The sequence below is a fragment of the Scomber japonicus genome, chromosome 14, assembly GCF_027409825.1.
Source record: "Scomber japonicus isolate fScoJap1 chromosome 14, fScoJap1.pri, whole genome shotgun sequence".
Taxonomy (NCBI): Eukaryota; Metazoa; Chordata; class Actinopteri; order Scombriformes; family Scombridae; genus Scomber; species Scomber japonicus.
In genome coordinates, this window is record NC_070591.1 from 24,667,591 (window position 1) to 24,739,679 (window position 72,089).

General features: G+C 38.7%; 1 protein-coding gene across 1 annotated transcript; it reads right to left on the reverse strand.

Annotated features, from left to right (window-relative positions):
* Positions 1–7,232: 7,232 nt before the first annotated feature.
* Positions 7,233–50,924, reverse strand: plpp4 (phospholipid phosphatase 4). The gene is made up of 7 exons (XM_053333013.1): positions 50,836–50,924; positions 29,711–29,819; positions 22,906–22,996; positions 19,686–19,749; positions 19,380–19,504; positions 9,354–9,524; positions 7,233–7,592 (listed from the first exon to the last, which is right to left on the reverse strand). The coding sequence occupies exons 1-7, from the start codon at positions 50,922–50,924 to the stop codon at positions 7,384–7,386; spliced, it is 858 nt and encodes a 285-aa protein (XP_053188988.1). The 3' UTR covers positions 7,233–7,383.
* Positions 50,925–72,089: the final 21,165 nt, after the last annotated feature.

Consider the following 72,089-nt stretch of genomic DNA (forward strand, 5'->3'; position numbering starts at 1 on the left):
AAAAGCAAGTTTCAAGGTCTGTAAAATGCCAATCAACCTCTCTCCTCCATTTCACCTGTTGTTACATCTAAAGGGGATGAGAGGAGCTCCTGTGATCGGTCATTACTGAGGCCCACCCCAACTGCGTGTGCACATAATGCATTCTCGTATTCATCCGGCTGAGCCTACAATGCGCCAGTGCTGATGGTCAGGAAAATTGCAAACATGTTGGCCACACCCACATGCACCATACACCAGGAATTAAGACTTAGATCTGTGCCTGTGTCTATTTTGGGTAGGCCCCTAAACACTAAAACACTTCTTTGCCAAAAAAGCTACAATTCAGAAGGTGTCGGTAATGCTCCCTTTGTGATGTAAATATGTGAGTGATATCCATGCAAAGTTTCTGTTTTAATTATGACTTTTCACCTCTGGGGAGACAAAGGGAGCTCAGCACAAACCTACTTCTCCTTTCTCTCTCTCCTTAGTTTATCCAATATCGGTTACAACTCTGCAGAGCAAACTTCTAACAGATGAGTCTCACATCCCTCGGCTGATCCATTAATTATGAGCCAATCTGATGACTCCTTTATTTGCCACTTGCTTCAGAATTCAGATCCATTCATTATTCAGAAATGTCGCATTTCCTCAAAAAATGAAATCAAATTAGAAGAGTAAGGGAGAAAAAAAGTATTCATTATTAAAGACTTGTTGTAATGAAACAATTCCTCACAGTTGGCTGTGCACATTATGAAAAAGTCCCTTTCTCTCTTTTGTAACTTTGCACTCCAAATGGATCTGAGGTGTGATTGTGACAAACTTGATAAATCCCACACATCTTATTTAGAGCATGACTTTGCTGACTCATTGTATTTGTAACTCAAACATTCTCCAGAAAAAAAATACATTTTTGTCAGTATAGATTAGCCATTGCAAGAATGAACACACATAAATAAAGAGCAAAGGCGAGCTATTTGTGGTGAGAGCTGCTCCATCGGCATTGTGTCAGCATCGTGAAAATAAAATCAAAAGCTTTTAAGGAAAACTTAAAAGGGCACTCCATCAATTTTAGACATCAAGATCACTTTACTCGTCATGGGGAATAATTCTCAGGCTGTTTGTCTACTGTGTAGCTTTGATGCTGCATCTAAACTATCCTGAAATCTCCCTCATTCACTCATTCAGCAGACGCTCAGTAGTTTACCATGTATGCACGTATTAAACTGACATATTGGTAACCCATGCATCATCATTTTGCATTATCACAGGCAGGACTGTAATATTTGTATCTTTGTATCAGGAAATGCATTGTGTGTGTGTGTGTGTTTTTATAGCATCTTGCCCAGGAGGAAAAATCTAATTCTTAAGAGACAGCATGTGTAAGAAAAATATAAAGTCTTGCAGTCAGAGAGGATATAATAAAATCACTATTGAAGTAAAGGGAGGTGTAGCATCCAGCATTTTTATATTGCAGCCAATACTAGAGGCTAAACCTCAGTCAGAATATATTAACCTCTGCTGCAACTCAATGGAAATACAACAATAAATTGCTTTATTTACTATATTTGTGACTTTCCATCATAACAAACAGAGAAATGTCACAGCAAAGCAACTATTTATGACTTCCTGACTTGGCACAACTCTAGTATAATTCTTATAGATTGGTTTGACTATAGAAAATATGGTTGATATGCACAGATTAGTCAACAAAGAGGAAGAAGCTCACCTGGTGAACCCTGCTGTGTCATTTGATTCTTATTCAAAGCTTGTTCCAGTCCTGGCTAGTTAACTTCCACTTTTTTATGACATTTTATGTAGATATATTTATTTTCTGTCTGCATTTTCAGGTAGTAAGGTTGAAATGGAGTTGTGCATGTGTGCTGGTTTTCCCACCATATCTGGGCTTGGGGGGGATAAATGTCTAAATGTCAGGAATCTTATTTAAAAGCAATTATCTCGAAAAGTGAACAGCATCTCGGCTGCTGAAGATTCTGACTCACATTCTTTCAATTGTATTAAAAAAAATATTACCACAGAATAATAATACCATTTAGCCTTCATTACTATATTATACAGTAATATACTTTAATATCCTATTGCAAGACATACAAAGACAGAACGTGTGATCCAAAACTGCTTTTATGTTTTTCTTTTATGATCAAATAAAATGTCAACGGGTCAAACTGCTCAGTATTTCTCAGCATCTAATAGCAATGTTAACGAACCCTGTTTCCTTATGATGTGAACTACTGTATACAGGTTCATGAATTACCCATTTAATTCTCCTTTAAGTGTGATGGAGCATTATATGCAGCATCTTGAAGGGTACCGCAATGTTAAGTGATATTAGATGCCAACTGACTCTTCATGCATTAGATCCAGGTTGATTTGGCTACCGTAATGGTACTGCTCATCCGGGGAAAGGGGTGGGGGGGGGGCGGCTTTGACAGGAAAACAATATGGCTGTTTTGAGGGATGACTCACTTGGCTTTGATTGAGCACTCTAATCATTGACATACTGAAAGAAAACCATTTCTCCCATTTTCAAGGCAAGCTAATGTGTAACTGACTGGCAGCTCTTCTTGCTTCTGTATCAAATGTTATTCATCTGTACTGTTAAACAAGAGCAGTGTTTTGGGCATAATTTCCCTCAATAACACACATAATCCCACAGCACATAGCCTCTTGTAAGGATTCAATGTCAGTTGTTCAGGAGCAACAATGGCTTGCCGTGTAATCACTGCTACGTGGGTGTTTTATTGTTGTTTGAGTGCTCAGTGTGCCTTAAAATGACAATATCGAAACACCTAATAGGAGCACCAACTCTCACTAAATAATTTGCCATTTTGACAATTCACTATAAACTGTGAACAAAGTAGAAAATGTGTGTTTGTCATATGCAGGAAGACTTTGGGCCAATTATTTGGAAACTGAGCAAATTATATTATGTTCTAAAAACATTATTTCACATCATCATTTTTTTCTTACCTGGTTGTGTGACCTAATAGTTCAGATATTCAGAGCCTGTGGGAGGTACAGACAGGCTCTCTCAGCATACTAACTTTCTCCACTTGTTACAAATCTGGCTGCTGCAGCACTTCTGGGTCTGATTGGATGGATTGTTACCCGACATCACTCAAAAGTTTTCTATTACCCAAGTGTACATTTGAAAGGAGCTTTTTCTCTCTTCCGTGCTCTCTCTTTCTTTTAATCCTGCCTACCTCCAGGCCTTGTGCTCTTTACAAATGTTATCACACTTTAATAAGCTTCGAAAACAACACAAACTCACGACAGGTTATCAGCACACTGAAGAGGGCAGATGTCTGGGAGCAACAACAAACCTTATTGATCTCGGTTGTCTTTGTCTTATGATTCTTGGAGGAATCATTTTCATGAGGGTTCAAGGCCTCAGTAAAATCTTTCACAGATTAAACTTTTTGCCCATCAGAATAAATTCATTCATTTCAATCACATTACAGTTTTGAAAGTAAGCATCAGGAGTGCTTATTAACATGCTGGTGTGTGCCCAATATTTACCATGTTCACCAGCGGAAAAGTCAGAGTACAACCATAATCAGTAGACTTCATCATCTGAGGACCATGAATATCATTGCCAAACTACATGGTAATCCAGCCAGTAGTTGTAGAGATATTTCATATTAAACCAAGGTGATATAACCATTATAAAGACCAACATTGTCATCCATGATAAAACATGAGTTTAACTTTTTTTATATATATCTAAAGCTTATGGAAGTGAGCTTGTGACTGGAAGCTGGATGGTTTAACTCCCAGACCAGCATAATAAATCTGTGTGGGGAAGGTGAAAAGCATTGGTGATAATGATGGCATTAGCACCACTGAGGCGCCCTAGCACAAGGCCCTTAACCCCAACTGCTCCAGTGGAGCTGCTCAGTTGCTAACAGGTGAAACGGGAGAAACTGTAGGTGTACTGAGAAGTCTCCAGGATGTGATTGTGTGTAACTGTGTGAATATGATCAGGGTGTTCCTGCAAATGAGGTAGCCTTCCTCTCAGTAAAAACCTCCCTGAATAAATAAAGGCTCATATGAAAATCAACAGACCACCTTAAGCATACACACCTTTATTGGAAATTCCCTAAACAAGAATGCAACACAACTGATGCAAAGAAGCACAACACAAACTTAGAACAGAGTTACATTCACACACTCACACTGCCTCAGTAACATTGTGCAATCTGACAGCAGGTCTGTCGAAGCGTAAATTAATTCAACTGAACTTGGGGTTTAGCTCATTCAAATGCTTGCTGCTGCATAATGTAGGATTGCTCATTTGCATATAATACGGAATAATACCTATGTTCTGATTACTGTTCTGATTTTAATATAAACATCGTTAAACCTTGATTACTCTCCGATGTTGAATTGAAATGCAGTGGCCCAGAGTTCCTGTTAGCGGCAAACAGGCTCCAACAATTCCACTTTGACAAGACACGTTGCTGTAGGCTCCTTTGTTTTCTTCATGGACAAGTTTCACATAGCTGCAGTCCTTTTACTGTACATAAAGTAGCCTATATTAACAGCAAAACACAGCTCAAAGAGTTCTCACAGCCAGACATGCTTATTCATAGAAAACAGTCTTTTTCTCACAAATGGAACTGGCATGCCATGAACAAAGATTCTTACACTTTTTTTTTTCTTCAGACATCTATTCATTATAATTGATAATAATTTCATTATTCTTTAATATTTTGTTACTTTTATCCCTTCAGTCTTTGGGATGGTGAAATGAAAAAAATAGAAAGTAAAATAACATAATTAAGAGGAACATTACAATCTGCTTTGGAAAAAAACAAATATGTATTATAATCTTTTTTTTTATTCTTTCTCTGTAGAAAATTATTGAAGTTTCATTTCAAAATGACACATCCACTGTTTGAAAAAAGTGACACCTACTGCTACAAAACTATCAATAGCACCAAATGAAAACAAATTGTGGAATTACTTAAAAATGGAGAACTTAAATCTTAAATGTTGACGCAGCTAAAATTCTTTCACAGACATGACTTCTGAATTTTTTTCCTTAAATATACACTGTACTGAATAGGACAAAACTAAATGACAAAGTTCAAACATCACATTGCCAAGTCAGGCAATTGTAGGTCTATAGAACATAACGCACCTGTAACGCACCACAATCATTTCATCCCAAATCTGCCTCAAGATGTCACAATCTCAGTCACAGATCTCCAGGCTTGTACTGAAAGACTCGAGTAGGTTACAAGCTTCTCAGTGAACTCTCAGAGTCTTGTCAAGTCCTGTCACAGAGTCTGATGTGCAGAGCAGCACCCTTTTCTTTCTGGGTAAGATGCCAGGAAGTTTAATTTTAGATTGTATCGGTTTAGGAAAGGCCCTGTTAAAACCTGCAAGCACACACATAGTTTTAAGAAGCTGCCAATGGGTTGTATTTGAGATGGAGGCTTAATTGAGGATTATTTGAGAGAATTATGTTTTGAACAGAATTTTGTACACACTGAAGCTTCCCTTCTCTTTCCCCTTTGCCTCAGGCCAAATTGTGCCCAGAATGATGTAAACAGCAGCTGAAGGTGTGGCTTTCTCACCTGATGCTCTCTACAAAAACATGCCAAGTCTGTTGACAGTGGAGACAGACATATGTAAAAGAATGAATAGACTTCAATAATAACGTCCTGGTAAGATAATAACACTACAAAATAATCTTTCTACAAGTTGGCTCGCTACTCATTTGAAATCAAGGTGTTTTTATGTGATTCTTGTTTTATCTCTGTTTTTCCCCTTCGCTTTCAGTACAAATGTATATCCTTTATTGTCCTGTGTAGCATGGTGGGTTTAGAGGTAAACTGAGATTGCACCTTCCCATGAATGTCACAGCAATGGCAAAAAGACACAGTAACCAAGGCAACAAAATTATCCGTCATTTTAAAAAAAAAACTTCTAAGAGGTTACAAATTGCTTCGTTGATGATTGGGATCCAGTAATCTTGCTGTGTCATCTCTGTTAATAAAGCATTACAGGGGGAATACAACCCAAGCAGAAAAAGCTACAAGTCTTTGGTATCTGCTTCATTTCAACGCGCTTTCGCTAAATATTAATAAATATTGAAACATTAATGGATGAATAATACATTAAAATCGCTGTCTTGGGGTTCATGCCTGTCATCTCCTGAATGCTAGATTGTCTATTTGTGTGGTTACAGTCTACAGACTGAAAGCTATTTGTGCTGCTTGGGCAGTCCTTGGGGCATCTCATATAGTCCTAATGTCCTCATAAGCAGCAGTGGCTAACCTCCCTTAATGAGGATTAATGCAGGATCAGATTGGAGTTTGTGTCTTTCCAGACACACTTCAACCACAACATTTCCACCTGCCTGTTATTGATTGTGCTCGTTGAGCTACAATTTGGCTCTATGCCTCTGTGCAACCTCTGGGAACATGTGTTAAATGGAAGGCTTGTGAAAAATAAAGTTAGATGGTGATGGTGGTGGTGATGGTGGAGGGCAGGGGAGGGGTGATATGCAGGATTGCACTGTAAACCTATATGAGCCCAAGAGAATGGGGAGAAATGGAATAATAAAAAAATGGGGGAATGGAGGAGAGTACGTAAGAGTCAGGTTTGGGAACATTGAATATTGTCCATGTCATGGAACAGTGCCTCTATCCAAGTGGGTATTGGCTCTATATTTTTATCATTATGTTGCCATGGACAACCAAAAATTATTTAATTTATCTGTGAATCCTGAGTCATTCTTGAGTTTTAGACCAACACACTGGCATCCTCAGCTTAAATGTCTAACTTTAAATAACAGAATATCAGTGGTTCTGGCATTAGCTGCTACTGAATCCATTATTTATCTGTGACATACAATATTAACAGTTTAATCGGTATGATTTTATGATCTGATTACTGTGACATTTCAAGGGATTTCGCTGGGTTTCTGTCAACTTTCTGTCATTTAACAACCAAACATTAAAAACACTAAAGTATCAAGCAATCTGTCAGCCACATTACCCATGAAGCAAAAACTGGCAATATTTTAATTTTCTTCCACAGCCATCAGTAAAACCTGTTTCTTTAGATTTTCAGCATGTTTTTGCCTCTTCCCTCTCAGTGGTGATGTCCCATATTCGTAGGTTCCTCTCATACATCACATCTAAATATAGACTTTCACGGCTGCTGAGCAAGAACCAGATATAAAAAAAATAAATAAAAAATGAACACACAAAAGAATGTAGGCATCACCGAGACTAGGTGTAACAGAGAGGAGATGGGTGAGGTGTACTACTGTCCACTGGAATGTATACAAGAGCCAGCCAGTCACTAGGAACGGGGAGGTGGGCTTGGTGGCTTGGTGAGGGTGTTGGGGGAAGTCTCGGTGGTGGCCACTAGTCATACTGGCCCTTCAGTCAACCCTTCCAGGGGAAGGCTGGTGGCATTGTCAGTGGGCTGCGGGTCGTCCTGGGGATGTGAGGGCACGTGGGCGGCAGCAGCCAGGCTGGCATAAGGCAGGTGGCAGTCAATGTGCAGAAAGGGTGGGTAGTGCTGGCGGTAGCAGATGTACGCGAACAACAACCCAATCACTCCTCCAACAAAGGCGTCTGTAAAGTCACAAAAACACATATATTTTAAGGTATGGATCAATTGTTAATTTTAGCATATGTGGAGGAGCAAAATACCACCTACTCTTAGAATGGATACAATTAATTAGACATTACTGTATGTGTTACATTGTTCCAGTGAGCATTCTTCATGCCTGGCTCATTGAGAGGGTGATGAAAATAAACTGAAAGGCAAAGCAATGACTCTGTTCTACTGAACACTGGGCTCACATGCCTTTGGGTAGGCTGTCTCTGTCACTTTGTCATCTGTGCTGAATAGCCTCAGATTATACCTGCCCCCCTTTAAGCTATAATACATCATATAATATCACACTGCCATAGTGAATATTGAGCCGTTAATGCAGGGTATAGATCGAAATGACATGGCCAGCTGGTAACTGGAGCAGTTGACGCAGAGGCCTCCGTAATACCAAAATTACATATTTCCATACTGTAGGTCTCTTTTTATTTTCTCCTCTTATAACAACAATTTTCACTATTCAGAAAGTATAAAATGTTTAGTTTTGATTGATTATTGATTATTAATTAATGTATTATTTAATAAAAACACTTTGTGACTGTCTCACAGTCATGTACATCAATAAACATCTACACCAACGCCTCCTCATGCTTGTGTAGACAAATTTGACCAAATTGAGTAAGACTAAAAAACTAAAAACATTTTCTCTGTATGAATATATTTTTATAGATCTTAGTTTAGTTTTCATTAACTACAATAACCTTGCTACTGTCAACTGAATTGAATAGACAGAGACCTGATGCAATATTATGTATTGTTTGGTGGCCTCACTGAGACAGTGATTGGAAGCCCTGCCTCTTCCTCCCCGAGGACAGAGTGCACCTACAAGGTGTGAGGGAATGGTGAGAATATTAGCATCCATCAAGCATGGCTCAGCAGCCAGGCTAATGGAGGCTCCCAGCTTGTGTTTACACTGACTGCAGATTGAGGCGCCTCAAGTGAAATGAGCTGCACCATTGCTGCTCAGTTACAAAATTTTCCATGTAGAGAAATTAGGAAGACGACGTATAGGGCTGAGAAGTATGGAGGGGTCACAGAATGTGGTCACCTGGGTTGTAACTATTGTATGTGTTGTGCTTCTGATGTACATACATATTGGTTGTTAAATGAGTTGTCTGTAACGTAGCTGGAACATATGGCTCTCTAAAACTAATTAACACCATATATCATTGTATTACTGTACCATATATTCTCTCCCTCAGCCACCCACATAGTATATGTCCCTGAAAGTCTCCCTCCAGTCCTCTCAGAACATATATGAAAAAGATAGGAAGATATAAAAAAGAAGGTATGGTATGAGGGTTTTCTTTCAAGGCTATTGAATTGCTACTTCATTGTCATCTCAGGCAGTTTTCACGGAAATTAAAACCAGTCATTAAGTTATGGCTGATAGAAAACATCCTTTTAAGACAGTTTTTCCACAATTGAATTTACTCTGTTGTGCAAGCAAGCACGCTATCTGTCCTTCCTAAATTACTGTACACTCTTAAGTTTCTCCTTGATTTGTCAGCCATGCTGATTAAGCAAAACATGTGAGATTACAAAAGCATCTCTGAGTATAATAGTTATAAAACTGTCTTAGTCCAGCAGCAACGCTTCTCAGGTTTTTACAAGCAGATTTAACAGTGTGTAAGTCAGGAGGACGCAGCATTTTCTTGACAGTAATTTTGATATATGCAGGAAAATTACATTCAGGGTTGTGTCCATGCTCTTAGCCTGACCTTGCCAGTGGTGTTTGTAGTCGCAGGTACGGGAAAGTGCAATCATCATAGCGCTGTAGAGGGGCAGCACCATGGCACAGAGACGCCAGCTACGCCCCCGACCCTGATCCGTAAAGCACTGCAGCTTCCCCGCCAGGTAAAAAGAGGTGAAGCCAAGACCAGAGAATGCAACTAGCAGGGAAAGAGAAGTGGGCAGACAAAGAGAAAGAAGAGACAGAAGGTCAGGGTTGGATATCATATACAGCATTCAGATTATAAGCTCTCATCCTCTCTGTAGCAGCCTCTTGTATATATATGAAAACTGTGGCCAGAGCATTAAATTTGTGCCTCAAGGGACTGTCTTATAAACGCCAAGCCTCTTGATTATACTGATGGTAAGGCATTAATTCCTAAGTGTGATGATCAAGTGTAAAAGAATAAAATCAACAATGACAGGGACAACCTTGGTGTGATAACAAAGCATTTAAATACGGAAAAACATAATGAAGAAGGCAGATTTGCAGTCTGTCCACTGCAACCCACTTGCAAGGAAGCTCACTGAGGGATGAAACTTCAGTCTGTTGGGTAGACTAAGTCATTGCGTGCGACAGGTGCCTGAGAGCACAGGGAGAAAAACCACATCTAGTCAGCTAAACCCAGCACATCCCACACACTGAGGGAGACCTATATAGAGATGTGCATACCCCGGTAAAGAGGAGTGTGTATGTGGCATTAGTGTGTGTCCCTAAGCCAATGCACACCACAAAATTAGATTCTTAATGAATGGTCTCTATGCAAGCGCTGTCTAACTAAGATAAGAATAGAGACTTTGTGAGTCCCAAATTATACCTCACTTGTGGATTTGAATTATACAGATCTGATGTAGGGATACAACGCTGATCTATAATATTCTGTTTATCTTGCAGCCCTCATTTGAAAAGGTCTACCAACACCTGAACACTGGAGGTCACAATGAAATCTAAAATAAATGTGCCTAATCTACTGGCCATGCTGTGCTGAAGGGGGTCTGTGTCTTACTTGCTAACGTAGCGTAAGAGAAACAGTGGTGGTCTAATTGTATGAATTAAAGATAGTGTGATGGAGGCGTAAAAGGTGGTGCTGAGACAGGGTCATTAGTTTACTGCCGCAGCGGGCCAAACTGCACCCATCACCACCCATCAGCAGCCCATTTGTCAATCCACCCCAAAACTGGCCAAGAATACTAAGGATGGCGAAACACGTGTTTAGCCTGTAGAGAGAGAGAGAGAGAGAGAGAGAGAGAGAGAGAGAGAGAGAAGGAGGGATGGTGGGAAGAGAGGGCAGAGGGAGAAAGTCCAGCTGTCGCCTTGGCTGTTCTCCTGTCAAGGAGCAAGAGTTGACTCCATTAAGAACTCGGCATTTCCCATTAAATGATTCAGATGAATATATTGAATGACTGGTGTAGGCTGATATTGGGCTATTATTAAAAATGGTTATACAATGTCACCCACCTTGGAAATGATGGATATTATGTTTGTTTGACTGCATTATTACTTTAAAATTGATTCCTATTCTGAACCCGTAAACAGGGCTGACTCTAATGTGGGATGTTGCTATGTGCAGTTGCTCCCCAGCCAACATCTCAACGTGAGCTCATAAATGTGGGCAAAATGGGCAACACATAGCCAAGAGCTTGAAAGATAAACTGTGTGGGACCCATGAGTGTGGAAATGATGCTTCTATGAGGACACATCTAAACATTTCTGCTGATCTATACATAGAATTGTGTTTTAGGTGTCCATTCAAGTTATAGAGGCCCACAGAGGAACCAAATTACACACACAATACATTATACAGTCCAAAGTCTAATAAAACTACCTAAGCACAGCACTTCTTTGAGCTAGGATGCTCGTAGTGACAATGCTAGCTGGTTACTGCATTCATTATCTAGCTATGCCTGTTAGCATGCTAACATTTGCTACTAAACACTAAACACAGACTGAAACTGTTAGCTGCTGGTGGCATTAGACACATGTATGACACATTGGGGACATGTGTTTAATTTCATGGGATAAACAGCCTTTCTTTATTTCAAAGTGAGTGAATTCTACAGAGACAGGGCTTAGTGCCTCACCCCTGGACTCCCGAACTGACCTGTTTGCCAAGTGGGGTCTGACAACTTGACACCGACCAGTTAAATACTGTGACAAAACAGAGATTGAACAGACTTTCCTAGAGACTATTTCTGCCCAATAACTAAATTATGGTCTGAACTAAAAGCATAAATGACCTTTGGGGTCAATTGAACCAGGAGAAAGGAGCGATAACTCAACAAACATTGACAGAAAATCTCCTTTTCTTATTTCCCTGGACCAGAGTCAGAAACTTTAACTCACATTCGTGGAGGACATTCATTGAGTCTCTGCAAATCAGAGCCAAATCTGTTCTTCATTATAGAAATACATGAATAATGGTAGCTATAACTGTGATAGCTTTGTGTTAATCTATTGAGGAGATCTTAATTTAGAATTTTATTATATTAAAACCTGACAATATTGGTAAGGTTAGAACTTCAAATTGACTTTTTTATGTTACGTATATTTAATTATTGATATGTTAATCAGGTAAACAATCATATTTCTATAGTTAAATCGGAAAAGTAGTTGTATTGAATGAATGAAGTTCTCTGAAGTAATACAAGTGTAAAATATGTATGAACAATTTCACATTGGAGTTTTCTTTCATCATGAAATAATAGTCTTATTGAGTGTTTTATATTAGTAAGAAAAAGTAAGATTTATGTTGAATTTATATTTGAAATTATGTTATTCATGTTAAAATGTAATCTAGTCAAATAATGGTTGCTTTATTCACTATAATACTACACTTTTAGTTTCACTAGACTAAGACGTCTCGTTTCTTTATCTTTGTATGAACGTATGTCAGTTTTTCTTTATTTGAAACATTAAGTCTTGTGTTTCCACTGATAGCATTTGCTTTTAAAGTCAACTGAAATGGCGTTATCCCCTACCGAATAAAGATTTCAGTGTAGTCAGATTAAACTTTATTCAGCAGTAAACTAGGATTACATGAAGCCAGTGAAAGCATGAATCCTCAACTCAACTGACATGTCGTTTTGAAGAAGATAGCAATACTTAAACTGGATATTGGCTGGCGTGCTGAGAGAAGTACTACAAAAAAAACTGGGAGTTAAGCTGACATAAAGACTCTTTTACAGAGCAGCCCAACACTTGGCTTGGCTCCTCTTCACTGGTGGTTTAACACCATTGCATTGCAAAGACTACTCTGCAATGTCAGGCTGACTCTCAACAATGCAGCTAACTACTGTACAGCTCCATTAACACAAACCTCGACCTGCTGTGAGGACATCAGCTACAAAAAAGCCTGTCAACTGTCAAGGCATAACATGACTTTGTGATTGAGGGTTAATGTGGAATAACAAGTGAATTCAGAGTTTAATGTTTCCTTTACACATTAAAGATTACCCTTCAAGGAGGTGATGCCCATCATACAAGGTTTAATATGGATTAATACCTAATATTATTACAAACAGAAGCAAAGGAATAAGCATATTCAGTAGGACACATCCTTACGAGAACATGAATATCTGTACCAAATATCATGGCAATCCACCCAACAGTCATCAAGACATTTCAGTCAACTGACCGACAGACAGTGCTATCTACAGAGCTATCACTAGTTCAAATAAAAACAGCATTTGCTTACTTACAGACACAGAATTCATGTTCCAACTAACACATTCATGAACCTGACAGACATGACTTATGTAACGTGGGTCCTGCCTGGCAAGCTCATTTTGCTGCCTGGGCCACTTATGGTGAATTACACAATCTCAGCTACAGAAACCATATGGTGCTTTATGTGGTTTGGTGTGGACCATTTTAATAGCTTGAGCTTTAAAGTGGAACAGTAGTTCAATACATTTATTAATACATTTAATATATTCAGCACATTAACTCAATCCATGTGGAGAGCAGGGAAAATATTAAACATGCTAAAATTAATTAGCACCCTGTGATATGTAATACCCTACATACCCTCTACATCACCACCCACAAAGCATCAGTGGAAAGTCATATTACTTTCATGTTTTCCTGCTCCTTCTCCTCTGCCTCTTTCATATATCACTCATTGTGTTTTACTGTGCTTTTTTAATGGTTCTGCATGGTTGATCGTGATTGTGATTGATTGATTGATTGATGGATTGTGACCATGTATTCACCAATGAGTAGGCAGTTGTGTGTCTTTGGGCTTCTGTATAGTACATCTCCAAAGTACCAGCTAATGTATCAGCTGCTTCACATGGACAACACTTATAGAGCACCTTTCTACTCTTCTGACCACTCAAACTCAACTTCATGCTACATGCCGACAATCACCCATTGACACACACATTCATATGCTAATTATAGAGGCTTCCACGCAAAAATAATTATTAGACGTTGTCATTTTCAGATTCTAAAAACCTGCTAATTTTCCATTTAAACCTATGTGTTTGATGAATGGCACTTTTGTGGCAATGCACTGTGGGCGTTAATCAAGATAGAGAAATATGGAACAGCTGTAAATAGAGAGTGCATACACTATTCTGTTGGCCTTGTTTTTGGCCCGGTCACCTCTCATAGAATTGTAACAGCTGTGTATACATGTACCAGTTAAACAAAGAAAAGCCGCCAACCAACATATCATAAGGCAAACTGACACAATTTATTAAAAATCCTTTATGTATAACTGTGCATATTGCATACCAGCACTGTGTTTGCAGACACGAAGAGTCAACATCATGAGGATTACACTAATAGAGATGCTTTGGTAAAAATGCATTATACATGACTGGGGACAGCTTGGATGTGTCTTCGCACACAGAGAGGCGCAAAAACACATTTCTACATGTAATATTACCATAATCTGCTAAGCTAATACATTTGCATCAGCAAGGTTAACCAATGAATACTAAGTGTACCTAAAACCCAGTGAAGGCTGCCCCTCAAGAGGCAGCAGAGGCCTCCTGAAAGGCCAGAGGACAGAGAGTAGACCAATAAAGGCAAAACATCACAGTAATGAATGTGCTCCATGTATTTTTAAAGTATTGAAGTGTAATTCCCCCGAGACAAAACAAAGATGCCCTAATGAGAGTGATGAGTGCAGTGCGATTGCTTTTTTTTTCATCTTCAAACAAGCATAAACTTTATTCAGAAGTTCTGAGAGGAGAAGAAGAAGAAGCGCTGTGAGTCTGATCGCTCTTTTCAACAGCAAATGGGGCTGGTGATTTCTGTAAAGATGGAAGAATTCAGATGCACTAGATACAAAAAATAGAAAAGGTAGAGGGTAATAAAGAAAGATGGATGTAAATGTTTGTATTGGAACAATTTGCAATAAATATGACACAGTTATTCCACTGTTGCAGTATTTGAAGGCATATCAAACAGCATAATGGGTGAGTATGAAGAAAATAGCATTATCTATCATCTATGTAACTTTATTAACTCTGTATCTGAAATAAGCTGTCATACTGAGTGTCCTGAATGTATTAATATAACTAGGATTGAGTTATACAGTATCTCTCACTCCAAGCTCCAAAATCCTGTATTTTGGTTTAGATTTTGCTGCTGGAAGTGGTTCAGTGGTCAGATTTTAGGTTCAACAATGGGAACATTTTTGGGAGACTGTTGTTGTACAGGTGTGGTGAATACACATCCTAAAATGTTGTTACTTTATTTCTTTTAGTTCCTTCAAGAATAACACTGGTTTATAAAACAGTTGAATGGTTGTATCTGAGATCATTTGTCATAATTCCCATCAGAACGTGATGCTATTACAGCAACAGCAGCTTATATTAATACTCATCTGGCAAACCTATCCTGTGTGTTACACTGTGAGAATAGAAATGTAATGATAACTTAGCGACACTAAATAAACAGTGGGTTGCTTCAGGACTTCAAAGTACTATTACTGACACCATTTTTTTTTTGCTCACATGAGCTTTGTGTTTCCACTATAATCTACTGCTGATTTATGAAGAGTGATGTAAACATTTGATGTCATCTATAAAAGGGAAAACTTTAGCTTACAGGGCCAAATATTTTTGTTGACAGATTTGGCTTCCGAGCCGCTATTTGCCTATTGGGTTAGACATTTCAAAGAATATTTTGAAAAAAAATGTTCTCCTCTGTGAACAGAAGGGTTACCAATTCTTGTCATCACATGCCTGTTTCATCCATTTTTTTTTAAATCACATTTTAAATATAGACATTTTGTTTATTTCCATAAAATTGTGGGAGATGTTACAGCTCCAGATGATGACAGAGCAGCATGATAAATTAAAATAAACATAATTTTGTTGTCATAAACTTTTTTTATTTTATTGTTTTGCAGTTGTTATTCTTCCAATAAAAACTACAATTTTCAGCACAGGAGGGTTCCTTCAAAATATACTTTGAAAAAAGTTTTTTTTTTTAAACAAATGTTCTACAATTAAAATCACATTAAGAGTATTGTTCAGCCTCGGAGGAGGTACACCCTGCAAGTGCTTTCTTCTTTATATATCACTAATTTGCAGCTGTGGATAATGTTGTCATTACTATTATGTGCCACCTTGTGGAACAATGCAATACATGTTGGCATTCATCATACAGTATTCTCAAATTCCTTATTTTTGCAGTGTGAATGTACAGTACTTACATATTTTGGTTTATTCATGGCAATACTATCACAAAGGTAGCTCTGAATGAGATGACTAAAGAAGTATAAAGGAATGGCTGCAAACAAGGGAAGTACAGCAGACTGTGTGTTTAAAGGAAGGCAAGGAAGCCATGCTTAGTTTATAATGAGCTGTCCTGTTGAACCTGAAACAGTTTTTGACAAGTGAAGCAGTGGAGGAACACTCCCAGAGTGGAGTCATGCTCTGGTCAATGGTTCTGCAGACTAATAATTTGGATAAAACCAGCCTCTTTTCTATCCTGTTGAAATACCTATCATTGAATCATACCACACAGATTGACAGTAGCAGTTACACCTTCCCCCTCTCTGTCCCTCCTGATATGACCTCTGACCCTTCGTCACCCACAAAAGGCTCAATAGGAACTCATTATCAGCACTGTATAATTGCGGTTGCACTCCAGCCTGTTCCTCAATTTCTTTAAACACTCTAAACTGAAGTGTGCCTCAGTAAGCAACAGTAAACATATGAGAGCACGTTTTGCAGAAGGGCAATACTCTCCAGACGCTGAACTAATATGATGTACAATCCAAGCTGTGCTTAATTTAATATAGATGGTTATGTGTAAGTGGAAGAAGCAATGTGGAGATTCAAAAATGTGATTAGATCTGTCTCGCAGGATTCATCTAAGCACAGAGGAGAATGTAGATGGCAAGATGGCAGATGGTTTTTAAAAGTGCATATTAATTGATCATATCTAATGGCTTAATATGCACAGAGGATGATGGCGAGATGACTATGAGTAAGAAGGAGACAATTTCCTGCGACTGCTTTAGGGCTCGCTTGCTTCACCGCTGTGTGTATTGGTGCAGTGAGTCTGCAGGAGTTTGTATTTATCTGTTTGTTTTTACTCTATCTGGGACCTGTCTCCTCCAATTTCTGTTACTTTGTTACTTTGCTATGAGCTGAGGAAAAGAAATCTAATCACAGAAAACCTGCGCGGCTTTAAAAACTCCGAAATGCAATAATAGTGTGTGTGTGCTTTTAAAAAATAGCTGTCATCAAACACCCAAGCCTGTTCTATATTTATACGTTTGCCCCGGCTGATTAGGATAGATTACTTTGGGTGATATTCTTATAATGCAGATTATCCAATGTTTAGGGAAAAGTAAGCTGCCTCCGAATGCAAAACAGTTCCTTTTACCTAGAGTCAGTGTCTCAGGCTTCAAAGCAGCCTGGAGTGAAGCTGCGTTACAGCCAGATGCCACTTTGAATCAGCCTATATTCACTCTTGTCATTTGTTTGGCCCTATTCCCTGCCCGTGGCTACATTCGTCTGAGTAAAAGCTCTGTAACTTATGCGAAGTCCAACAAGCGTTGTCTCAGTAAAAAGGGACACAGACAGGAAATTGGATTTCTTCTGCTCTCTCAGACATGCTGGCATATGGGTGCTCCCTGTGTCCCCATCGCACGGTTCTCTCAATCACTTTCTCACTCACAGCTCAACAACATAAGGCTATTAGAGCTGCCACACAGATGAATGTAATCCATACACAGTGCTGCAGTGAATTACAGAGCAGTGTCCCTCTCTTCCATTTCTTATGGGACACAGCCAGTACTTCAAAGCATTTCTTTCTTAAAGCAGGTGTCTGAGAAGCTGCTTTAATGTTACACTAAAACATCTATTGGAAATCAGTCCGGACCATGAAATTACAGCCTCCGTTAAAGTCAATGAAACATTTCCACCATCTTTGCCATTTCTCACTTTACATAGCTTACGGAGATACGCAGTCATCCATTATGGTATCTTACTATGCTACTGTTACTGTACGAACAAAGACCATTTAATCCCATGTTTGATTTGGAGCCTTTCACAGACGTTCACCGCAGTCACACTCACAGTAGGATGGCAATTAAACACATTCACAAAACCATTTGACAAGCACTGTGTTCCTTACACACACAACAACACTCCATCTCTCAACAACATGTGCTTCTGACAGTTTAATTAGAGTGTAATATAAAGAAATGTTCAAGATGCTCATAACTGCTATGATTTTCACTCCTTTATCAAGTTTGAGCTACATGCAACCATTTGGTTATTTACACATTCATGTAATACTTAGCATTCTGCATAAAGACTTGTTGAGTATGAGTGTGAATCTAAAGTAGGGATTTAATAAGAAGTTTGAACAAAAGCAAACAATATAAATATCAAGCACGCCACATCTGAGGCACGGCTCACTGGAGGATATACAATATATTTTTCATTCTGCATAAAAGATATCAGGAGGTTCAGTAAGAATGTCGTTGTTGGTGGACTTTTCTAAGTGGCTAGAGTAAGAGAGAAAAAGAAATGTCAAAGTCGTGCAGTCTCTACTATGTTTTGATGTAAACCAAAGTTGTTCAACCAAAGAAAAGCCATAAATAAACAACATTGTTCTCACACCTTACACCTCTATACTTTCACACCTTAACTTCTGTGGATGCATTTTTATTTTCCTTTCACAACTTTTTTTTTTCTTCCTCTTTTTGAACTAAAAAAAAAAGAAGCCTTCTGTAGACAGGTGTTGTAAATTAGCATTTCACTAGAAACACTAAGTACACTGCATCTGGTGCTCGTGCATAATTGTAAGACAAAGTTACAAAGCTATTGTGATGTCCGTGTCAAATAAAATAAACTTAACTTCAAGTGGTGCTTTTTGAAAGATATCACCTCTTAAATACAATCCTTTCATGTCTGCTGCACCCTATAATGTGGAGAATTTATTCAACATCACTAACATCTGTGTGGCCCACAGCAAACACTCCATGCATACTTAGTATTCAGCGGCTGGACAACAGGAAAACACCTGAATTATTTAACGTGTTGCTGAAGTGAAAACAGCTTGGGAAGCAATATGGCTGAAAAGATATCCGGTGTCCCACATCGGTCTGCACAGCTGAACAGGATGAAGTCTGATGAAGCCGAAACAGTGAGTATACATTCATGAACCGAGTGAATGAGATGAATATGCTTTACTCAATCAATGATACCCATGAGCTACCCAATGAGCCGCTACGGGAGCTGTTAATTGAATGATAACTTATTGGTACTGTTGATGTCATCGGTGCTGTAATTAACTCTGAAGAGACACAACAACAAGATTACCATTACTATGAAATGTGAAGCAAACACCACTTTCACAGCCAGTCGGCACACACCTGGATTATTTTCTCCTTGGTGAAATGTTGCTCAGTGCATCGAGATCAAACTGAGTGAGGCATTACAGTTGTGTGCTGTTTTAATAATAAGTGAGCTGTACTGTAGTATATCTTTTGGCACTGTGTTGTGAGTGCTGGCAATGATCTGCTCGGACTGATACTCACAGGAGGAATGGCTACTGGGAAAACTCTTGCGTCCCTCTGAGACCAGATCTGGCTCTCCGGTGCACAGCATCTTCGCATTAACTTGTCCATCTGGGAAACAACGCTGGAAATAATCAGGCCTGGGTCTGGGAAATCAAAAACAATCCAAAAGATGGTTACAGCACCATTATAGAGAGAAATCCATTTCTTTTTTTCTTTTTCTGGGTATGTTCATGATAGTGTTTTCAAGAGCAATCTGCAGAGTTTCCACCATAACATTTATCATCGCTGAAAGAGCCTGTTTAAATGACATTTTTTTTAGAGTACCTGCCAACAATCAACTTGATAGTATTTGTGAAGACTCCATTCAAGGCGAGAGCCAAGGATACCGCTGCAGAGGAAAGATGGAGACACACAGTTAAATTAGCATCTCACAGAGGTTCATCGAGGTTGACAGAACATTTTCAATACACTGTGTTCAGCTTCGTAGAAACTATGATGCCTGTGGTAGAACTAACTTTACTATCAGTGCAGTCCAGGTGCAGTCTTGAAAGTTGCTTACTCTCCTGACATATTGTACAAATAAAACAGCCAAGTAGCTCCATGGGAATTTCCCCTGCAGCTGGGCAGATGGTTGTCTTGTCAGGATTTACAGTGTGTGTGTGAAACAGCCTCTTACAAATTCAAAGCTACAGTGGAAAGCAGGTTTCAAACACTGTACAAGCATCATACACACACACATGCACACACACACACACACACACACACACACACACACACACACACAGACACACAAACACAAACACATATACAGAAAAATACATGCACATGTTTTCTTGAAAATATTTTAAAATCAAATCAGATTTTTCATTCCATTCATCTCTATTCCTGACCTGTCACATTCACACATCCCATTAAATACACAGTAAATGTATTTTTTTTTTAAATAGTCACCAAAATGAGAAAAATCTGTGACAGCTTTATAGTTTTAAACATCTATCAGATATTTAATAGGGAGTGAAAGATGCAGAAAGTCTCCTCTCAGAAGTGGTGACAAAAATATTGCACCTTCTTAGAGCCTAATTTGACTGTGAAGCAATTACTGCTTCAGCTCAACATTGGGAATGTGGAGCAGGGGGGGACTATAGTCAGTTGACAGGTACGCACTGCACTGTAACTGTACGTAGACTTAATTAGCTATGAAGCAAACCACTGGGGCTAATCATTAGCCAGAGTGCCTGCCCTTGTAGGTTAATCCCGATAGTCTGCAGGCCAATTGAATTCGCCCCACATTGCCAGCGCTCAAATGTATTATGTTCCTGAGCCGCTGAGAGGAGCACAGTGTCAATATTATTTAACAGCTTGTTAATTTGGGAAAACTCAGTGCAGATCCGATGAAAGCCCAAAATGAGACATGTTCCGCTTGGCCAGTTCAAATATGGGACATTAAATTGCAATGTGTTCCCTTTGTCAGATCCCTCTCGCTCTGAGGACGCCTGGCACATACACTATTGCTCAAGTTGCCTTCATTCATATGAAGTCCAGTCTGCTGATGGTCATTAAAATATTAATAAATCTAGCGCTATCCCAAAGCTCACAGTAGCACTGGCAGTTGATTATTTTACACTTGCGCCTGGCATCAAACGAGCCAGTCTGTGTCGATGTAGCTGGGCTTGTTTAGCTAGCCAAACTTCTAAAAACATGTCATTTGCCCTTGACGCAAGATGTTGTATATGTGTGCTGACACATTGCCTCACCAGTTTAGCCTGGTCTCACATTCTATCTGCTACTTTAGGGAGGGAGGGGCGTGTATGATTGGCAATCACTTAGAGCCTACCACAACTGGACCTGCTGACACTGCATTCTTCCCTTCTTCCTCCTAATAGTGTTCAACCTTCCAGGATTGTGCTTGTACCTCTGGCCACCAAAATTGCTTACACCCATGTGCACTTGCACCCCAGAGTTTGCTAGACAGTTTCCGAAAATTACACACCTATTGAGAAAAGACTGCACTACTGCCATTTCTTTACCAAAATTGGTTGATTCTCTGAGGGAAAAAAATCCTTCTGAAATAACGGCAGCAGTCCAAATCTTTTCAACACTGTGCTGAACATTCTTAGATAGTTAAAGCTTTGACACACTAAACTGCAGAGACCAGTCAAACTCCTGTTATTGATAACTCTCTCATTGTCTAACTTACTGGAAAATGACTCCATCTACAGTATACACACCAACAGTAATGTCTCTGTGAGCCTCCAGAGTTCACATTCAGATGATGAATAATACTCTTCTTGCTTTGCAACCAAAATTAAAAATAATCACTGCAGACTCATCTCTGCATTGTTTTCTCTTTGGAAAATATAATCAAACTTCCAAAATGGCCTCATTATATCCTGACTAACAGATAGTTGAGCAATTAAGCTGCAGGAGTTTGGGAGTGATAAAGGGTTATTAGACAACTCTACAAAGGGGATATAGCATTTTCCTGCAAAGAAAATGGAAGAAAAGCAAACAATAAATGCAATATATTAGCAAACCTAAGTCCCATTGGTATTATAAGCATGAAAATCTAATTCAAAAACTTTAATTTATGCTAACACAGTTATATCTGAGAATTTGTTTCATGCATTCAGAGTTGTAAGACCCTCAGGGAGAACTTTGAACTTAATAAATTAGTGTGAATTCAGGCACAGCTACATTGCTGTGATGTGATTTTTAGCTCAGGAAAAAAGGTCTATAGGTAGTTAAAAAATATTTTTTTTTTCTTTAACTGCACACCCGCCAAAAATCTACCTTCATGATGTGTTTCTTTTCATTAGGTAACTTTGGAGCTATGTTCAAAACTACAGTATGATCATGTAGAAACTTGTCAGAATAATAGGTTTCCTCATGTTCTTTGTTCTTCTGAGTGATGTTGTTTTCCTGTACACCAATAAAGCCTCATAGAAGTGCTGCTCTGCAGGCAGTAATGGGCCTGTTAAGTTCTACACAGCACTCTAATCTCTACACAGATGCACTGAGCTACCCTCTCTCCAACCGATTCATCTCTTTGTGTCACTTTAATTGGATTTGTGCTAAACTTTCTTAATGCTCTCTGATGTGCCAAAAGCCTCGACAGACCTCTCGACTCAGGGAAAATGGCAAAGGGGGAAAGTCTGTATGAGAGAAGTGCCCAGATGCTGTTTGAAAATTGAACAAATAGCATGCGTTTTTAAATAGGTGTATGCACTCACAGCTCCTGTTATGAAGATGAACTTAAGTATGCTACCATATTGACTGTACTAGTAGATCACAGAGTTGAAAAAGCACACCAGAGTACTTTTAGTGACCAATTAGCCTCCAGGTAGCTTCCAGGTAAACCCAAGGAAAGATATTTGATAGCAAGAAAATGAGAAAGAGAAGAGCCTGGTTGTTATAAAAAATGTTTTAAGCTCTTATTACTGCAGTGTGTGCAGCAACCATGGTATAAAACACCTCTGTATAGCCTATTGAAAGCCAGAGCAACATTTTTTTTGATATACCATTTCAAATAATTTGCTCCACGTACCTAAACATGCCTCTTTGATTTCTGTCTTGTCCGTCCTCTGAATTATCTTCACCACAAATATCACCGCCAGTGGGGTAAGGAATGAAATTGCCTGTGAGGAAACAAAGACAAAAAGTGTACAGTTATCACTATGATATTAGAGATGCAGCACTCTATGGGGTTTTACCGGTTCATCGTAAAATGACTGCCTCAGGGAATGACATAAACTTATCAATTATTCAGAGTTAATATTAACAAGGCAAACTGAAGGGGCTTTTTTATTGTTCGTGGGATTTCCTACGTGCACAGAAACATAATTTTGCCCTTCACTTAAAAAGCGATTTGGGCCTTCTCAGCACCTATGTAGATAATCATGCTTCAGAATGTATTAATTACTTTCTGGCCAAATTCAATATATTTTCTTTGCCTTGAGCAACAGAGGTAGTAAAAACAAGGGCTGGATCTTACTTCCATTATTATAACACTCAAATTGAATTTCCCTTGAGTACTGCTCATCAGTTCAACCGCGTGTAAATCTGTATATCTCTTTGCCAATTATAAACTAATTTTGCACCTCACTGTACCCTTTGAAGTAGCTGGATTCAAACTTGTAATCACACTTGGATTCACATGCATGAATGCAAACAGTCACCATAGTGTGTTAATTAGTCTCAAAACCTGCACACAAAATAATCAGGCGTGTGCACGTGGTATGAGTGCACCAAATAGTATTTGTGAAAGGAAAAGCGCCCTCGTTCTGTGTGCACAACTGCAGTCCCACCAGCAGTAGACTGTGACGAGCGAGAGTCATTCACTCATAAAGCTGACTTTTGAGACTTTGGAGACTTTTTAATGGCAGTGGGTAAACAAATTTTAGTACCGTCACTTTCTGGATTTTAGAGCTTCAGATCAGAACGGTTACTATATTATTACATTCAATTCTTCAATTCCTGTATTTTCTAAAAAAAAAGAAAGAAAAAAGCCCTGTACATCACCTGAACTCCTCTGCAATATTTCTACAATACCAAGTGTCATATGATTCCTTTGGAGTGTAATTTTAAGCATCTCTCTCTTGTTGATATTTAGGACAGTATAAAAATACATGCTCCCCCATATCCTGTAGTCCACAATGCTCACATCCACCGGCAGCATGCTTATTCATGATGATTAATGTACTGTTCAGACTGGTGTGACCAAAGCTCATTCTTAAGATTATTTCCTTTGACTTTGTCTATCCAGCTTAGAGCTCAAATGGTTGCTGTCTCAAGCAACTGCCTGTCTTTGACTGTGCCGGTGATCAAATCAAACAGCCAGTTAAAGGTCATGGTCAGTGCTCAAAGTGACCAATTGAAGGAGTGGAGACGTCAGACTCTGTTGATTCCATCTCTGCCTCCGAAGTCTCAAAAGTCAACTTGACAAAGGAGCAACTGTTGAGCAGTTGTGAGTACATAGGAATTGTCAAGCTTGCGCTCATCACAGCCCTGTGTTCACAGCACTGCATTTGTGGACATATACTCACTCACAAGGATGCATTTCCACTCACTGATACTGTTGTGTGTGCTTATGTCACGTGCACACACTTGTTTTTTATGTGCATGGATTTTGACACTAAATAAATGTCATACTGTAACCACAGTATAAACAATATGATGAAAAATCTAGGCCTTATACACACTGCAAAGACATTTGAAAGTGGAAATAGACAACATTTTTGGCTTTAACTTATCATTATGAAGTAAAAGTTGTTTGCTCAGTGTAAAGGCTATAGAATAATGATACCATCAGTGTTTAGATTGGGTCCCTATAAGCCTCGCTTTCACTATCCAATTCTGTCCACCACCAGGTATAATCTTGCCAGGAAAATGAACCATCAACCATTGCACATATATATCTCTCTCTATATCTCATAATAATATGTTAGTGGCCAAACTTTTTCTATTGTGTTATTGCTTTATGATAAATGTAGAATATTGCACAGGCATATCTGATGAAACGCTACCTATATCTACGTACACTATGTTTTAGTTGCATTGAGTATACTACCTGAATAAATGATGGAGCTCTTTCTTCCCGCTAGATACAGTAGCAAAGAAGAAGAAATCCCTCTAGAAATCAGTTACCTAAGCTACCACCCCTTCAGCCAGAGAATACTGGGTCACTATTCAGCATGAATGTATTATAACAGCTACTGGATAGTGCTTTGCTGTTCAGCCTTGCAGCCAATTTTTCCCAGTGGACCCTCAATATTTCAGTGAAAGATACCCCTGCAGCCTAAAAAGCATTTTCCCCATAGGCCACCATTGTGAAAGAGACGTCTGTAAAACCATTGATAAGACACCTCAAACTGCAAACAAGGTCAATTATGACTCCTTGTTTTATGAATTTTTGATCCATGGAGGTTTTATATTGGTAACATTTTCCTCGAGCTAAGAAAAGCAATTTAAAAATCTGTGACATCATCACAACATAAAGTCTACAGGCCAATGGGGGAAAACATCACTGCACATATTCAGTGGGCTGCAGAACGCCAAAGGAAGAAACTTTGTGTGGTGTATGCGTCAGCCGAGCAATTTTCAATGGATTGCATGAGGTGCCATTTTTGGTCCAGTATCCACCTCTTATAATACATCCATTTTATTCAGTCAGGTTGGCTGTTCAACACAGTCTCAATACATTGTCTGCAAGTTGACTGTGTTGAGCTATCAGGCTGATCTACTTGTTCATATAAAAATCAACAGACAGAAAATATACTGTCACCATGTTTGTTGCACCCTTTCTTTCATTTTATAAACATAATACCAACCCACTTCACTTTTCTCAAAACACAGAAATGATTTCTATCTGCTTTCATGTCTCACTACATTAACTTGCACTTTTTCTCCTTTTTCCTTGTAAAGTTAATCCCCCCCTCCATCCCAAAGCCAACCCCTGCTGTAGTTACTTGTTCGTACAACGTAATAAGATTATTCAAACTGTTATAACTATGCAGTGCACGTCTTTATGGCAGTTTTTGCCTGTTTCCAAATTCAATATAAAATTGTGACATTTTCAATTTACACTCTGGGGAAAATAGAAAGTGATTCAGTTGTCTTTGTGACAGCAGCACAAACAATAATACCACTTGGAAACACTAGGGGGGGAGGGAGATGAAATGTGTCATCACGCTCCAATGTATTTACTGTATACTGTATCGTGACCAGAATGACTAACTTGTATAAGTCACACCAGCAAAACAGGTGGAGTGTTTGCAAGAAACAACAAAGAGACATCAGAGCAAATATTCTACACATTCAAATCTTCCCTGTCAAATGGATTACAGCAGCAATGTGTGACAGCTCAGCAGCAAGTGGCATCTGTCACATTTGCCAAAAAAGGCACCCTTTAAGACAGTCAGTCACAGCTGAGCCCAGCTTATCACCGAGATTATGAGGGAAGCCAGTGGAAAAAATACCTCTTTTTCTCTCATATCTGCTTACTAGTCTGTAGGCCAAAACAACTAAAAACAGCACAAAAGTCGGTCCAACTTTGGAAGGTGATCTGGAGGCTTTATTTACACCTTTCTTTCACTTTACTTATTTATTTCTTTTCATAAACTAAAATTATACATTGGCAATCCTATAGGAGCATAATACAGAGGTTAAAATACTTACTATAGAGCAACCATATCTGTTAACTTACATAATTCTTGTATGAAGGCTTTTAAACTGAAGCATGTACTTCAGTTTAGAAGTATTTTTGAGACTTCTCTTTAAAGGTCACTTGTCTCTTGATATGTGAATGTACAATATGTGAATAGCTGTAATGATCGTGTCTCTTTCTCGTGGGTGAAAGAACTCTGTACACATCTTCACATCTTTAAATCTCATTAAACAATTCATCTGTACCTTTTACCAAGTGCCTGCTAAGAGGGTGGATTAAACTCATATCTGCAGTCTTCAGATTCAATAATAAGTCATAAGTCAAAAGTAATAATATGACTCAGTATACAGCAGTTGAGTCAATATTATTGTTACCTAGTTTCAGCTCCTCCTAGTTTCTTTCTATAGGAAAATCTGTTTGACCTACCTTACCTTAATGTTTTAACTTAATTACATTATGTTTTGCAGAAGATGGGAACATTCAGACACTGATTTGTGGGCTTGCATGCTAATAGCCTGTTTACTCATGCAATGGACTGAAACGTGGGAGGTTAGCACTGTAAAACCACTAAGCCCAATAATAAATAGCAAGCACTGAGAATATTCCTGCTACTCCCATAATGAGTGAATCAAAGATTACCTCATGACTAATACAGTATATCTTAAATAAGGTTGCATTGACTCATAAAGTGGCTTCATGTTAATCCTCTCCCTGTACTATTTTTAATGGCCAGATAAATTCTCTACACCTTCAGGGACACTGTCAGAGGAATGACATTGAAGAAACCTGACTGCTGGGTGTCAGCGCCGGGAGCATTTCCTCTTAAGAGGTATGTGGGGAAGGGCCTCTCTCTCTCTCTCTCTCTCCCACTCATTATTTAGTGGCCTGTCATCAACAAAGATCCATGGACATTGAAGTTAATTTAAACTGTCAACATTTATCATAAAACATGTGGAAAAGGTATATAGAAATAATAGAGTGCAGATAAGCTGGAGACAAGCTCAAGGGCTTATCTATTGATTTTTTTTTTTTTTTTTGGATTTTCAGCACCACAGACAAACGGAACAGGAAGTTTAATTGTATTTGTTTGTATATGTTTGAGTGTGTGCTTACTGCTTACTGCTTTGTGAAGCCTTAATGCTTCTAACAAACACCCAGCAATCTGTTTGTTGATGAGAAATTTAAAGCTCTTTAAAAAAAAAAAAAAAAAAAAAAAGTCTAGTGTTTTATCCCTATTATGTTAATCCATTTTCTGGCAAAGCAGGCTTCAAAACATCATAAAGTAGAGCTAAGCTACGCCTTTATAGATAGTATATTGTCCATGTTGAATTTAATGGAAAAAGTATTGCACACACTAAAGTTTAGATGCCATTATTTAGCTTAGAAAGACAGACAGTTAGTGTTCACCACCTTTTCTGCAGCTGTTTCTGCACATAATGAGATGACTGATGTGTGTGGAGGAGCACAGGATGGAGTGGAGCGCCAGTCAATCAAATGCTGTCAGTTCGCTGAGGGGTGTGCTAAACAAGCAATGGGCAGGAAAGTCTTTGCCTTTAAAGTTGGTTTAATATTTCGATTGAACAGTGAATACCTGCCAAGTCTTCTGACAAGTTAGTGCAGCCTAGCCTTTCTGAGAAATTGTGAAAAGTATCCAGTTAATTCAAAGTAGATATCTTTTGTATAATGATAAGAAATGAATTTGTAATGCTATAATGAAGTTACATTTGTCACAGAAACCGTCTCTGCTGCCACATAATAGTCCTAATAACACCCCAGATAACAAATTGGTAATAAATCTTTGAAAGATGGTTTAATCACTGTTGGATGTGATGAGAGAAAACAAGTTTATTAAACATTGTGTAGGGTACATGATGTAATTGTCATCATAATCAAGACTCTGAATTTCTACTAGCATGGGAAATATATTAAGATGTTATTCTATTATAACAGCTTAATTCAGTAGTTCTGCTTTATATGGAGCACATTCTGCTCAAAATGTCCTTTCATGTTGCAACTCTCTGTCATGTATACATACCCAGTCATATATTTTTTTACCAGATGCTGTGACCTCCTAGGGGCCCCACTGGTTGCCTGGCAACTTCACTATGATAACAAGACTCAAGAAATTCATGGCTCCTGCTGCTGTTCAGTCAGAAGTTACAGTACATGACCCAGTAAGTCTCTGTAAAATCACAACTAGCTGTGTTTATGTTTCTGTTTGTTTATGGATTAAACAAACAGGATAAAACATGTTAATTAGTGAGATTTAGACTTGCTGCTATAGGTGTACTTTGAACTTTAAGCAAAGCCAGACTAGCTGTATCCCCCTGCTGCTGCTGCTTGCTTGCCTTTCTGCTAAGCAGGGCTAATTGCCTTCTCATTGCAACATAGTTTTTGTGCAGATATAAGGAATCTTAAATCTCAAATGAATCTTCTCATCTAAATTCTGGCAGGAAAGAAAATAAACATGCTAACCATATTCTGTTAGAATTGTTTCCCAAAGAAACTGCATGCCATTAGAAGGTCTAGATGTTGGTGGCAGATGGAAATAATTGAAAGAGTGTTTCTGTTTTTACAACACCTGGTTTTGTTTGGGCATCCTTGTTGTTGTTCTGTTTTTTCCATAATCACTCTTTGAAAATGGGACCATCTAGTGTTCGCCATCTGAGTGTGAAAGCAATGTATGACTCACAGCAATATTAGAGAGAGCTCTGGAATGCCCAGAAGGCTGTTTTTTAAATGTGCTGAAGCCAGTGGTGGTTGCTGACGAAAGACTCTTCAATATGTGCTGGGTAGAAGTGTTTGCCAAGAGATTCTTTACTGTAGGTTATTTGCTCTGTGTTTATAGCATGAGCCAGAGAAAAAAAAATGTTTTCAGTTCATGCTATATTGCTTAGGACTTCATCTTAACCATGTGCTGCTTATTTCTGTCCAAAGAAAGATGCTATTTACAATGGAAGTGCTTAATCACCACAGTTCTGTAAAGCCCCACTCATATCAAGGTAATTCAGACCTCACCTCAACAGAGGAAAGAAAAGGCTTCATAGTATTGATTGTCTTAATTGGAAGATTTATTCGTCTCACAGATTAAGAATTAATGTGGATGTGGTTCATGAGGAAAGCAATAATTTAGTGTCAATCAAGGCTGTAATAAGAGGAAAAGCATAATTAGACAGGAGGTACTTACAAACATGACCCTCTTGGGAATGTGGTCTGACTCAACCAGAGGATTCTTATAGAGCCAAAGCTCCTCTGGTTGAATCACTCTCTCAAAGGGCTCCAGGAATTCTGTGAATCTGCAGCAAAGAACAAATTGATCAGTTAATCGTTTCCAATAGAGATTAAGACATTTATCAGATGCATTTACACAGTGCAGGACACAGCCAACATATCACATGACTTTTTTTTTTTTTTTACTGTGAACCTGTTGGATCTTCCACACCGATAAGCAGAGCAGAGAGCGTGTGAGCAGGGCGACTTCACTTGAGATCACCTGCACTGAAGAGCCCTGCTGTCTCACACTCTTGTGGGAACAAATTAGCATGCTCCTGCCTCCTCTAGCCTCTCCCTGAGCACCAAGCGATCTGTCAGATGCGACCTTGTTCTCTGTCGTCTCAACAAAGGCTTTTTGTCACCGCACTCTAAAACAATTCAATAGGCTGCTCTGTTTCTGCAGTTGGGCTGTGAGTTACCTCCTAGGGCCATAATGTCCAAAAACTCGCAGCATAAATATTGCTAGAAACGACGGCGTTGCTGGGATATTATCTTCCAGTAAGTAAAAGCAAACATTATTAGAGGAATGTTGTCTTTGGAGGATATTTTATATCTCTCTGTGTGTGTGCCTTCAGTTACTGGATGAAATAGCTCATGTAAGCTCAAAAAGAAATGAAAAGTTCAGTTGCACCCTCAAAGTTAGTGCAAAAACAAAAGTCTGACAACCCTGAAAACAGCAAAACAAAAAATAGTGGATACATAGTTAAATATTTGTAGCTAAAACTAATGCATGAATATAGTAGATAGCTAAACGGAGTAAATAGAAATAGATAAGTTGAACTAGGTGTAATGGATAGATAGTTGAAACAGACAGCTAATGGTAATGGGCAAGGTTGAAATGTCGTACTGAATGACCAAACCAAGTTATTGTAGTTAGAGGCAGTGCATAAAGAGTTGGTTAACTATAAGCAGAAGAAACAAACAGTTTAAATAGGAATGGATAAATGGTTGATAGCCTATAGCTAAAGTTAAGTAAATCTAGCATGTAACATAAAACCAAAAACACAAATCATTCTAAATTACTACAACGTGTCTTACAATGTTGAAAAAACTTGGTAAAAGACCTCGATAAATGATAGCATGTGGAACCTAAGGGGATTCATCTTTAGGTCCAGCAGTTCACAGATGAATTGCTTCAATCTAGGTGGAAATAATGATTGAGTAATGGTCTCCCAAACAACCACATGCCCTTCAGCAAGGCATTTATCACACATCTGCTCCAGTGGAGCTGCTCGCTGGCCAGCGGCAGAAGTGTGTGGATATCTTGGCTGATGTGCAGCTCCTCAGTGTGAATCTGTGGAGATTTGAAAGGCGGTCATTAGCCGAAAGGCACGTGACTCCTCCACAAACCTTTCTTACATAAAAAGAAGGAATATTCGGTATGTTTGTTGTTTCCACCCTGTCTTTAAATGACCAAAAAAAAAATCAATTACAATTCTTTAATCTCCTATAAAGATATGCAGTGTATTATACACTTTGGAAAGTCTATCTGTTGTTGATAATGCATTCTGATGTGTTTTGCATGAGAGGAGACTAATCAGTACGAGCTCATTTTACACCTTGCTGACTTCATGTTTGTGATTCACCTCGGCAACATTTATGGTATGTGGTGCACAATAAATGACACCATGCTAATCACACGCAATATGCTTCAAGAATTACTCTATTTTCCCAGCTTGTTCTATCTTCTTCAGCTCCTTTGCTCATGACAGGGAATGTTGTTTAAGTCCTGAGGGGATTAAAAGCAGAGAGATAGAGCATAGCCAGATAGAGGCAGTCAAGGCAGAACCCCACCTTAACTAACACATGAACAACTCCCAGGTCATTAAATACTGCAGTGGTCCACCTGTCACTCTGCTGAGGCTTATCTTGCATCCAACCCTAACATCTTAATGAGTTTGAGGCACACGCTCCCCTGAGGTAACTACACAGATAACATTAATCTGCACAAGTCTTGCTTTCATGGTTTCAGGTCAGAATGCACACAATTCCTGCAGTAAAGAGACATGTTGATCTTTATCGAAAAATTGGCAGTTTTATCTGGTTTTAATCGCCGACATCCATTCATACAAATACAAATGTTAGAAAATACAGTATGTTATTAAAAAATGCTTTGTACTGTATATGGCTAGCAAGGAAAATAGGTATTATATATCATAAAACAGGTATTTTCTCCATCACAATGTTTGCTGCGCATGATTACTTTCATAAGCTCAAAATTGAAATGCCTTTTAGAGATGTAATAATATTCCTCCGTCTTTTGGAAAACTTGTATCAAATCTCTTCAAATCAATCCCATCCCTCGAAGGATTCCTCCTCGGTCGAAAATTCAGATTGAAATTTTTGCCTCATCTTCTCTTTTCCAACTTTAAATTTTATTAAAAGAAAGACTCCAATATGGTTTAGATGTGCTTTAAGGGCTCCAGGCGCCGAGCGTCAAACACAGTTGGAATTAATCATGCCTTCATCCTTGAGTCCAACCACATGGATAGATGTGTCTGGCCTTTGTGGAAATTAATTTTACTTTTATTGCAATTTACGGGCCGAGATGAAAGCAGTAGGAAGTGTATCATTTACAGCTGGTGGCAGAGGCAACATTTCCTCGTGTGAAAGAGGAAGGGCAATGTGGATTACAGTCACATTAGTAAAGCTAATGACAGAGCTTGAAGAGGTAATGACATACACAGCATGCACCCCAATTTATCCTGCTGGTGAATAATTTGTAATCAAGTGAAACAAAACTGGTGGAGGGTGGTAATGCGGATGTATTATAGTAGAAACTAACTCCGAATTGACATATTCAGAGTGTCAAGTAAAATGTTGTACTATCTGGCTATTATTTGTGGCTTATGTTCAGGTTCAGGCTTGATGACATTGAGAAGAGACAAGAGAATATTAACTGAGAGAAACCATGTAGGAAATATCCCCAGAATGCATCTAAACAAGCTTAAAAAAATAGATCTAAACTTTTTTTTTCTACAAAGGCAGACTGCTGTCTGTGCTCCAAAGAGACCAGAGCCCTTCTGACACAAACTCCAGCCAGAGTAGATGAGCTGTCCAAGTGCACATAAACAGGAGGCACACAAAAGGCCCTGAACTCAGCACCTCCTGCTGGCTGCCTGGGGAGTGCCTCATTCTTTTTTATCAGCTATCTGTTTGGTCTGTGCAGTGAGTAAAAGGCTTATTGGCTTCCATAGAGACCAAAACATTATAGTTTAACTGACAACCAAAGTATTCAAGGGAGATATACGACGTTCTTGAGATAACTAATGTTGACGTTAAACTTTTTAAAAATGTTAGAGATGCACAGCAATGAGTAAATTTGTTTTTCTGCGCATCATTTAATTGTGAGAGTCATTTATGCTCAGTGGACACAGTGTATGTCACATAGATTCACATTAATTCCCACAAGCAGGCAGACCATAACAAGCCTTTAGTCTTGGCTTTAAATCGCCCCATCTGACCTTTTCTAACTCGAGAACTTTTTTTTTTTGCTTTTTTCCCCTTGTTCCTCTTCATTAAGTTCTGCAATTGGGCCAATTTATCATCACCAATTCCTATCCATCTCTGCTTGATGCATATTCTAAATCTGATGAGCACAGCCACAGCCAAGGAAATAAAACTGAATCATTTCTCGACATCTCCTCACTCTCTCGTCGCTCCCTGCTGAAACACAGTGGAGATTTAGCACACAACGCCATCAAGAACAATACAGGCAGCTAATTTGAAAGCCCTTGATTTACAATGCACTGTGGAGAGAAACTATGGCTGTGGCCTCGGGAATACATATTTTCAGCTGTGCCACCATGACAGAAAGTTAAAAAAGAAAAAGAAAAAAAAAGTGGAATTCCTCCTTAATTAGTTAGATACGCTCCCAAGCAATTAGGCATACAGAAAAGTGGAATAGTTGGATTAACTTCAGGCAAACTCCCATTTTCATGAAACTAAGTCTGAAAGTAATCTTTTGGCTGAATGTCTGTGTGTATCTCTATGTGTGTGTGTGTGTGCATGTGTTGGTGTGAGTGTACTCATGCATCATCCTATCACAGATACATCCAAATAGAAGCTGAGAGTCTGGATCAATATTGATCGCATTATATCTGCTAGCAAGAGTTGGCCGAGCCTGAGCCAAACGCCCCAAAGCTCTTATTAAACTACAGTCACACAGCATTTATCTACAGGTGCAAGAGGCCACGGCGCAGCTCTTACACTGCATCGCTCACTTAGCAGACAGAGCGTGTGACCTTCACCTCTCAAGGGGAATGGAAAATATCAGGGAGACTTACAATGTTCTCGACACACAGGCGCAAAAAGCACAGAGCGAGAGGTCTGCTCAAATGTCTAACAGTTAGCTCGGGGCAAGTGTCGCCCTTCCTAAGCGTGAAGGGTTAGACTGTTTAGCTCAATGTGTCACATTTTGCACTGGGATTTCACAGGTAGGACTGCTACAGTACCTGCTTCAACCCAGGGACACTTTTAAAAAGATGAGATTTCCAAGCTCTGTGTCCATTTGATTGCATTTGCGCCCATCAGCTTGGCTAGCACTGTAGGAGTGAGCAAAAGGGACTTGGGGACATACAATTGGAGCTGACCATCTGCCACATCAGAGTCTGAAATCACTTTTTCCCACCAGATCAGAAGTGGGCAATCATCACTGCCTTTCTTTTAGTTTGAGAGCACCGACATGTCACCGCCTTCTTATTACTCCAGTTATTTAATCATATAGCAGGGAGCTATTGAAAAATGACTTATGAGATTTACAAGCGATTAGGACTAGAGGTTGTATTGAGCCCAGAGGGAAATTCCCATCGTTTTCTGTTCAGTGCATCTTCTGGTTCATTTACCACTGGTGGATTCCCATTCCTCCTCTTACGTGCCATCAAATGCAACAGGAGAACAAGGGTTGTTCAATAGAGCAAAATTGACAGTGGTGGACGATGACAGCTTAGGCCTTAATATGTTTTAGATCTAAATTGATGGTAAAAATAGAATAAATATTGGAGGAGGAGAGATGTTAAGAGATATGAAGCAAGGGAGTATTAGAGAAGACTCTTCTTGGCTGCCTGGTTTCTATCCCAGTTTTGTCCCATGAGGAGGCTGGCAGACAGACGGGTTGATCTGGAGTGGCCAAATCAGCAACATACTGCTTTGACAGGCATTCAACACCTCTAAGCTCTAGTTTCTCTGAGCTGAAGCCTTTGGTTGTTGTGCAGTCCAGCTTCAAATTATAAGGGTGATTAGGCTCAGACTGTAAAATTAGCTTCCCCAAAATGTCGAAAAACAACCTTTTCATTTTATTGAATTGTTATTGATGCGCTTGATCAAAATGTTTGATCTTAGTTTGTTGGGTTTTTCTCTCCTTCTCTATTTATGGATTTGTGAAAAATTCTCATAAAGCTGATTTGACCTCACTTCACAAACAGTGCATGATTTAATGTTTTAATTTGCATGAAGGATCAGACAGGCAGCAACATTATGAAAATGAGCAAGATAGGTTGCAATTAATTAAAGCTGAAAGTAGAATAGAATAATGTTTGAATATTAAAGAAATGTACACAATTTATGCACTTTCTGCTGCGTACCGTGTTGAACAATTTGGCAAGCCCCACAGTATCATTACAAAAGCAATATTAGCCGCTGGGTTACTGTGAATTGAATAAGATTGCACAGCTGTTCCTAAAATACATGTAAAATACACCATGAACTCAGTTTTTAAACAGATTTTTCAGGTCTTAAAGGAATATGGTAAAATGTTAATTCTTTCATAGTGTTGCTTCTTTCCATCTGCCTTCTGGAGACGTGCATCTGTGAAATGTACTGCTACAATGTTTTAACCTACAGCAGAGAAAAAATGTAATGACTTATGGATGACAGCCACAGCAGGTGAGCCACGGTCTGTCACATATTCAGAAACTTAGACACTCAACACTGCTGGAAGTAGAGCAGCACAGGTTTTTGCTTAAATTATCATTTCTTACTCTCGCACACGAAAAAAAACGGAAAAAAAAACAGGCATTTGCTATTCCGGCAAAATCAAATCTTACTCTTCTGGCAAAACTGGATTAAAATAAAGACAAGCGGGTATCTGTGATTTAATAAAGCTCAATTCAATTAGAGGTTGGTCATAGTGGAGAAAGGGGGGGGCACACTGACGGACTGAGGGTACATTTTTTATTTAATTATATGTTTTTACTTGATTATTGGACCCATAGATCAGAGCACTGCTGAATTGACAACTAATGTGTGTCTACGAGTGGTGTTGATTATGAAAGGGCTGAGGCTTAACTGAGCATTTTAGGATTGGTCGTTTCAATCAGGAAAGTAATAATCTAACTGGCTGATTCTATTTGGTTTTGAGAAACCTAAAATTATGACATGATGCTGTATTTTTTTGGCTAAAAAGAGCAAACTGCAGAAAAATGCACAGAAATAGTATGTAACTGGGTGTAAAGGAAGCATTATGTCAATAAATGTAAAGGCTATAAAAGGCTTTTGGAGACTATACTACAGTAGAAACAACATTCATACACCTGCTCCAGGGAAAAATACACTTGTAATATTAATACCCTCATCTAAATTTCCCATAGAGCAAATTACAAAGCTAATATAATCACGTTAAATCAAGATAATTACTGAGATGTGTTCAAAACAACCATTAAGTATTTCGCTGGTGTCTTCTTTATACTTACTCTGCTATGCAAGTCAGAAATCTGCGTGAGCAATAAATGTCACATCCCCTCTTTCTCTCTCTCCATCTCTGTGTGTGTTAGTGCTTACAGTCAGGGCCTTGACCGAACGTGTCAGGAATGCACAGCACCGATCCTGTCACAAAGCAGGGGCAGACTTGAGGGGAGCAGGATAGATGCTGAGTGACACTCAGCTTGCTCTGGCTTCCCTAGAGATATCCCTTCTCAAGTTGGCTAAAAGAGGAAGGAAAAATATATATAAAAAAGAAGACACCATCCTTTGCTTGTCACGCAAAATGCTGGTGGGGGATATGGAGGAAAGGTTTTCTTACTTAAATTTTTATATTATTTTTATATATTCAAGAGGGCGTATTAGTATAATGAGAAGCAAGATGAGGAATGGCTGAGTCAGACTACAGGTGTCTGGTCACAATAAATGCCCTGGAGCCACTTTCAGAAAGGTCAGAGTCCCTTATTTGAGACAGACATTAGGAAATGCAGTGGTCTGAAGCTGGCAGGACATGGCCCGGGGATATAGGGGGGATTGGGGAATCAAGGAAACATGGTGGGGGGGCATGGTGAGATAAGTTTCCAACCCTCAGCAGGAAAGCAAGGAGCCAGGCTGTTGCGCATAGATGATTTGCCAGCAGGCTTTGCAAATGCTCCACAGGTCCCAGGCTTATGTTCATTGAGCTTGCAGAGTAAATGCATCGACTTTAACGGCCCATTGGCGTCAGCTCATCAGATTTGTTGAGCTTTTCTTTCTCTCGATTGCACTGTATAGAGTAAAATGTCACCCTTGGATGCTCTTATATAGAACTTGCAATGTGGCTATATCCCCCCTGTTTTCAGTGCTTCCTGCTTTTAATGCTAAGCTACCATAATCGCCTCCTGTCTCCAGCTATATACTTAAAGCAAAGACATGAGAGTGCTATTGATCCTTTCATCTAACTCTTAGAAAAAAAGTGAATAGGCATATTTCTCAAAATGTAGAATAACACAGTCCATAACAAAAAGAAAGGTATAGTTAGTAAAGTGATGCAGTTCAGATGACGTCTATATTAGGTGACAAATATAACAAAGAGGCAGGTTGGGTGTATGATTTAGCTGCAGGAGACCGCTGCTCGCCTCCTGTTTCCAACTTTGAGTCGGGAATTTGTTTTGAAAACCATAATTATGACTGTGGTGGTGACTACTGTTGCCAGGACGACGGAGGTTGCCTAACTTTAGTAATTCTTACCCACACAACATTTCAAATGATCAATTTCACTCCAACCATGATTTTTTCTAACCCAAGCCAAGTGTTTTTGGTGCTTGAACCTAACCAGACCTTAACCACAGTGTTACCACACCATCAATATCATTATTTTTTGACAGTGTTTTGTAACTGTTTGTTATGGAAAGCACCAATGGAGGCGCTCATATGGGTCGCTCTGGAGTGCACCGTACAATCGACCTATGGTCATTTAATCATGAAGATGTGTTGTTGTAAATGCAATAAATCCATGCCTATTATTTGGGTATATCATCCATTTAACTGTGGATTGCAGTGATGATGAGAAAAAGTAATTTGCAATCAACTCAAAATGCCTGTTTTGAGTAAAATGTCATTCTACTGAGGCTATTATCTGACATACAGCGTAGCTCTTTCTTCAAAAAATGATTTCAAAATGTCTATAAAAAGAATTTTCTCCGTAATTCACAGCAATTGTAACCATTAATGTTTTGGAGAGACACTTTTGCTCCCAAACTCTACTGCTGCCCACACTTTCCAGATACATCAACAGCTTTATTAACAGCGCTAAAGTGATTTATTGTGGATTGTTCCTTTAATAACTTTATATATTAGGACAAGAGTTCATTCCATCTACACTCAATCTAGTGTTATGTAATTATCTTGTGACCTTTGTCTAAACTGCAGTCATTGAAGGGTGAATACACATAGAAATGACTGTATGCATTTATCAGTTATCCTTGAAAATGCTTTAATCTAATCTAAGGTCAAAATCTGAGTTCCACTACATTTCCCCCACTTTGAAACTGATGATAATCAAAAAATAAAAAGAAGTCTGCTCAGGCACAGATAATTAATTCTGCATGCACAACAAGTGACATGGACGGTCATCTCAGAGGTGAGGGAATGTTTGTTTTTAGCTCAAGGCGAGCACCCGTTGATTCAAATCTCAGCCGAAGCTTTACAGTGGGGGTGTAAAGACACTCTGGGGTGTTTGTGTATGTGTGTGTGTGTGTGTGTGTGTGTGCTTTTGGCTGTGTGTGGAGGTTATTAAGTTAGGCATCAGGGTAACTTTGCTTTGAGTGTCAGAGAGAGTGACAGACGAAGGGAGGTGGAAATATGTCGACAGAGACACCCTGATTGCTCACACGCGGCTGTGATGTTGGACACAGATACGGGACTGCAACATCAGGCTGACATTTATCAGTGTTGTCGTGCTCATTGTTCATCCCTGCAAATGTCAAAGTCGACAGCAACAGGAGAAAAATTCCAGATTTTTGCGCTTTGTTCTTTCAAAGGAAGGAGGAACACACACAACCTTCATTGACACCCACAGAGCGTTAAAGCTGGCCATTAGCAGCATCAGAAGCCTACGTGCGCTAATAGCTGCGCGCACACACACACACACACACACACACACCACACACACACACACACGCACACACTAACTAGAATGGCAGTTGTACGTAAACTGTGCATGATCTCCCCTGAGTGTGGGAGGTCAAACACTTTCACGGATCCATACTCTCTCACAATACATTTGCAGATCTGTTAAGTGTGTATATATTGAATGTTTTGTCCCTGTGATACTCCCACGCCTCAGGCTGTTTAAGTTTCATAGTTATTTGAATTCATTTTGTTTATCTTCAGTGGGTTTTTTGTCTCCTGCCTATACCACTCTTTCCTGTGATGAGTTTTTATATCAACATAGATTTTCTTCCCCTGAAAATCATCCTTTGTCATCTTCATTTAGTCTCATCTTCTTGTGGAAGGTTGATGATGTCTTAGCAGGGATTTGTTTGACTCATTTGCAAGACAATTATATCATTTCTGCCTTTTTCTTGTTTTTCCGATCTGCATTTGCAAATAAACAAAATCTATGGATAGTAGGAAGAACACAACTATTCCCACTGGACCCGCAATGAACATACACACAGGGGATGCTCTGTTAGGATGAATCCACCTCGAGTTAAAGACCCTGCACGATCACACAGGTGTTTTCATTTCATCTGGCTGATTAACCTCATTTTGAGGAGACACTGGGTGGAGCATGCTGCCAAAAGCAGAGTGACACCCGGCCCCGAGAAATCTGTTCAGCCAACCTGGGTGCCCCCTGTTTTTATTGCCTCTGATGTCAATCAAATGAAAAATATAGCCTTCCAAACAAACATGCAACAGACAGATGAGTGCTGGAGATGATTGATGGCTAAACAGAAAAAAGGGAGTAAATGATCCAGAACAAATCAATTTAAACACATCTGCTCCTTTTTGAAGACTATTTGTCATTCTCCTTATTCTTTTTTAAACTGTGAAATAACTATGAATGTTTCTATCTACCCACTCATCATATTTAGTTTCTTTATGATTATTTCTAAATATGGCTCTGGAGTAAAATCATTTATAATATAAGAGATATTTGTGTGTAACATAAACGATAGGTTTGATTCAGGATTATTAAAATGACAAAATTACCATTAAAATAAAATGTAAGACCTTAAAAAAAAAATCAAAAAAGAAAAGTTTTCAAAGGTGATTTTAAAACTGTCACTGTCTCAGTAAGCCTCAAATCTTCAGTGAAGGCGTCTCAGAGCTGAAGAACTTTCTTGGCTATAAAAGCCCAGTTACCTTTACTCTGACCTGGACTCAGCCAGAAGGACCCTGTCTGAAGATTTGTGGCTATGCTCATAGTTGTGGGAATGTAATAACTCAGCAATGTAGCTGAAAGGTAGAAGGTAATCAGTAAAATCTTCAAATCATTTCTAAAACTGACTAGTAGCCATTGAAGAGAGGCTTTACAGGAATGATATGATCTTGTCTTTTAGTATTTGTCAAAAGCTGTGCAGCAGTGTTTTTGGCTAATACAATGAAATAAATGAATAAAAATCCAACTGAAATGATATAAAAGCATGTATGACCTTCTGGAGATCAGGGCATGAGGAAACAATTGTGATTTTTGAGATACTCTTCAGTTGATAAAATTATGACTGAAGTACTTTTGTTTTTCACATGTGTCACTGCCAAATATTACACCTGTGATTTATGGCTACAGGATGGATATTTGTAAAAATCTGCATGGACATTGGAGGACCGAAAAGTATCATTTCTAGATTGTTTTCATTTAGCTGGAAAAAGTTTTTTGGACATCCAGCACTTTTAAAGAACACAAGATCAATGAAATGGAGCAGATATGAATATAATTATAATTAACAACTGTGTTTTTCCTGCTATCACAAGCCAAAATATCAGTAGTGAAAAAGGTTTGCAGAGGAGCATGATTAATCCCCTGGTGTATATTTCTTGTTTAATCCAAAGAACAATCATTTAATCATTATTAAAGCACAATGTTTCTATGACTCTTCATAAATTCATGTGTCCAGCGGCTACTAAAATCAAATCAATAACAGTGTTGCTATAAAATCGTTCCAACTTCTTTAAATTCTGGGGATCACCAAACTCTACAAAGACTCTGGAAGAACTCAGGTCACGTTCACATTCGAGGTTTTAGTGCTCAGTTCCAATTTTCCAGTCAGACCCAATTTCTTTGCTGTTGATAGTTCATATTTAATATGAATTTATATTTAAAATAATTTGTAAGTAACATGTATTGGCTCCAGTATGTGTCCTAAACTGCCACACATACGTAGATTTATCTGAAATGTGAACCATGTGTCTACAAGAACAATAAAGTCATTTGTGCTAAACAGAAATGATATGACTGTGCTTGTACACATGTGTAGGATCATTTTAAGCAGAGGTTGGCTGACTGTACAGACGATTGATAAGACTGAGATGAGAAGGTGACATGTTTATTCCTGTTGGGCTGTGAGATGCCGAATCTGAATGATGATGTTAGGAAATATGCAAATACAGAGAAATGTGATGTAAAAAAAAAAAATGAATTCAAATCTGACAGCCAGAGATTGGATGGTAATCTGATCTATGACCACATGTGCAGGTGGGCCAGATCTAATATAAAAAACTTGGTTTGTTCCCCAGTTCTATGAAAAAAATCAGACATGAATCACTTAGAGGCAAAAAATTGGATTTGGGCCACTGCAGGATGCAATGTGAATCTAGCCTAAGCCCCACCCAAACAGGTGTTGCACAACTTGCAGGAGTCAAGGGTAATTCAATCAAAAAGTCTTTACCCACACAGTCCTGAGATGACAAGCAAGAAGACCTGTGTAAGTGTACCGTTAAAGTGTGCAGGGGCTTGACATCATACTTGAATTTGCAGAATAAAAAGTTAACATTGATTGAATATGCTCTAGTCTGGACCAGGGTTAGCTGACAACCATGAAGTGGGTGTTGTTGTTCTTATTGTGAACGTTCTGATCTAGTCCTCATTCTGTTGCATTAAAATGATTTGACTTATTTGAGTCAATTGGATTTTTTTTTTTAGTACCTAATTGGCACAATATGTGTAAAGTTATTTTATTATCCAGTACATCAGGTTCTCACTCCTAGAAACTTCATGCACCTCCAACTTTCTGTGAAGGTCCCCTCACTTTTCACAGCATACATGAGGAAATATATTTGCTTTTGAAAGATACTCACATCCATTTTGGTAAAATGATACACTAGAATTCTTCTCCTGCAGGATTTTATCAAGTGACACATCTCTTTTCATATTCATTCAGTGTGATGTCCACTGTTCAATATGTGCTTCTTCCAGACTGTCAAAACTAAAAAATATGTGTATGTAGGTGATAAATAATAAATACATTTGATATGGCTGGCATATTTTTTCTTTGACCGTACTTTTTGCTTTGATAACAGAACGCTTTTTTACCTTAAAGTTAGAAAGTTAGAAACATTCATAGATGTGCCTCTACCTCTTTCTTCCCTTTGACTATGACACACTGTACGGGTTTCACCTTGCTGAGGAAAAGAGCTATCGCTCCATTGTTTGAGCCACAGAGGAGTCATCAAGGTAAGAGCCTGGTCTGACAGTAAAACCTAGGGGCCTGAGGGACACACACACACACACACACACACCGACACACACACACACACACACACACACACGAACACACACTCATAGACATGATGGAGGCTTCTCCAGAAGGCGAGGGACTTGCCTGTTATATATTTTTGTGATTTGGGCCAGGAGACTGCTGAATTGGACGGAGACTCTTTCATCTCCTCAACCCTCATCTGTCTTTGTACAGATAAGAGTATGGGGCTGAAAATGACAGTAATGGAGCAAAATATAAGAAAATACCTGGGGAAGGTGAAATGTAGAGAAGACGTGACAGGAAGAGAAGGTGAGAGAAGGGGTGATGTGAGGTGGTTAGAATAAAATTATCATGATGGCAGGAAGTGTAAAGCAGTGCAGGGATCTTCCTCTCTCCTTAGACAGGAACTGCCACTTCCACACATCATCCACACCTCTGAGGTCTCAAGAATTTTCTCAGCCTCCCAGAGCATCTGTCATGGTTGAAATACTTCATCATGTGTAGGCTAATAGGAATACCATCAATTTTGAAATTAAATCCAATTCATTTTTTAAATATATATACATATAAATACACAAATCACAACAAAAGTGATCTCTTTTCACATAGAGCAGGTCTAGACTGTACTCTTTCATTTAACATTTCTACTGACAACTGTAGTATCCTACATATATAACAGCATACATCTCTATAAATTATTGACCTCATCAATATATGACATGATGTCTTAATTCCAAAATTGAGAACTTGTGCTTGTCTGTTTAGAGGTAAAAGAAATCGAATCACCACCAGACACTGAATGTTAAACAGTCATATACATGCTGCAGTAGGAAATTCTCCCAAATGGCCAAGGCATGTAAAATGTAATTATGTAACAGTAGAAGTTGAACTCCAGCATATGATTATCCAGCTGAAATTGCCATAAAAAATACCTATTGGCATAATAACAATCCTTACTGTGACTGTGGTGTTAATGACTGGATTTTCATTAAATACCCTCTGAAAAAAGGTAGCTTCTGATTCATTTTCGCCATTTTTATTTGTAATGAGAGCTATAGGGGCCATTTGGGAATTAAGTCATATTTGAGAAGAAGACTACAACACACAATACAAAATATGAAAAATATCATTCATTTTAGATGTTTTAAAATACATGTCACTATAAATCCAACTGTTTTTGTCTACTCCAGCATACATATGTACGTGTCTTGTGTTCTCCTTTGGGCACATTTCCTAAACCAAGGGAGAATTTATATTTGAAATGTTTTAATTTCATGATTGTGCTCTCTAGGTTCTCTACATTATTTCACTTAAATCAAACACAACTGTGCTTTCTTGTAACTAGAGTCCTTATTTTGATGCCACAAATCAAATGTTGAAGAAGCAATAATATGGTGTTAGATCATAGGCAGAACTGACTAACTCACACTGAGCCTGATAGTATCCTGTATTCAGAACAACCCACATTAGCTTTTCTGCTAAACTTTCCTTCTTATCTAACTTACAAACATGAACACATGTCTTGTCCTGCAGCTTACCTTTTAGAACCAGTCCCAAAACAAATATTCACCAGGGAAAAGTGTACAGCTAACATCAGTTAGCATGCTAGATGGGAAATTAGCTTAGCTGCAGCACGTTACATTAATGTATATGAAAGTATCGCCTCAGTCCAGTTAGATGCAGGTTTGGTAATTTCTCGTTAGTGATTCACAGTCTGTCCAAGTCTTACAACTATTGCAGTTTGTACTTGTTTGTACTTCGTCCCCATACCCTATAGTGTAATGCTGGAGGCCTGCCAGCTAATGTCAATCAAACGAACCTCCGACATGCATCCCTGACTTGTTTCTGCTGCCCCCTACTGATGTCGTTACACAGAGTCTGGCATACAAGCCGGAATACAATGCCAGTAATGACTATTGGGTATTGTAGGAACAATGTGATAACAGTTGGAACATGACTATCATTTTGTCAGCCAGGGAGACATTAAAAAAAAGGGAAAAAAAGCATCTCCTGTTCTGTGATATCCTATCCTATGATTTTGGTCTCTGCTGTAAATGTTCATCTTCTAATGGATAAGGTGACCCACAGGGAAATTTCAACAAAAACTTGGTATAATCCTTAAATAAGAAATGGTGAAGAGGACACGCTATGTGATCTGATGCCCATTGAGGGATAAAGAGATGGGGTTGGAAAAATGACAGCAGGGACAACGAGACATAATGAGCTGATCAAATGATTGTGGAGAATGAGATGCAAGAGTAGCTTAGAACGGTGACAGACTGAGCTGTCAGGGAATCCCTGGTCCTCACGCGATAGTCATCTGCCTCTACTCTCACTGGAGTCACGTTTATGTCTGCCACAGCACCTGCATAGTTTGCTCAGCCACACTGTTCTCCCCTACCCTATCCATCTACTAAACACAAACTATAACAGACGGGGACAAATTAAAGGGAAAATGGATACAGGCCAGAATGCTTGACCCCTACAGTGAGAGGATCTGGTGGCTCTGTTATACTGTAGGGGGCATTTTGAGTCCATTTGTCCCCTTAGAGGGAAGAGTCACTGCAAATCAATACAAAGTTGATCTGATCACCTTTACCCTATGATGAAACATTTCTATCCTGATGGGAGTGGTCTCTTCCAGGGTTGTTTGATGAGTATGAAAATTATGTGAATTGTACAGTATGTTACGGCCTTTACAGTCACTAGATCTCAACCCTTGGACCGACATGTGAACCAGTGTTTTCAACCATCAAAACACTAAATGAGGAAGTATCTTTTGGAAATATGGTGTTTATCCCTCCAGTAGAGTTCAGAGACTTGTAGAATCAATGCTAAGTCACATTAAAGCTGTACTGGTGGCACGTGGTGGCCCATAAATCTCCCTCTCTGAACCTTGGCCTGTTTGTCCATTTTTGCACACACCCCTCAGATAGAACATTCACTATGGTCACTGACACCCTTTTAAAAACCTCATGTCTGGCATTGTTCCACCATCCTGGTCTTTTCACTGATGCTTTCAACTGTACTTGTCGAATTGTCTTTCTTTTGTCTGGTTTAATTGGGTGTCCATGAATAGACTGCCACTTATCAAAAGATACTCATTTAAGAGCCAAGTAGTTAATCAGGTTGATTTTTGCACAATCATGAACGACAATGGGTGGTGTAACATTGCTATTTCAGACAAAGATCAATGAGTGAACATTCCTTGAGGTCACTCTGCTTTTTGGTAATTGTTTTCTCTGATCAATTTGTGTCAGCAGCAGCTCATCTGTGTTTTCCCCATCCTTCCAGCCTCAGTCACTTGTCAAGCCTTCAATCTCAGTTTTCCATCAATCTCTAAAATAATGAGGGTTACAGATTGGATGACCTGTGATTCAGTGCCTCAGATGCTGGCTGTCAAAATTAAGGAACATACAGGGAGAGTACCCCGCAACAATCATGGAGGCAGTGACTGCAGATTACTGTACTGTTGCTAGAGATGTGTCACATTGTTGAGACATGATTTCCAGCTACTAGAAAAACAGAAAGAGCTCAAAGCAAACTCCCAATTAAAAACAAATGCATTCATGTAGACAAGCAATTGCCTATATGCTGAACATATGGCAGAAACAAAGCACCTGATGAATATAACTCCAGTACTCACTTGCTTTTTGTGTTGGTCAAACAGCCTCTGAGAAAAATGCTTTTAAATGCTAGATGTTTGACTTTGAGTGAACTTCTGACCACAGGGGGAGTAATTTAGTCTAAACCACATAAACTGGTGGAATAAAACAAACGCTGAAAGAGTGAAGTGGATTGCCTATTTTCAGTGGAATTGGCAGTATCAGCAACCCTTTCACATAACAGGAATTAATATTAAACACCACTTAACAGAGATTTGAAGTCATGCCCACACCTGTGGCCTGCAGCAGCCACATTTTGTTTCAGCAAATCTCTTACATACATACATACAATTTCTATGAGTTTGGGATAATGAATGTGAACGGTTTAAAGCACCTTAGTTTGACAACAGTTGTGTGTATTGCATGTCACACTGTGTCAGACACCTACTGATCAAATCTTAGTTACAATCTGAGTCAGACTGTTACACAAACTTCTTTTTGGTTTAACCTCCATAGTTTCAGTTTTTGTATTCCTTGGACATATCAAGAAAAAATGAGTGCAATGTTTTCACCCTATAAAACTGTGGTCATGTTGTATTCTGATTGATTTGTTTGTAGGTATCAGAGAAGCAGATTATTTTGTCCTAAATTTTGCCAAAACTCCCCTTGGTGGATGTGTCTCATAATGTGATGTTGGACCATCATTTTTCTCATCACTGTCAACTTTCATCTCTGACAGTCCAAAATTGTAGAGTGCAAAGGGGCATTTAGTGGCAGCACATTACCACAAAAATGTCCCTTTAAGTTTTCTGTCATTAATCCAATAGCCACAACAGAAATAACTGTAACCAATCCTCTACAACTGGATTTTCTTTTCGAAACCAAAGCACAAGAGCCCACATCCTTAACATGCAAGCTAAACAATCCGCTTATTCTTAAACAGTCTAAAGGCCTGACATTCTCCTCTTCCCCAACATCTCACAAGGCTTTCTGAGACTTGCCAAGGCTCTGGGCTGTATCCCAGGGCTGCTCCTAAAGCCCTCCTCTGAGAGGAGAGGATGATATGCAGTGAGCTGAACACTGTTTTTAAGGGATGAATGGTGTTGTTTTAGAGCACACGCTGTCCGCCTGATTTGACATCATCAACTATATATCTAAACATATCAACATGAGAGGGTGTTTCACTCTTCTCACGTTGCATGCTACAGTTGCCAGTACAACAGTCTTACTCTCTAACCAAAATTCTCTACAAAAAAAGAGTTGATTCTGCTTTGGCTCAAATTGTTACCCTTGGCGAAAAATAAATCTGTTCTATTTGGTTGTGCACATCAGCAATAGACAATCGCTCAAGCAGCTTTTAGATTGCACTGATAGGAGTTCTCAAAGTGGTTTTTGTGGCTCTTTATTTGCTGCTGTTGTGCCTCAGGTCTTAATCTGCAAAATCTAAAAACAATCCTGATATCCCTAACTCCATGTCCTCCATCTTATCTCACTCCTCTGTCTTCTTCATTTTGTTTTAGTATCCTTCTTTCTTTCTGTTCTGTTCTCCATTGAGCCTAAATTATATTTATTGAGGTCAACACACATTCCCTTGTATTCAATCATCTATTGAGAGCCGAGGAACAAATACGAGGAAACTTTAACGCTGCACGTGTTGATTGATTGAGGACACGAGCTCTGCCACACAACTACTTGAGGAAGAAATGACTTCTTGGTATTTGCCTAAGCTCTGGCGTGTTTTTCTGCAGATTACAAAGAAAGTAATCCTATATTGAGTAGCTAACCACGCACAAAAAATAACTATCATTTTCTGATTCAGTTTTCAGCTCTTGTTTTTTTTCCACTTTGTTAAATGTCAAAGACACATTTCCATTTAGATTGAACTTTTTCTTTACTCTCTGAAGATATGTGACTCCTTGGGTGCTCACCAAGCTATGATGACGGCATGGCATTAGCGGTTCGATAACACAGGGTCGACCTAATGTCACACACTTGGCCCATCGCTAAGGTCAGTGCATCTCCTGAGACCTGGAGCAAACAGGCAGCTTGGCAAGCAAGGACAAAAACAAAAAAACAAACAAACAAAAAAATAAAAATTCTCTTAAAGGTAGTTCATCTTTGACAAACATTTGAATGTGAATAACTTAGGGAATTCCAGTTTAAAAATTTGCCCCATAGAGAAACAGCCCTCAGAGAATAAACAGACGTGTGGTAGAGAAGAATAAACTCTTCCTGTGGGTGACCAGTCAAGCATTGTATGTGTACAACAGAAAATAAGCTCTAAGTATTGTGGTGTTGCAATTTGTATCATTTCATAATGACAGAACTTGCATGTGTGATCTCTGATTAATGACACTTCTCTGGTTCATCCACATCTGCTTAAAAGCCCAAATTAAAAGATTAATTCATTCGTTTTCAGCATCTCTTGGTACATACTCGCAATTATGAAGGAATACAAACAGCAAAATTAGAAAATCATATTCAGTCATATTTATTTTCCAAAGTTGGAGCAGCAAGACTTGAAATGAATCAATAATCATGTGTGTTTACTGGTAAACACACATAAATGTCTTTTGACTGCCATTTTCTTCCCAAAGTAAAACTACAGTAAACCACACCTACAATGAACAACAGAAACAAAAGGTGACAGCTTAAAAACGGTCCTTTACACCTCCTCTGAAGAAAGAGAAATAACCTACTACAGATGACCCCAATTACCCTGCATTCACCTTGGGCTTCAAAGTGAGACAAGAACAAGGAACTGGTGGCCTTCAGGGTCAGAGGGGGACTCTCTGATGTGCTGGTTGAAATGCTGGTTCAATACAACAATTACTGTTGTTGGAGATATGTATTAGACCAAATGCTCCCTCTGTCACCATATAAGATTGGAACTCAGTCTTTTTCTATCAAAAATAATGTTTCTGAATCAATGTTTCTTCTAAATATGTGTTATTGTAGTGTATAGTGTCTGCTATCCTTGTATTGTGAGTTACATATAAACAATAACTATATTGTACGTCATCCAGTCTCCATTGCTCTAATATTACATCAGTATATCAGTAAGCCTAGATGTTACAATGTCATGGCTCCAGTATGAAAATGATGTGTGTATTTTTAAGCATGTGTGTGACTGTTGCATCTGACACTGGGCAGCTCTGTGTTTGTGCATTGCAAAATGAAATTACTTTAATGTCGTGTGCTCAGTTTGGGGACAGTGCTGCACAAGACAAGACAGATCAAGTTTACTGATGGGACTCTATAACAAACAGGGTTTATTAGTATAGTTTGCTTTCTGTGTACTGAGGAGGGGATACAGGGAGTAAAACCCAATTCATTATAGTGATCAAGGACTTTGTGACTGGGGCGTCTCTGGCAGAACACAGCAGTTAGTTGTTTATGATGATGATGATATTGTGTCAAATAGATTTTTATGTGGCCTCTAGCCTTGACACAGCGACAAATCAGACACAAATGTGCATTCCGCAGACTCTCTCTCTCTCTCTCTCACACACACACACACACACACAGACACACACACATGCACTTAAACACACAAAGGGCTACATCAGTATGATTCAGAATTAGAGCCAAATGACTCCTCTCTGACATGTTTCATTCTTTCCCTTAACACGGTGAATGTGCAGCATCAGGCTCTTCTTGGCTGTATAATCCGTTTAGGATGACAGCACACATTGCTACACCACTTAGCCCAAGGACAGATATTAATGATAATGTACACAAGCAATGCAGGCAGTGCATGCAGCCACACACTCCAAATCAGAGGGGATCATTTTTGGCTCTACTTTTTTTTTTTTCTTCTTCTTCTTCCTTGAATTGAATGAAAGCTGCAGCAAGGTCAATCATTTCAGATAACAGGACCTGGGGCTTTTTCTGATTATATCTAGCAGAAAATCAATAAATGACACAATCATGATGCAAACAAGGCTTATTACCTCCAGGCCGGGCAAACAATTAATAATTCATATTTATGTTAGTTTTGAATGCTGCGCCTATGAGGCACAACCTTCTCACAAAGTACCATGCCGCGAAAAAGTGCTCATCATTACTGTGTCAGCTGTACAGTCAGGGCTCCCTTGAATCACTGTCTATTTTGGGGGAGGAGTGAAGTGGTCAAAGAAACCGCCTGTCTCTGTGTGTAACCATCTCCTGTCTTCTCTACTCAGAAAAAAAATTGGTACTCGGATATCCCCAAAGAATTGTGACACGCATTGATTTGTTTAATAAAGTAAAATGCTGCCGAATATTCAACTTATCTTTGCAACCTGTTAACGCAGCGTCAGTCTACAGTCCTAATAGCTCAGCGGTGATCTGTCCATGGTGCTGAACTGCGGCTCTACACAGAGACCTGTTCGTCCAGCACCACGCAGCGGCAAATGAGCCTGAAAACTGCAGCTCGGTGCCTAAAGCATGTAATGGGAACACTGAAAACGTTGGTCATGATACTGGATGAAAACATTGTGATAACCAGGGCAGAAAATGTGAGATCAGATTTTTTAAAAAGAGCAGAAAACTCAGCAGGTCGATGCTTTACTTACACAAAAACTCCGAAAAGCAGAACTCGGATGCCAATCTCCAGAGCCAGTTCTCTCATGTTTTTCCTGCGTTCTGGGGGCGACACATTCATGGTTCTGGGATAAAATCCGTCAAGTGAAAGGAAGGAAGGCGGTCCCGGTCAGTTGTGAATGATGTTCACTTTTGTAATCCACCTTAACAAAGCGAGCGCTTCCACAAACGGTGCTCCCTAATCACACATGCCGTGCGCCTCCATCGGGACTCGGTCACCTGAAACAGCCTTTCCTTTTCTTCGCCTGTCTCCGCCTGTCTCCTTCTGTTTCAATCCCCGCGGGCGATTTTCTTTATTGCAACTCTGTTGCTGACAGCTGCTCCTCTATCGACTACAAGTCTCCTTCCTCCACTCCATCAATTACTTAAACTGGGTTGGAGTTTCGGGAGCAGAGGGGATCTAGGCTACATCGGCAAACACGGAACAACAGCAGAGGTGTGTGATTGTGCTGAGAGGGAAAGTGAGAAAAAGACAGCAAAGTAAAGAGGGAGCCTCTGAGCGCCACCAAGTGTGTGTGGAGTCTCTCTCTCTCTCGCTCGCTCTCTCTCTCTCTCTCACTTCCTCTCTCTCACTTTCTCTCTCTCTCTCTCTCTCTCTCTCTCTGTATCTCTCGCCTCTCTCTCTCCCTCTCCCTCTTTCTCTCTCTCTCTCTCTCTCTCTCTCTGTCTGTCTCTCTCCTGTTTCTCTCTCTCATGCTCTGGCTCCTCTTTGTAGGATCAGATCTGTAGAAGTTACTGGAACACTACACAGGACCTCACAGGATGAGTAAATTCAGTGCCCATGTCCAGTAATTCAATGCTGTGATCAACTGATTTTCTTCTTGTCACATCTGAAGCCAAGAGGCATTGCTCCTGAACAAACATCTCCTCATAAATAATGAAGCACTCACAGGAAACATGATATAAACAAAGCAGTGTGCCACTCCGGTGGTGCAGTCTGGGTGTGTGTGTGTTCATGACCGGAACATTGCCACAACGTAGGAAGGGCTGGTAAAACTAATCCATCAACACAGGTATTAGGCTCAACACTCAGCCTGACACATGGTATTACATTACTCTACTGTGCCAAAAGAAGACCGGTTCAGGGGAGCCCTGCTCTGTGTTGGCTCTTCCCCCATATTCTCCAGTCATTTGCTCTGAAGAATCTAGCACCTCAGGGCCAGTGCAGTCAGACAGTGATAAAGGAGCACAGGCAGCAGCATACCTGCGGGCCAGGCAACCTGGCCTGCACTTCATAGACACCCATGAATATTTGATACCCTCTAAAACTGGCCTTCCTGCATTACCTGCCAGTCCAAGATGTGCATTTGTGTGCATGACAGAGAGAGAGAGAGACCATCATGGAAAAAAAGCCCCTGACCCAAAAAACGTTTCTGCTGCCTTTCTAGGTCACAAGCTCCACAAGCAGGAATCTAACTGTAGATGCAATATAGAAAACATGTGCATCTTGCTTGGATAACAAGATACCCCGTTAGCTACATATGGCTAAAATAAATGTATGTACACATGCACATTTACAAAAACACACGCACACACACAGACACTGAGTTGAGGTTTTGATCTATTTCTTTGTTTAATACTGTAGAGTTCTAGGTGATGTGCCTGAAGTCTTTGCCAGCTCCCTAATAAGAACAAAACAAAACAAGAGGAGACATGAAATAATGGTAGGTTAGGAGGTGAGATCTAACTTCAAAGCTTTCTGGCAGTTATCAGACTTTTCAGCTTTTAGAGAGTATGGCATGTTTATCACAAGCCATCAACAGTATTTTGCCTCCCAGCATCATGATTCAGATGAGTCACTGTGGTCAGAGACATCTTCCAGACCTTTCCACACAGGACTTAATAAAAACTTAATTATAGGGCAGAAAGTACATTCAAAATATGACTTAGCTCGCTCCAGGTTATACTAGACAAACTTTTTCTTTGTTTGAGAGAAACAAACATGCAAGATCTATATCAAAAGGCACACCTTTCCTTTTTATCTCTATTATTTTTTTATTTCAATAAATAAAAAACAAACAATAATTTTTCCTTGACCCACCTCTGGAGTTCTTTTTCCTTCTCTGCTTTGTGAACTGTGAGTCATGTTCCTTGAGGTTGGGCTTACATTGCAAGGTCACATACAGTACACTCTAAAATAGGTTGCATTTCAATAAATCAAAGCTGAAAGCATCATTACAAAGTGCTCCTAATCACCTCCATGCCTATGGGCGCATGTGCTGTCCGAGTGTGAGGATGTTCTCTGCAACAGAGTGACTCATCAGGCCAGAGAGGGATTGGTCCATTGCTCCCAGAATTCTAGGCTTTATAGGACATCTCTCTTCATTACACCTTTTTATTGGAAAACATTCCTCATTCCTGGTTTATATGCAGTTATGTTGGCAGCATTTTACATGGTGATATACGTAGGAGGTTGTAAAGTTTGATACCGTTGTATAAAAACCTACTACGTGATAACATACTTCTTCACTGAGCACTGCATCTGTGGCTAAGTAAGATGTGTATCTGAAAAAGCATGGAAAGTGAAGTTGTTGTACTTTTTAAAACAATCAAGGTTAACTTAAGGTTAACTTAAGTATCACCCATTTTTGATGGTTTATTTTTAGAGTTCTATAATTAGTGCATCAAAATTTAAATCAGCTCTAGTGCCAACTGTTTTAGCTCAAGTCCCCCAAAGGGGAGAGAGGCATATTTTTATCACTCCTTCCTCCATCAGTTAAAATGTGGAACCAACAAAGGCATTAGTCATCTAAAAATGAGTGCTGCCGTGATTTAATTACCTTCATGTCAGTACACACCAGTGAACTTTGTGCTCTGTGTTTAAGAGATAATGAGAACTGGTTCAGGCAAAGACTGACCATAAAATGACTTCCAAAAGTTGTATGATCCAAGTATTTTAAGCCAAACAAATGCTACTGAGTTTAAGAGTCATGGTGTATATTTATACACATTACATATTTATAAAATAATAATAACTTTATTTGTACAGTGCCTTTCATATAATAAATGCAGCTCAAATACTGATTTACACTGAAAGAAATTACATGCACCAAGTGCTTTGCATAAAATTGAATTGCATGTTAAGTCACTTCCTATAATGTGCATTTTCAGAAATTTAAGCTCAAATAAATTAGGTTGAGCAAATAATGTAAAGTTTAACTATGCTCTCCTATTACTATGTTTGTGACCTTACAGTAACTTAAGCACTGAAAACACTGCTAGTAAAATGTACCACTAAATATTTATGAAGGCCAACTGTGGCTTCAGCAAATGTCAATTATCCTCCTGTTCTGTGGTTAAATCCTGAATAGTTATATGTCATCAGACGTCTAAAAACTATTCAAATGAAACTCATCATCCAACCTGTGACAACAGCCAAAAATAGACACTGCTTTATATTAAGCAATGCAAAATGAGTTGAGAATCACTGCTCAGAAGTAATAATACTGAGCCATTATAATTGTTTTGAAGAGGGATGACTTAAAGCTGCACCGGCTAATTGGAGCCAGACAACCGGAGTATATTAAATACAATTTATTTTGACACTAGGCTTTTCTTAAATCATTCCCTGTGAGTGGATTTTTTTAACCAAAGAAAAGAGTAGAGAAAGATCAATAGACCATTTCTCTGAAATTGCATTGCTTAAAAACAGTCACTGCATAGCGCTTAGAGACTCTTACTGTGAGCTGCTGACAGTAATAAACGTAATAAACATGATTTATCAATTTGATGGGGATTTTATTTTTATTTTGTGAGTGGAGGAGTCCTTTAAGATATGATTTAAAGTCAGTTTTCATCTTGCTTACTAATCATCATATATTTGTGGGATTTGTAAATGAGAATATAAGCAGCAGCCTGTTCTGCTAAATCAGCATTTACATCTATTCTGTTTGACCAAACTGTTGATAGCCTGCAATGAGATGCTTTAATATACAATGAGAAACAGCTTCAGTGGACCATGTTGAGATTAATATGTCAACTGTCAAAATTCAAACAAAGCTCTCATAAATTGTTGAGCATGCCTTGGCCAGATTTCATTTTTGGTCCAACACTCAAGTTTATCGATTGGTGGCAGTAAAACAAAATGCTGTAGAAGGTCTTGACATACAAGGCCTGATTGAATCTTGGTCCATGTTCACTCAACCATATTTTCAGGAGAATGCATCACAGCGGTGTTTCCACATAATATTGAAAATCGAGGATGCATTCAGTCTGCCCGACAAAAAGTTAGTATTGATTCAACATATTAGTCATCTTTCAACTTTGTGCAGTGTTTTCCAATTAATTGGTGGTATAGCAGTAAGGATTTAGCAGTGTGTCTTGTTTATTGTGTGTGCATTTAAAAAAAAAACGATGTGATGACCCAAAGATGATGTTAGCATTCTATAAAGTCCATATATACACTTTAGTGATGACAAAAGGTGTACCAATGTATCATACTCTAGTGTTAGATAGCACTGATCAGTTTGCATCTGTCCTCATGGAAACAAACACACCAGTTCAAACATAGCTTGTGGCATGCTGTCTATACTGTTTCATGCATTTAAAACAATGCATTTAGCACTGTGTGATTCAATGAAAGCAACAGGCTTCTACAACCACTGTGCTATCTTTGCTGCACAACATATTTCCTCTAGTGGCTGTAGATAAGTGGTAGATTTCTGCCTCAATCATCAGTTCAAATAAATCATAAAGAGATGTGTATATTATGAATATATTGTTTCACTGCAGATAGTTTCTGTTTTATATGTGGCAACTACAGGAAATGTATTAATTGTTGAGGTGTGCTGTTTTCTTACTGAAACTAGGTGAAATTGTGTTAGCATATAGGAGGTTAAAAGATGTTCCCACATTTGTCAAAGCATGATTAGTCAGTAATCCACAATAATTACAACCCATCATATTTCACAAAATATAAATGAGACTTTCCCTTAACTGGCTTTATTTAATTCAAATATATTGTTAGAAGACATCTTTATGTGTCAAATTTGATACCTTGGATCTATATGTAAATACCCCCAGTAATTAAGGACTTAATGTTTTGCGAAGGGGTGGAGCATTCAGGAATTTTTATAAAAAGTCTGTATCCTATCAGTGTCCCCCTTTTTTTTGGATCTTGCTGTGGGTCTTTAAACATAATACAGCTTGACTAATCCGATCATCATCACCCTTATCAGTGCTAATGCCATGAGTGAAATCAGTAATTAATGTCAGCAATTAGTTCTGCCTTTGAAAATGACACACTGTGATGAAATATTAAACTGCTACAAGAATAGGAATACTCATGTAGCTCTTTTTGTCTGGTTGGGGCCTACGGTGGTTTTATTTCATTTGTAACTCTGTCACAATGTCATTCGCCTTATTATAATGCAAGTTCTTGGACTGTTCTGCAGGGGAGGGCTTTACTTCTAGGCGGATAAATCACTGGTCTTAGAGGGAAAGAGAGAAAATGAATCAGAGCTGAAATGACCATTTTATGTGTGCGTGCGTGCTCTCACACCAGGTGCAAGATGTCTGTGAATGGATGTAATTTCATTGTGCTCCATGCACCTAAAGCAAAAAAACAAAACAAAAAATGGGATGTTGGAGTGGATCCAAAATTCTTTCTTTAAACAAGTGGAAGAGAAAATATATTGATTTTGCCCTGTGATGTATTTTCTTGTTGAGTGAGAAAATATATTGATTTACCCAAAGCTCCTATTTGTTGGTGATTCCACATATGTTCTACCTGACTGGAGGACATGTGTGGGAGCCATGGCACAGTCACAAGCATATATCGCTATGCTGTCTAATGTACAGTAAAGACCCTCATTCATCTAAACAGCAGGGATGTGTCTCATTGTCACATTAACTGCCGTTACATGTAGCCTGTTTCATATGTGAGACATACACCAGATTCTTTCATTATCAATTTTAAGGATGTATTGTTCACGTAAATACAACAGCAATGGTGTCGTGCTTGCATTAGCTGATGGGCATCAAATGTTTCATTCATGCTTCATAATTATTGGCTCATTGACTTGCTTGGCCACCAGCTGCCTGGTAATATCTACTGATATTTATGCAGGTGTGTAGTACCTGACACTTCATGCCAACAGGAGGAGGCAGCTCACAGGCAGCTCACAGTTATGTGCAACATCTTTGGTATTTTATGATTCAACTAAAATGAATTTACATAGCCTATTTATATGTAAATTATATTAATACGTTTATACAATTGTTTTCCTCAAAGCAAAATCCTTATTGTTGCTTGAATTCTTTGAGAGCTTCCTCAAAGACCAAGCCATTACCACCAAACCAGTGACAGTTGGCTAAAAATGATCAATTTCTTGATGTACTGTAAATCTCTTAGACCTGAATATTCACAACTGAACATCAGAATGACACTTCCATTTGTGCCTGTAGGCTTTAATTTGCATACAAGTAAAACTGAAATAGTGGCAAAATACTATGATGTAATATATCCATAGACTGTCTTGGCTCATGTGTTGTTGTTGTAGTTGTTGTTGTTGTTTTACCTCTCATTATTTATACATATGTTTTCCATTGGAAAGCTTTTTTTTTTCAAACTTAAATCATCATCAACATAAATTAAAAATACTGCTGCGAAAAATGAATGATTAGAATTGGTGTAACTGGGCCATTGTCTTGCTGTTCTCACATTTGGTTATTTACTGCTAAATGTATTGGAGGAAAGCTGTTGTGGAGAAAAAAGGAATATAATTCTCTAATTAACTGGATAACACGAGTCCTCAACCCTGTATCAGTTCAATGATACTGTAAAACTCTTTGGTAAAGGTCAGTGATGACATTGTTATTATCTTCAGTCACTAAAGCTTAATTACTCATTTAGAGTTTAGCTGTATGCGGCAATGTCTGACTATGTCTGCACTGCGACTTAAAATATAAAAATATAGATCTATATTTTATTATACATACACTACAGCATATGCTTCAAGCTAATGTATAAAAATAGTTTGAACTTTATCAGGGTAGTAAAGTAAGTGAATTTCTATAAGGTGAGAGGAACAGATAGTGCTGGACAGAGCTTCAAAGTGTCCTGGTGGTCCAGGGTGCGTGTCCCCAGTTTCATCAGGACTCTTTGTTGCATCACACTCCCTTTCTTTCATCATATTTTCTCTTACGTGCTGCTTTGGGCTGAGTAATAAAGGCACATTTGCAACAAAAAGAAAACATTAATAGTGATTAACAGATACATGGATAAATAGTCACGGGGAAAAAAACAAACTAACCACTAAAACAAACCCCCCAAAAATGCAGATTTGTCCAATCAAAGTAGTTACAGAGGTCTGTTTCTAATTTGAATTCCCTGGTGACAGTGAAACCATTATGGACAGGATTTCTGAGCATGTGTAATTAAGTCAAAGAGAAAGAGAAGCAGGATGAGTATCAAACACAGACAGCTCTCCTGCCTGTTCATTTTCTCCCTGATATCTAGGAGACCAATCATCTCTCCATAGATATCATAACCACCAGATCTTTGACTTGCTCCATACATCTTACAGCACCTACATTTGAGAGTGGTTTGAGTTTAACAGTGGCTGTCACAGCTGTCTAGCACAATGTCAGACTAATTAAAAACAAACTTATTAGGAAAATGTGCACTTGGGACAAACATCAGGGAAATAAGAACTATACCTAAAATGACAGAAATCATTTTTGGGAAAACTTATTTCCTCCTAAGGCTCTGTCTTAGATCCATTGCAACTTTAAGTAAACATCCTTCCACTTGGGGACATAAAATATAAAATATATAATACATTTTCACTTTAATGCAGAAGACACCCAGCTATATGCACCAATAACACTGACTGATACCAGTGGTCTAAGTACTCTTATATCTTGCCTCAATGAGATTAAGTGTTGGATGTCCAACAATTTCCTCCAGTTAAATGAAATCCGGAGATTGTTTTATTGGCTCACAAATAAGCCTGGCAGTTTGTCAATACATGTTAAGCCTTTTGCTAGAAACTGAGGTGTGCTTTTTGACTCTGACCTTAGCTTTGATTCCCAAAGACAAGACAACATTAAAGTACTGCCTTCTTGGTGTAAGGTCCAGAATGCAGCAGCAATGAACCCTATCTTTGCCTTTCTTCATGGCTACCTGTTCATTTTAGAAGGTTTTTTTTACATTTTACCAATAACATTCAAGGCTAAATGCAGTCTTGCTCTAAAATACATCTCTGAACTCGTCACCCCTTATGAACTAAATTGCAGTCTGAGGTCCTCTGGCAAGGTTCTCTCTGCTGTTCCTAGATCAAGGTTGGTAACTAGAGATAACAGAGCCTTTGTTGTCAAGGCCTTACCAGACAAACTTAGGCTCATCACCTCAGTTTCAAACTTGATGTACCTTCTTTAAACTCACTTGTACAGACAGGTTGTTTCCTGTTTTCAATCTATAGTCTGCTGCTTGCTGTTTTATAATTCTTGTGCTTGGATTTGGAGTAGTTTTGTTTGTTTTGTTTTGTTTTTTTATATTATTCCATATTTCATATAAGCTTTAAGTGTACTTGTGTATCGGAGCACTTTGTCACCATTGTTTAGAAAATTGCTATACAAATAAATATATTATGAATATTAGTAATAGTATTATCTCTTCTGAGCAAATTATGCTTATTCTCCTTTCATGTCAAAAAGTGCTCCCAGTAATTTCATTTTAATATGATTCTAAGAGAAACAAGCCAAGGTGCTTCTTGTAATTCACGAGAACTCAACCTGCCATCTGTTATCACAGCAAAGTCTGTCAGAAACTAACCTAGATGTATTACTCTCCCCTCTGCATGGTGGCCAGTATTTCTGTTTCAAAGACAGTTGTTGTAAACAGCATCATGTTGCTGCCCTCTATGAATTTTAGAGTGATTCATGCCCCATATGGCCATACAAGCCCTAGCAATTACACACATTATAGATGCTTCAAAATCGGAACTGTTTTACCCGACACACGACATCAGACAGAACGAGTTCAATTAAGCCTGACAAATAAGAGCACTTTTGATCTTTTTAGGTTTTATCTTCTATTTTATGCCTTTTGATGTCAGAAATCAGGCAAACAAGCAAAGGTGTTCATACTTTGATACAGATTCCTCCAATACCCTTTGACAAAAAAACTTTAGAGGATACATTTGTGCATCTCCGCCTTACCATCCAGCACCCGCATTTCAAAATTCCTTGCCAAAAAATCAATAACTAAAGTCAGAGGTAAGCCTTTTTGATCATTAAGGCGGATTTACTAACACGTGAGGTTGTCATGGCAAAGGAGGCTTTTGAATTTTGCACATTAAACAGTGCTTTGATATTATTCGCCTTTGGTTAAATCCTTGTCCAATTTCTAAATGCTGCTTCCATATTTTAGCATAACTAAAGATGCAAATAGTAGAGAAATAATATAAAGAATACAAGGATGTATAATTGAAGCGACTATGTTGTACAAGGTATTTGTTAGTCAGATAGTGTCTGGCTGACTAAATGAACAAGTAACATGTGAGAGGTACATTCTACATCTGTGAAACTTTTTTAAAATAGCACAAAGAAGTTAAGTTTACATTTGTAAAAAGCCAGTCTCCCCATGCAGTCTCAGTCATCAGGCACACTGTGGCACACTGTGATGTGTCATTGTGTATCTGAGCACACTGCAAAGGTCATTCTCATGGTTCATTGCTAAAGCTGTCTTTGATACATCAAGCTTTCCAGCTCAGTCCCACTGTGCCATCCCAGTCTTCCCAGCTACAGACTGTGAAACCCAGAGGGAGCTTGTTTTTTTCCACCTCTATTCTCTTTCTCCCACTCCACTGGCTCCAACTCTCTCTCTACAAAAACATTATTCTACACATTCTCCATTAAAAGTAAAATGAGAATGCTTTCTCTGGTTTTAGTTTAGCAGTTAACTCTCCAAAAAAGCAACAAATCTGACTCAATACTTGTCAATTCCTCTTTTTTGAATGTGTTTTTTTTTTAATTGCAAGACAAAACACTAACGGAGAATCACAAGGAAGACAAAAACAATGGATACACGACTATGAAATGAACATTTTCTCCAAAGACAAAGGGAGGAAGGTGATGTTAGTTGTAGTTGATATGATGTTCCTTTATTCACCAGTGCGCTGGCATGTTTGTGTGTCTGCGTTCCACTCTGTCAGTCTGGGATGAAGTTCGGAGGGTGGATGTGTGAAGTGGTAGAGGGGGGTAGAAGAGGGTTGGGGGGGGGGGGGGGGGGCATACCAAGGGGAAGCACTCTGTCAGTCATTTTGAAGAAGACAGACAGATGCAGCAGACACAGTTACAATATGATACAATATGGCATTAACTCTTACTTTCCTAAAATAATAATAATATGTTTTTTTCAGATAACATTAATAAAATCATTAAAAATGTTTTGGGAAGAAATAAGTAGTAAATTCAATTTTGCCATGAAATGTATATATAAATTTGACTATGTTGGTTGTTACAGTACTTTATTGTTGTCAGTAGTCTTCAGTATGTTCAATATGCTGGTAGTATGAGGGTTAAACTTTTTCACCATTACTACCATGTTACGTTATGGTCACTGTCTATATATGTATAGACACTGAGGTCCAAAAGAGACCATTGCCCCGCTCACTTTAATGTGAAAGTGGGAGATAGCCCATTGTGATTTTGATCCCTTACCAAACTGCTCCCAGTTGGGTGAGGGCCTGAAGAGGGGGCCTGTTTGTTAGGGAGCCAATTACATTCAGTTGTAGTATTGCTTGAATAAGGTGACCCAGTGTTTCTTTCCTGTGCCGTCTGTCCACAGAGAACCATCAAAGTGCCTTGAAATAAGCAACGACTGCCAGGTATAAGGTAGGGCACAGCCGTGACAGCTCCCATGTTGTTTCAGAATGTTATGGTGGTTGGGGAGTTAAGAGAGCAAGAGAAAAACATCCAGACAGTACCAGTAAAGCCACTGAAGACCAGTCACTGTTCAATTTGATTTACTTACTCTCTCTCTTACTCTTACTCAAAATAAAAAATAAAAATAAAAATAAGAGTTCATCCTAAGTGTGATGTGATTCATGGGTGCAACACTACAACAACAATATAATTTGGCTGACACAATCATGTTGAAATCAACCATCATACTCACATTCATTTAGCACAGTCTGTCTTTCTTCCCCATTTCATCATGAATTGGATCCCTCAGGGTTCATTTGGTGTATGATTGAATGACAACCCCAGACTTTTCTCTCCATTAAAACAGAAGTACAGGTATTTTTTTTCATCTTACATATCATCTCTTGTGATTACAAACGCTTTAACGATCCCTCACCGATAACATTTCATCTGGTGTACAGCAGTAGCCTGAACAGTGCACAGCAGTGTCTTTAATGTGCATGGGCAGTTCTGTGGAACGGACAGAAGACACGCCTTCAGCAGGAGAGAGTGATGGCACACTGGGAGTGATACTGGAACCCCTGAGCTGCTTGGCATGGTCCAGCAATGAGTCCTTCCAAAGGTGTTAGGTAACCATCACTAATAGGGATGCACATTAACCCCGGCCAGCAATTGTCTAGGTATTCATGACTGCCAAGGGAAGCTGCCGTGGCAGTGCCAGTGTAATATTCTCAACTTTCTTCACCCTCCTGCCCATTTTGGCACCAGCTTTTTCCACATGACAGCTGGGAAGTCATTAGCGAACTACCACATTGCTCAAAACACAGAAGAACCTCTCTCATTTGTGTGTAAAGATGCACCTCAATGGTCGACATGAGTTTCACGGGCCAATTACTTGCCTATATGCAATATGAAAAATGATGAACCATTTTTATGGTCTAATCTAGTCCAGTCTGCTAATCTTTGAGGGGAAAACTAATCAATTTAAAGGGGGTGCTATATATCATTCAAAGGTGCAGAGTAAAAAATATTTGTGAATGGGTGTCTGTCTCACAAAGTCAAATAGCTAAAAATGTCAAAATTATAAAGCATTATTAATTCGTCCAGAAATGAAAAATGTTGTCATGATATCTTCCTTACAGTCAAAACAACAATTAATAATACATTACAATCCCCCTGATATTATAGACCTATAGATCTGTGATTAGTACAAATCGTCCCTATCATGGTTTGTGCAGGTACTGCCAACTGGCAGTTTGGTTCCCGGCACGGTCATTCAGTGTCATAAAAAAGAGTTGCAGGCATGGGAACCAGCTCCTTCCCGGATTCTCAAATGTGCATTGTTCATCGAAAATGCAAGTGTTGACATCAACAAGCACAGCACATAATACCAGGACAAAAAAAATCATGTTGCCAATATTTACACAGACATTACTTTCAGTTTGAGATAATGAAATATTGACACATTTTACCACAGTTCAATTACAAATAAGTCAGACTCATGGCCATTTAAATGTATCATGTTGCTATATGGATCTATGACAGATACCATCAGTTTTGAAAGGCCACTCAGAGAAGTGAACACATGTAATTTAAATTGCATAGTAGACTTTTTCATAGTAGACATTTTGACCCGTTATAGCAGGAAAAGCATAGCTGGACCTGATACAATATCATTAATGATGGCTCAGTTCCTCTCAAGTGTCCAAGGAAGCCATACTGGTAAGCATTCATGCACTATGAGCTACCATGAATTTGGAAATAACAAATGTGATTGGGCCATCAATAATGTTACTATTTGAACCTGTGCTTTTCCTGATTTGACATGTCAAAATGTCTGCTGCAAAGGTCTGTTGCAAAATACATTTTCAGTGTCAAACATTTTGGCATGGCATGCTGATAAATTGACAAAAAAAATAAATGTGTTTTAAAGCAAAACTCACAGGTGTGTCTAATTAATCATATGTATAAACACTGTTTTCTATTCATGTTAGCAAATAATGTGTTACTTTGTATGTTGGCTTACTGGTATGACAAGGATACTTAAATTAATCATAACCATCATTATCCTGCCCTCAGTGAGGTCCGTACACAAATTGTCAGGTAGCAAACGAGATTCAAAGAAAAACTCAGAAGATGGAGTAGAGTTGAATGTCTTTACTGTTGTCTGTATCTCTTTTTAAGTAACAACTTGTAAAACTGAAATACACAAGAATATTGCATGTTACACATACATTATAAATGCAACTACATGTCCTAATATATTTTCAAAATAACATATAAAGTTAAAATGACAAATGCCACCTGTGTATTATACAAATTTGCCATTTGAATAAACTATCTATAAATTCACTGAACATTACACAGAGAGCTCAAAAATCTATAAACACAACGTAACAAATGGCATAATATTATGCTTTTATGAAACAAATAAGATGCAATAATCTTCAAAGCATGGACACAGCTTAAAAAACAAAGGTTGCTAAAGCTGGGAGCAAACCTCATGGCAAAAAGACTACAATTTTCTGAAGAGAAGAAAAAACCTGACTGACCTGGCAGTGTCACCTGACTAGCATTGAAGCATACAGCATTGAAGCTAGAAAAAGCAGGAGAAAATAAGTGCAATACTCAAATTTCCCACAAGAGGGAGACACATGATTAAACCGCGTTTGTACAGACCGTGACAATCATTAATGTTATTAATTAGTTACACCTGTGTTTTTCTTTATGCTAAGTCAAAATAGGCTTATTGCTTGGTGACTTTGAAGAGTTATGGAGTCATTTGGCACAGTCAACTTCACAAGAATTTGGCAACTAAATGAAGGAAAAAGGTATGACATATTAAATAATAATATTTAAAATATATAAATAATAATATATCAAGCCAAAATAGTAAGCTGAGTATGTGGTACCTAGGTGACATTTATCATTTCAGCACAGTTTCTAGCTTTGTTTAGTCCAATATCTATACCAGCAGCTTGCACATTTAAATGGATAAGTTGAAGGTAACTTTTTAATTATTTTTTAAAGCTATATGACATTTACATAACCAACATTAGTCATATTGAAGTTGTGGTGAAATTATAAAACATTAGCAAGCAACTTAGGGGCGTTGGTGCAGGCACTGTTATGTCTTTGCTAGGTTAGCTAATTTAAGATGTTTTCACAGATAAAGTTGTTTTGTAGTGCAGAGAGAATTGCTAATGAAGAGAAATGAAACCCTATTAAATAGCCTGTAAGGTTTTTATTTAAATACATTTTACATCTGATAGCATGAAAGCACAGGTGTAATTAATAATATGAATGATGACTGCACTTCCCAAGCCTTGCTGTTGTGCATGTTTGTTTGCAAGTATTTATAGTGGAATACCACCTTCATTAATGTTCAACCTGTGTATTTCCTGTCATGGCTGGACATTTGTGTAATTGATGTCAAATGTGATGTTGTTGCATTTCATAGTGCCTGACAATTAATAAAAAGTCACATAAAACCCAAATTTCTTAATAAACATGATATGGGTTTAAAAGTAAAAATGCTGTCTTGTCTACAATAGGCTAGCTCAGTTTAAAATAAAAGCTCCAGGTACTGGAACCACAGGAACTGAATGTGGAACTTATAGTCCCTATTTTGCAGTCCTGCTTGTATTTCCATCACATCTGAGGAATCAGATCATGCAACAGATTTGTCCTGTTGTTTTGTGTATTTACTGCTGTGTGAGTTGGATGTAATGATTGAATGAAGAGGGGAGATGCAGAGGAGGAAGTCAGACTGACATTGCCCAAACAAGTGTGAAACAAAAATGACAAAATACATAAATAGAAGAATTATGATTTTGCTGTTAAAAATATACAATATACAATAAGTAATAAAACAAAACAAAATAAAATAGAAAAATGTATATTTGCAGTCAAGAAAATATAAATACAAATAATTGAGAACCATAAACACTGCCGCTTATTTAAAAAAAGACAAAAAAAAGTATTGTAGCGACCAGAGGGGGGAGTGGTCGCTCTGATTGGGACAATTTGAGCTGGTTCTCTGGTTTGAGCTCAAAGGCTCATGGGACTGTTAATGTTGAAAGGAAAGCCATGTTTTAGTAATGTTGTGTGCATGTTTAATTGTGTTATTTGAGTTGGCAGGTTATATGGCCATACATAGTGCTAAGTTGGATGTTGACTGTAATTAACAGTGTAGCCACCGCGACTGAGTCTCCTGGTGTGTTTAATTACCTATGGCCAGTATTCATGTACTGTGGTTGATACTTCTAATGTAGAATAAATAGCACCTCCTGTGGTCGAGCGGTGTAAGGGACGCAGGAGTTGTACAAAACTGAAATCTGTCTATTAGTTCACCTTCTTCCACGTGAGCTCGCCACAGTATGTACAACATATTAAACATATTCTATGTCCCATTTAATAAAAATTTGACAATAAATCAGGTTGTGCGTTGGGGGCGTGGCTACGTTGTGGTTGACAGGTCATTATACCACCATGGCAACGTTGGTTACGTTGGGGCTTTTCCATTATACAGTTTTAGCACTGACCACCCAACTCATTAGTTGAACACTCACACCACAACTGCTGCAGCACTGAACAAGACTTTTTGGGCGAACAAAATGTTACAATTAATTTTCGTGAACTGAAAACACACTTAAATTGCGACCACATTACAATGTGAATGTTTACTTTTTGGGGGGCTTTTCCATTATACAGTTCGAGGCTTCGAGCACTTCTCGGCTCTACTCGACTCAACTTCACTCGGTTTTAGTACCAGGTAGTACCATAGACTGTATGGCTAGTACTGGCCGGTTTGATTCTCGTGTCTTATGGTCGGACGTCGAGCTCATGACTCTTCCAGTGACGACTCTCTGGCAGCCATGCTAGCAGTCTGTAGACGTCACATTTTAGTATCGGCTCGGCTTGCTTGGAACCTCACCAGAGAAGGTACTAAAAAAGTACCAGGTACTGTCCCTAACGGAAAAGCAAAAAAAGAAAAAACCCAGAGGCGAGTCGAGTAGTGCTAGTACTGTATAATGGAAAAGCCCCAATAAAGTAAACACTCACACAGTAATGTGGTCGCATTTTCAGTGTGTTTTCAGTTCATGAAAATTAATTGTAACATTTTGTTCGCTTAAAAAGTCTTGTTCAGAGCTTGGTTGTACAAAAAGACTCTCGAATGAGTTGGGTGGTTAGTTTTTCAGGTGAGTACATTTTATTTGAATGGTTTAGGCCCTTTTTTCGCTAGCATTCCTGTCAGCATTATCACAGTTGATCAATAAATGTTGTCGGATTCAATCTCTCTTTGCTGTGGTTGTCTTTTCGGACTAGTGTTCCATTCAAAGAAAAGTAGTTGGGGAAAAGATGACAGGATGTACTTTCCGACTGCAGCTATAGGCTATAGATTGTGAAGGCACCCTGATAATCAAGCTAGCAGCTAGCATTAGTCAGCTGCACCCTCCCGCCTGAGTACGGTCACTTCTCATCATTTCTGGCTCCAAAAGTACAAGATGGTGGGCAGAGTTGCCAGCATACGTTGAGATATGTGTTTTCGGACATAAATTGAGATACAAATTTGTTTTAAATCACTGTAGATTTTGTTTTATATAGTTGTCAGCGCTACTGTTATTTCTAACTACTGCAATGTTTCGAGTAGGTTACAGTTTGCCATATTCAAGAATGTGCACGTTAGATCAGTGTCTCTGGTGTAAGTATATGTAATGTGTACTAAGTACACATTACATATACAAGTACACTGTACACTGTACTTGTATCGTCAATGATACCTTCTGTAGGTGGTAGCAAGTGCTCCTTGCAGTCGAGCGATGTATGGGATGCAGCCAGGGATTGTCAAACACTTTAAACTCGTGCTTCAGCTCGCGTCACTGTTGTACAGTAGCTTGTGACAATATACTAAATAGTAAGGAATCCAGAATAGTATGGAAGCGTACTTCTTGCCACTTGTATGTTGCAGTCCTGTGGTGTTTACAGGATGAAGTATTTTAGTATTTTTTCATTTAGTTGATTGTAAAAAAATAAATAAATCCTGAAATAACAAATTGGTGTGTTGATTGAATTCTGTCTGTGTTTTAGATGTTAACGTTGTTTTTGAAAATTAGGTCATTTTGGAATGAAGTTCAGTTTGTATGATACTGTAGCAATGTATGTGTTTGCATTTAACACAAAGTTGGTGCGCTTGTTTTCAGGGCATGAAAGCATACTATACTTTTTTTTAAACAACCTTAGTATACTCTTTCCATATTTCCAGCAACATTTAATTGTAATTTAAATTTAGTAAAATTATGTTAAAATTCACTGATAGCATGTTTTCAGTAAATTTGTTTTGTTTTCAGAATAGATTGGTAATACATTTTAAATTCAATGTCAATACCTTTTTTGCATTTGCAAAATTGTACTATGTTGTATGTTTTAAGTATATTTTAATACTACTGTACTATTTGATCAATGGAAGTAACCATAAATACAGGAAAACTATGCCTTAAATATATTTAAGCATGACTTAAGTGCAACTTTCAGTATATTAAGTACAACTTAAGTGTTTTCAATTAAGCACAACTTCAAAGTACAGTAATTTTAAACACTTAAAAAGTATGGTTAAGCATATTAAGTATATTTTCAGAAGACATGCTAAAGTGTATTTTACACTGTACACAGGTACACAAGTGATTGACAGTCTTAATGGTGGTTGTATTCCATTTGATGTCCTTTTCCAGCCACAACGGCTCACAATTCTTACTGCTGTGTTTGCATGTTGCTCTATTTCGCCCAGACATTTTATGCTGTTAGCCATATTTTCAAAGTCTTTTTGGGTGGTTGAAATCTGGGCAGTATGTGTCTGAAGTTGTAGTGTAGTTGGCAGGTGGTTTAAAAAGTACAGCTCGGTTTCCACCTCCTGCTGTGTGCAGTGGGTGCAGAGTCTGTCTGGGGGGTTAGGTCTGCCTGTGGTGGCTTCTCCATGGGGAGGCTGTGCTCACTGAGTCTACACATGGTGAAGTACTTTCTTAGTTTTGGATTGGTAAAATTGGTCAGGTATTCTATCTGTTTAGGGACAAATAGCATTCCCGTTTGCTCTAGTTCTCAGTTGATTGTTCCCAACGTATCAACTAGTTTTCTTTTTGTTTACTTATAATTTGATTTAGTCGAGTGGGATTTCTGTCTGGGGCTCTGCTTGTGTTTGTTAATATATTCCCAGAACCAGCTTGCTAAGGGAGATTCCCCCCCCAGGTCTCTGTATGTAAGGGCTTTTTTAGATTGTTGGAGCATGTTAGGGTCACTTTCTTGTTGTGATTATAACATTTAACATTTTGATTGTATTCATAAAATTAACTAATTCTAATTCTGCTCTGCATGTATTTGGAGTTTTCTGTTGGATATGGAGAATGGATTTTCAGAATTCTGCTTGCAGTGTCTCAATTTGGTGTTAGTGCCACTTGTACAATCTTGGTTGCCGAGTGGACCCCAGATCTTGCAACCATAGTGGGAAATTCTGGTTCTCTAACAAAGTCCAATATTTTAACCCAGATATGAATTGGCATGTCCAACTTGATAGTATACCTTTTGATAGTATAAAAAGGCCTTCTTTCCTTGTCTCTAAGGTTGTTCACATATTCGTTACCTATGTTGCTGATGTTGAGGTATAGTGTGTATATTTTTTTGTATTCTAAAGCAATGGTATCTGGAGAGAATTTGTATTTGTGGTTTTGGAGGCTGGGTCTTTTTTGGAATATCATTATTTTAACCCCATTCCCAAAGTTACTGTGCTTTTTGAGTGTACAAAGACTGACCTTCATCCCTGTATTTCTGCCTCAAAAAGTCCCTGGGGAAAGTTCTTGGAGTTGAAACACGTCTTATGTCAATTATAAACTACAAGATCCATTAGTTATTAAAAAATGTGTGGAGAGTCCGAAAATTAGGCCCTTTTTGCCACAGCTGTGTACTTTGCGCCTTTGTGAACCTTTTCTTGGGGTTTAATACAAAACAGTTTCCTTTGAGAGGCTCCTCAGTGCCCATACTCCTAAACTGCAGTTGAGAAAAATATCCACCAGAGAGCAGCAGAATATCACTCTGAATCATCATCTAAGGAAGCTAGTAAGACAGCCCAGGAAAAGTTTACTTGACAATAAACTTGACATAAACTGAAATATTCTGACAGTAAAGAACTAGACGAAGTGTAACAAAGCTGCACAGACTTTCTGAAATAAATTCTGTCAGACCTGACACATTTGTTTGTGCTTTTAGATGTACCACCTGCATCCTTGAAGAAAAGAGTCCCCAGAAGAGTGACAGTAATTGTACTGTAAGTAAGATATTTTTTTCTTTTTACCTGCAAACAAAATAAAACTGAAGACTCTTCTACTGTAGTTCTCCAAACTGTCTTGCATTTCAAAAACATGTCTACCCCCATATTCCTGCATTCCTTGATGTCTTCCCTTCATTCATTTGGTATCTTCATGATGACATTTGCTACTTGCAAGACAAGAAGTATCAGCTTGAGCAACCTTTGAAAAGTTTTGCTATAACAAACCTTATTAATCTACACCTCGTTTAAAACAATAAAATGCTTGGGGCCTTTCTTTTGGCCGTCTGCAGTGCAAAATTGTAAATGAACCGACAATAAAATCTGAAGATTTATTACATAAAACATTGCTTTACATTTGTAGGAAGGGTTAGCACAACTGCAGGAAGCAAGTGATTTATACTCTTCCTGAGTGGGAGGAAAATAAAGGGACAGGAGAGGATATTGCTGCTCTTTATATAAATCACAACCAAATTTCACGTGGATGGCATTTGTCCAGGCACTGTATTTGATTAAGCTACAGTGAACAGCTTCACCAGAACACCTGTTCCTTGTTTGGGGTATCTCGACTGCTGTGGTGGTTTTCATCTTATCCACTGTAGCAACAACTTTGTGTTAGGTCAGATCTCAGTTTATCAGTTTGTTCGACTAGTTAATTTAAGCTTCTGTACTATCCAGCCTGTTAAAATGATGAAGTATGAACTTCGAAGTTAGATTGGTGTGAATTAGAGGAGACCTTTACTTGGCTTTTTGCTTGGTTTTTTATTTGTAATTCTTGTCTAATACACTGGATGGTGCTATCATACTGGCAAATGCTCACCAGATCCACGACCTCGGTGGTTAAATAATAGATTTTAAATTTAATCTGTGTAATATATTAGCTCATAAGCTTATTTTAGTGGCTCATAAATAGATTTCTCTGATCTCATTGAATTCAACCCTCTTCTGTGAAGCTTGCAAATGATTTGTCAACACAACACATCGAATTTTTTTTAAACTTTTTTTTTTACTGAGATAAATGCACAAGGGCCATGTCTCATGTATGCTATCTAAAAAAAGCTATAATAAATTAAATCCTCTTCAAATTAAAAATATGGAGATGTTTTTAGATAGATGCGAGAAGAGTGTGTTCGAGGTGTATTTTAACTGAGGAAACAATCAGATGGCTCACCTGTGAAACCTATAGGGCTGCACCTGCATGTGCTGGAACTGCATTGGAGTGTAATCCTGGTTTTTGAGGAGTGGGTAAATAATACGGGACTTATAGGGGCTCCACACAGGTGGGTTGCACTTGGTGTGTTTTGCAATGGTAGTTCTGAACACCGGGAAGTAACATTTGTAATGACCAGGGCGTTGGTGGTGATAGAGTAAAAAACCAAAAGGGAGAGATACCGTAGAGAGAGAGAGAGAGAGAGGAAAAGGGGAGGGAGGGAGAGAGAGAGAAAGGGGGTAGCAGATACTTGGTAACGCATCACAGCAGGACAGGCAATCGAATCTAAAGGCGCTCAGCCAGCGACGGACACGGACGAGGAAGGTAGGACAATATGATAATGATATGATCATCCTATTATGAGTTGATAGATACGGGGCTGTGTTAAGTGGACTGACTGCGACAAAGAAGATGTTTTCACATAAAAAGATAATGTTTTCTATTATGTAGTATAACATTTCCTACCCACCATAGTTATGCGTAAGTCACGACTTTTTACGCACACTAATAGTTGTTATAGTTTGACGTGTTATTATGCATTGTCTTCTGAATTTGCGCCGCATAGCAGAGTTTAAGAAGTAGTTAATTGATCCTGGAAATTGTGTTTCGATGAGTCAAATATCAGTCAAGTGAGAGGACCGGTTAGATCAGGGGCATTATTAAAACGACCGCTTTATTCAAGTTATGTTATATTTTTCTGTGGTCCACCCCAACTGTTGCTGTTATCTCATTAGAGGTTATTTCAGTAATGAAGCAGTCCGTGAATGTGAGGTAGTGTGCATGCATGCGCAGAGGTGTCAGGTGTACAGTGTTATCTCAGGTAGCCCTGGCGA

Excerpts from the sequence above, each read along its gene's own strand:
- plpp4 (XM_053333013.1), bottom strand. The coding sequence starts at position 50,924 with ATGAATGTGTCGCCCCCAGAACGCAGGAAAAACATGAGAGAACTGGCT. Across the intron at positions 29,820-50,835 it reads CTGCTTTTCGGAGTTTTTGT|ATTCACAGAATTCCTGGAGC; the intron begins GTAAGTAAAGCA and ends TCTTTGCTGCAG. Across the intron at positions 22,997-29,710 it reads TTCCCAAGAGGGTCATGTTT|GCAATTTCATTCCTTACCCC; the intron begins GTAAGTACCTCC and ends GTTTCCTCACAG.